The sequence below is a fragment of the Nipponia nippon genome, unplaced genomic scaffold (assembly GCF_047370975.1).
Source record: "Nipponia nippon isolate SJK-2023a ecotype South Korea unplaced genomic scaffold, ASM4737097v1 scaffold_11, whole genome shotgun sequence".
NCBI lineage: Eukaryota > Metazoa > Chordata > Aves > Pelecaniformes > Threskiornithidae > Nipponia > Nipponia nippon.
The window spans coordinates 21571551-21643639 of NW_028262302.1; positions in this window are offsets into that span (position 1 = coordinate 21571551).

Sequence of the window (72089 nt, forward strand, 5' to 3'; positions counted from 1 at the left end):
CAGTGAAGGTAATGATAAGGTTGAGTGCTTATGGGTAAAGATCAGAGGGAACGCTAATAAGGCAGATATAAGTCTGTTACAGACCACCCAACCAGGATGAGGAAACAGATGAAGTATTCTACAAGCGGTTGGCTGAAGTCTCACAATCTCTAGCCCTTGTTCTCGTGGGAGACTTCAACATACCAGATATCTGCTGGAAATACAACACAGCAGAGAAGAAACAGTCTTGGAGGTGCCTGGAGTGTGTGGAAGATAGCTTCCTGACGCGGCTGGTAAGCGAGCCAACCAGGGGAGGTGCCCCGCTGGACCTGCTGTTTACGAACAGAGAGGGCCTGGTGGGCGATGTGGTGGTCAGAGGCTGTCTTGGGCTCAGCAACCATGAAATGATAGAGTTTTCAATTCTTGCAGAAGTAAGGAGGGGGGTCAGCAAAACCACTACCCTGAATTTTAGAAGGGCAGACTTTGGATTGTTTAGGAGTCTAGTTAACAGAGTCCCTTGGGAGGCAGTCCTGAAGGGCAAAGGAGTCCAGGAAGGCTGGATGTTATTCAAGAAGGAAGACTTAAAGTCACAGGAGCAGGCCATCCCCGTGTGCCATAAGTCGAGCAGGTGGGGGAGAAGACCGGCCTGGCTGAACAGAGAGCTTTGGCTGGAACTCAGGAAAAAAAGGAGAACCTACCACCTTTGGAAAAAGGGGCGGGTGACTCAGGAGGACTACAAGGATGTTGTGAGGTTATGCAGGGAGAAGATTAGAAAGGTGAAGGCCCAGCTAGAACTTAAACTGGCCACCGCCGTTAAAGATAACAAAAAATGTTTTTACAAATACATGAGCTACAAAAGGAGGGCTGAATCTCCATCCTTTGTTGGATGCAGAGGGAAACATTGCCACGAAGGATGAGGAGAAGGCTGAGGTACTTAATGCCTTCTTTGCCTCAGTCTTTAATAGTCAGACTGGTTGTCCTTGGGGTTTTCAGGCCCCTGAGATGGGACATGGAGATAGGATGCAGAATGAAGCCCCGGTTGTCGAAGAGGTGGCAGTCACCGACCTGCTCCTCCACCTGGATGCGCACAAGTCCATGGGGCCAGATGGGATCCACGCGAGGCTACTGACGGAGCTGGCAAAGGAGCTTGCCAAGCCACTCTCCATTGTTTATCAGCAGTCTTGGTCAACCGGGGAGGTCCCAGATGACTGGAAGCTGGCAAATGTGATGCCCCTCTACAAGAAGGCTCAGAAGGAGGATCCAGGGAACTACAGGCTTGTCAGCCTGACCTTGGTGCCAGGAAAGGTCAAGGAGCAGATTGTCTTGAGTGCCGTTACACAGCACGTATGGGACAACTGGGGGATCAGGCTCAGCCAGCATGGGTTTATGAAAGGGAAGTCTTGCTTCACTAACCTGGTCTCCTTCTATGACAAGGTGACCCACTTAGTGGATAAGGGGAAGGCTGTGGATGTTGTCTACCTGGACTTTAGTAAGGCCTTTGACACTGTCTCCCACAGCATTCTCCTGGAGAAGCTGGCTGCTCACGGCTCGGATGGGTGCACTCTGCACTGGGTTAAAAACTGGCTGAATGGCTGAGCCCAGAGAGTGGTGGTGAATGGAGTCAAATCCAGTTGGCAACCGCTCATGAGTGGTGCTCCCCAGGGCTCAGTGTTGGGGCCAGTCCTGTTCAATATCTTCATTGATGATCTGGATGAGGGGATCAAGTGCACCCTCAGTAAGTTTGCAGACGACACCAAGTTGGGTGGAAGTGTCGATCTGCTGGAGGGTAGGAAGGCCCTACACAGGGACCTGGACAGGCTGGATCGTTGGGCTGGGGCCAACTGTGTGAGATTCAAGAAGGCTAAGTGCCGAGTCCTGCACTTCAGTAACAGCAACCCCATGCAACGCTACAGGCTGGGGGAGGAGTGGCTGGAGAGCTGCCTGGCAGAAAAGGACCTGGGGGTGTTGGTTGACAGCCGCCTGAACATGAGCCAGCAGTGTGCTCAGGTGGCCAAGAGGGCCAATGGCATCCTGGCTTGTATCAAGAATAGTGTGGCCAGCAGGACCAGGGAGGTGATAGTGCCCCTGTACTCGGCACTGGTGAGGCCGCACCTCGAGTACTGTGTCCAGTTTTGGGCCCCTCACTCCAAGAAGGACATTGAGGTGCTGGAGCGTGTCCAGAGAAGGGCAACGAAGCTGGTGAAGGGTCTAGAGCACAAGTCTTAAGAGGAGCAGCTGAGGGAGCTGGGGTTGTTTAGTCTGGAGAAGAGGAGGCTGAGGGGAGACCTTATTGCTCTGTACAACTACCTGAAAGGAGGTTGTAGCGAGGTGGGGGTTGGTCTCTTCTCCCTAGTAACAAGCAACAGGATGAGAGGAAATGGCCCCAAGCCACACCAGGGGAAGTTTAGGTTGGATATTAGGAAAAACGTCTTCACCGAAAGGGTAGTCAGGCCCTGGAACAGGCTGCCCAGGGAAGTGGTTGAGTCCCCATCCCTGGAGGTATTTACAAGACGGGTAGACATGGTGCTTGAGGACATGGTTTACTGGTGGACTTGTCAGTGCTAGGTTAACAGTTGGACTTGATGATCTTAAGGGTCTTTTCCAACTTTAATGAGTCTATGATTCTGTGCGACTGATTTATCCTGCCAGGCTGGGGGATGATGGCTGTATAAACCCTGGCATAAGCCTGCTGGCACTCTTCTGGAGTAGGAGTCTCTATGAAGTGAGGCTATGGCATCATCCTTGACTTAAGCATTTTGATAAACCTGGCATTGAGTCTGAACTGTGAATCATGGCATGGAGTAGGCTACAGCTGTACCCTGAAAACTGCATCTGGATGTTGGTGATGAGTAACATATTAGTGTTACAGTGGCATCACAGCTCTAAATATCCAACTTACTATCCAATGATGCTGGGATGGTATCTGGGATGTTAGTCTTTTACCTAGCTCTAGAGAGCCAAGGTCAGCCTTGCTGAGATCTGATTCTGTTGCCCTCACTTTGAATGGGTTTAAATGGCGATAGGATGTGGGAAGGTCTCACGTCCTCTCTCAGTTGTGCATGCTATATGGCTGTGCCAAACCTGTGCATCTTTTTTTGGATGTGAACAATAGCATCATAGTACTGAATACTTGCGGCAGGAAGGAAACATTCTCTGATATTTCTATGCTGACATATAAATGCAAAGAAAAGCAGACAGCTTTGCAATTGCAACAGGGTTGTCCTTGTTGACAAGGTGAGTGACATTATCGCCTGTGTAATTCTTGGCAAACGTAGCAGGAAGAAGAAAGGGTTGAGCCAGAATCCACATGCGACACTGTTCTACACCTTCTCAAGTTCAGCTGGCCAGCAGCCTTCTCAGGAAATACAAGCAATAGTCTAGGAAGCAGCAGAATGCACAGTAACAATAACATCATGCAGGCAACGTGAGACATCTAAAGCAGGATATATAAATATATTTATAAAGGGCAATTATTAATCTTTTGTGTATGTTTAGCAATTGCTTTGCTGAACACTGTTTAATGTTACAAGGAATATAAGTATTTGGGGATTCTTTCTTAAGTTTCAAAATTCAAGCCAGATTCACTGGAACCTCTGACTCTATATTCGATTCTCAAAGACCATTTTTGAGTCTTAAATGAAAAACTATAAATCCTCCTGTCTGGACTGGATTCTGAGAACTACAGAAATTCAGCCAAGATGTGGTTATGGTGATGATCAAATTTCAATGGATGTTTTCCAGTTCACTGAAATCTGAACAAGTCAAAAAATAAAATAAAACAAACTGTCTACATTGACCATCACCTAAGAGTAAGCCTGAAGAGCATTTACCATTGAAGTTCCAGAACCGGTCTAGCAGTTCCTGCTTGACCCCATTTTCTTGAGCATTACCAAGTCTCAAACCAAGAGACTTTCCTACAGTCAGATCTGACAAAGAATAGGAAGAATCACGTAAATAATCCTGGAGTGGAGAGAGGGAAGCGCAGGAGCTGCCCCATGCTGTTGTGCTTCCAGAGAAGCTTCCTTGGGCCCATACATAACTGACCTAAATCTGGGAGTTTTGGACTTAGACATTGCCTTTCATTTGAGACACAAGCACTTTCCAAACTCTCATGAACTGGAGCCTAGGAGATCAGCTGTTGCTGTAGTTACATGCAGGTATGTGGGCAGGTCCTTTGGTGTCTCACAAATGGCATGGGGTATATTTTCATTGATATCCGCAGCAGGAACATAAACACATTCTGGACAGCAGCACCATAATTCAGCTACATGCCCTCCTTCCTCAGAAGGGAAAAAAAGTGTTGCTCACCATTTCTCAGACTTTTCAAATCCAAGGATTACTTAATTTTTTGATACAATCTCTAACTATCTTTATTAATGTTACCACAATGGATTTCCTTTGTGACTAAACACAGATCAAACTAAATTTTGGAGATGAGCTTATAAATTCTGTTTTCCCTTCCACTTTGCTTGTTCGCTGACAGGTGGAGCTTTTGGTTTTTGGCAACTGTTTTGCTGCTTTCTGATGCCTTATAGTTTGCTAAGTCAACAGTTCCTACATTAAGAAACATGCAACACACTAAGATGCTGAAGTTAGTGCCCTTATACTCTAACAAAGGGTGTCAATGGATGCAGGTAAAGATGAAGTGGAATAACCAATTTTTCACACAGAGACCAGAATAGTGATGGGACCTGGCAGAACTATAGTTTTACCTGTTTTTTTTTTTCTCAATGGTTGACACTCAGCAGTGAAAAGCTCATACATTCATTGCTATTCTTAGAGAAGTTGCTCTTGGCACAAAACTGGATGTCAGGAAAAAAAAAATCTGATTCTGAATGAAATGTTTAAACAAAATAATGGGCAGTAGTTGTGTTACTGTAGCCAGACCAATCATGTAACCATGTAAGGCAAAAAATATGTAAAGAAGTTACATTCTTTTAGCCAATTATGAACAAATAGGCTCCATTTTGCGTTAAGAAAACCTTCTTTGGGTGAAAATGATAACAAAATTGGGAGAATTTCACTTGGCTTTTGCTCTGCTTCTCAGCTCAAATAAGGTTGTCTTTTAATGCTTAATGCTTTTGAAAGGCAGAATTGGTCAAAATGTCTTCCTCAAATTCACAGGTGAACCTATTGATTATTTGAGAATTTTACAGAATTTTCAAGTGATTCTATTTACAATATCTGTCAGCCATAGTTTAGACCAAAGCATAAAATAATGCTGCTGTTAACTTGTCTATAAAATAACTTCAAGTTGCCTTATCTGGTCTTGCTGTGTAGTATATGCAAAATTCCTGAGCAGCTTCCTAGAGCAGTTTCTTTAGCATTCAGGTTTTCTTAGGTCTTTACAGAATGGCATGCTGAAGAGTAACTGGAAAGGAAATAAATGGACACTTCTCCCTAAAGTAAAGGCAGGTGTAAACAGTGCCAAGGTCTTACTGAGAAGATCAGTACTTCATTATAGTAAGCACTATAAATGCTTTTTCCTAAAACACTTGCTTATTAAAATTGCAATAGACAAAACAGAAAACGGTTGAAAGGGAAATGAGGCAAAATTCCCTTCTAGCAGAGCAGATTAAGTGTAGAATCTAGAATACAACCCAAGTGGTTGGATTTTCAGCACCTTACAGCTAGACTGAATTGCCTTATGCTTTTGAGATTCCTGGTATGTCTCTGCTTAGGATGGCTGCAGTGAAAAGCTGGAGTATAAAACAGACTTATGTGACTGTAGCAATGAACACAACCATGCCCATTGTTTAAGCTCATAATGGCCTTGCTAACTCTTGTTAGGTACCTAGACTTTGTTCACTCTTGGATCGTTGTCAAAGTGGGTTACAGAATCCAGCCATTTCCCTTATTTCATCTTGTTTCCATAATTTTTTCCCAGTATTTAAACAATAATCATCTTCCTTATTTCTATAGTTCACTTCTGAAGGGAAGGCAGATCAGCTGTGAAATCTGTTTCTAAATGAGATCCTGGGTTTTTTTCCTATTTTTCACTAGGGTTAGTGGAGACGTGAGGAAATCAGATGACTTATACAAGGGCACGAAGTAAGTTCTTCAGGTTATACTAGAACGAAGGATTCTCTCGACTGAAAAGCAGCCAGTTTAACTACTCAACTCCTGCTAATAGCTTTTTTTCTGTCTATTCAGCCAAACAAAATACTCTTCAGAATTTTCTTACAAACCTTTTTTTTTTTTTGCTTTTAATTAGAAATAATTGCTTTTAAAAAGACATAAAAATGTAAATAGGAAAAATATCTCCATAAATTGCTGCACAGCTTTATTTGTCATTGTTATTTATTACAGTATTTGTGTTAGCAGAGGCACTATCAGAAAATGCTGGCAGAACCTCCCCCTACTTTCCCAGGGAAACAAAATGCTCTTTCCTCTACCCCAGCACCTCCTCAGGCTTCCTAGGATGATACGTACTTTCAGACATGGAAGCCATGCAAGTATCTAGCAATATGGTCAACTGAAGTCAACTGTGATTCATTCCACTTTCAGCTTAAGGTGCTTCAAGAGTGGGAAGTTGAGCATAGCACAGAAACCATGGAGGGCAACGGCAAGAAGAAGACAGGGATTAACTTTATTACTTTTGCTGTACTTTGGAAATGTTGTGATCTTCTTTCAGTGGCAGGCTGTCCTGGGACTGAGCTGACTGTGTAGGATAGGAAAATTTAAGCCATTCCTTGGTTTGATCCCTCTTCACTGCTTCCACAGCTGCTACATTTTCCTCTCTCTTTTGACAGCCATTCCTAGATCTTTTCATTACAGGCCCAAGATCACCAGATGCTTTGCTGCCTTCATCCCCAAACAGCATTTCCTACAACTTCTGCTCAAGCCAAACACAGACCTGGCTTGTCTCTTTACTTCTCACAGTTAATTCTTACTCAGTACTGTTGCATTTAACCCTGCCATCTGGCTTTTGCTGTTCTTCCTACTCTCTGCTCTTGTCTATGGTGACCTGTAGAAATTCAGCAGCAAAAGGCTTTTGTTATTTCCATTATCACTTCTTGTTGCATTCTGAATTCTGAGATATAATTCATAAGGACCTGCTGCCTGTCACCTTTTAATACTTCTAATTGCCTATCTGTTCTGGTGTAATCATAAAGCCTTTTAACATTTCACTTTTCCCCCAGGAAAATGTATCCTACTCACAGAAATGTGACCTTCAGCTCCTTTTGTGAATGCTGAAGGAAAGAAATCATTCAGACTGTCAGCAACATTATCAACCCTTGACAGGCTTGAGAGGTGGGCCTGTGTGAACCTCATGAAGTTCAACAAAGCCAAGTGCAAGGTCCTGCACGTGGGTCGGGGCAATCCCAAGCACAAATACAGGCTGGGCAGAGAATGGATTGAGAGCAGCCCTGAGGAGAAGGACTTCGGGGTGTTGGTTGATGAGAAGCTCAACATGACCCGCCAATGTGCACTTGCAGCCCAGAAAGCCAACCGTATCCTGGGCTGCATCAAAAGAAGTGTGACCAGTAGGTCGAGGGAGGTGATTCTCCCCCTCTGCTCTGCTCTTGTGAGACCCCACCTGGAGTACTGTGTTCAGCTCTGGGGCCCCCACCATGAGAAGGACATGGACCTGTTGGAGCAAGTCCAGAGGAGGGCCACGAAGATGATCAGTGCGATGGAGCACCTCTCCTATGAAGACAGGCTGAGAGAGTTGGGGTTGTTCAGCCTAGAGAAGAGAAGGCTCCCGGGAGACCTTAAAGCAGCCTTCCAGTACCTGAAGGAAGGGCTACAAGAAAGCTGGAGATGGACTTTTTACAAGGGCACATAGTGATAGGACAAGGGGTAATGGCTTTAAATTGAAAGAGGGTAGATTTAGATTAGATCTAAGGAAGAAATTCTTCGCTATGAGGGTGGTGAGGCGCTGGAACAGGTTGCCCAGAGAAGCTGTGGCTGCCCCATCCCTGGAAGTGTTCAAGGCCAAGTTGGATGGGTCTTTGAGCAATCTGGTCTAGTGGAAGGTGTCCCTGCCCATGGCAGGAGGGTTGCAACTACATGATCTTTAAGGTCCCTTCCAACCCAAACCATTCTATGATTCTATGAACCCAACTGTCACTAACTTCCTAGTCATGCTCTTTAATAGCTAGATAGCCTCATTACCTTGCTGTTTACTTCAGCTTTCTTGGGACAGAGAAATAAGGGTGTTTATCTTTAATTCCCTTGGCATTTTTGTTTCATGTGTTCATGTCAGCAATCCTGGTAAACCTTCTTCAGGTCTCCATCTTTTGAGCAGACCTTGGGCCTTAGGGTTGGACTAACCGTTTTTGCTTCCCTCGGCTTCTGCCTCTTCTCAAAGCCAAACCCCAATTAGGGACTGAATCTCAAACAAAATTCAGTTTGTAGCTGAATAATAAATTAAATAATAAAAACAATCCCTGAGGCATGGGTTTCAATGACTGTAATAATCCAGAGCCAGATCCATGCATCACCTCTGCTCTGAACTCAATCTCAAAATTCAGGTACCCCTTGGAGGTTGATCAAGAGCTTCTGAAGAAACAAGTGTGGAACCAAAGATCACTTTTAAGCTCCCCATCAAGCAGCAAGAGGGGAAACCAGCTAGGCCAGTCTTTTTCCAGACCATTAATGGTACAAATGTTCAACATGCAAAACATTTTTATATATTATGGCTGCACGCAGGTAACAGTCACCGTGAAGGCAAGGTTTGCCCAAAAGCAGTCAAGGAGGAGAGAATGGGAGACAGGCTACTTAGTATGGGACTGGCTCCCCAAGCATGTGATGAAGAAGGGCCATGCAGCAACGTGCAGGGCTGCACCATTCCAAATGCCTGGCCAGCATTGTTCACATAGAGGGTGGTGTTGCTTAAGGTGTAAATGTGTGGTCATATCAGGAAGCTGCAGGTGAGCAGAAGGCTACAATAATCGCCCTGATCTAAGGTTTTCTGTTCCAGCTAACCTTCCTCTTATGAATTCCCTCTATGCTTCCACAACTGGTAGCGAGATTATTCACAGCTAAGCCTACATGTGACTTTGGAGCAGCTGACAAGAACAGTAGAAACAGTAAGCAAATCACAGCTTGAGTATTATATCACTTCAAACAGGCACATAAAATAGCTTAAATATCAAGAAAATTTTAAATTGGAGGTGGTGATCTTTACAGATCTGCAGTCATATGAAGCATGGCATGAGAACCAGGGGTCCTTCTCATGAGGCTCATTTTCAGGGAATGGGACTTCTTGGGGTCATCTGGGAATATTACCTGTTCAGTGATTTTCACAACCTCTGGGATCTCTTCCTTTCTCTTTCTATGGCACACTACAGTTGATATAGCTTTTGGAATCTTTCTATGTATTTTTCACTTGTCAGAGGGTGCTGAAGAGAGCTTGGTGGCTTAGGGGATAGGACAGCATAAGATACAGATATTCTGTAAACCCTTCCAGTGTATAAGCATCTATCAGACACTTGCATCTGACTCCAGAAGTTTGGTCTTGGCATCCTACATGTTCCCTTCCAGGTCTGGATCCTGTATCCACAAATAGTTAATAAGTTTTATATTGTTACTGCTCTGTAGCACCTGTACTGCTGAAATGTGCAAAGAAAACAAACAAGAAAAAAGGGGCAGGCACAGGAAAATAAATACATTTGAAGCAAGCCCTGAGCACTGAGAGGGAATCTGAGAGCTCATCGAAGTGGGAGTCTAACTGCAAACACAAAAGGGGTGGAGGGATGTCAGTCTTTATGGATTGTCACAAAAGTTTGTGGACTTCTCTTCTGCCTTCAGTGGTCAGTAGATCTACAAGCTCCAGGCAGCACACAAGAGTTTCTTCTTACATTTGAAGAAGCGGTTATTTGCCCAGCCTCTGACAAATGAGAATACAAGCAGGTGTAAGGCAAGCCATTTATCAAGTCTAGATATCACTGAGCATTCAGTGTTCAATTTTAGCCCTCTTGGTTTCTATCATCTCTTTAATGCTTTACACAGTATCCCAGTTTGCTATTTTAGAGCTGATTGTTGGGGTCCTCCCTTTTGCTCCCCTCTGTAGCTTTGATTGTCATTTTAATTCCGTCTGTAGTGTATTTGTGACCCCAGATAATATACTGAATCCCCCAAATTCTTATCTAACATTATTTCGTCAACCTCCTCTCCAAGTCACATTCAAACACAGCCTTGTTTCTTTGCCTGTCAGCTGATGTCCAGATTGAATTAGAAAGCACTCTCATTCCAGATTTAGAAATATATTTCCTCTACTTAATGCAATCTTTTTTGTGTCTGGGTAATTAAAATCATCTATTACTACCACTCAGGTTCAGTTACATGTTTTATCTTTTAAAATTTATGCAATAATTACATAAAATACTGTGCTCCAATGGGCCAGCTGGATGGAGTACAAATAGTATGGCATATCTTATTATGGAAACATACCTTCAGTTACGAGCACTGACTCTGTCATTTTCAGGCTTTGCTATGATCACAACTGAATCATCCTTTGCAAATAAATCAACATACGTTTGTTTGTACATCTGCTTCTTTCCCCAAGAACTGACAACATTTCTGATGGAGCGTTCCTGAAGATAAGGACCTGAGAAAGTTCAAAAGGTCTAAATGTTTTATCTACCAAGCTGTCCAACTGCACAGTTAAATCAATAACTACACCTACTTTGCGATGTCAAGAACACAGAAATCAGATAGCTAGCACTGAAAACATTACATATGTTTTTTCAGTGTAAGGGAAAAGTCAGCTATTGCTCCTTCTTACTATAATTCTTTCTTGTTTCATAGACAGAAAAGTAATTCTGATATCATGTTTTTCACAATTTAAATTTTGTTTCACTCTTTGGCAACAATGTTCCTTTCCTGTTTGCTATTCTTTTTTCCCCTTCTCATTTTTCACCCCCTTTTGCAAAAGCTCACGTCACCTCACTTTCCTCTATGCATTGCTCAGCCCTTCCCACAATGTCTTGAGCAATTTTCAGAGCCAGAAGAGAGAAGGCAATGCACCATCTCCCCACTGGTCCTAAGAGAGAAGATTAAAATAGAAGCATTGAAAAAAGGTCCCTAAAGCCCCCACATCTGGAAGACATACAAATTTGGTAGCAAAAGTACCCAAAGATGGCAAAGGCAACCTCCAGAAAAAACATCATTTCCCCCAACTGTTTGCCCATGTTCCAGAGGTGATCCTCTTCACAATAGGAATGTATTTTCTTCCATTTGAAGTAATTAACTGCTATTATCAGCTTCAGTGACTGCTTCCTTTTGAGACCTTCCTATTAAAACAAGTTGGGATGAAATTCTTTATACATTTGTAACAGTAATTTAAGGTCTGGCTTTCTTTTGTGAGTAGATTTTTGTGAAGCTAGACTATTTCAGTAATCAACATGAAAAGATACTAGAATATTAATTTTCTTAAAGCTTCAATTTCTTGGGCATTACAGTTTCATTCTGAAATATAATAAATTATTTTAATTTTTAATGAGAGCTCCTTGCTTTCCAGCTGTAAAATTTAAAAAATATTTTTCCTTAAATGTAGAAAAATTGTAAGTAATTTGGTTTGACAAAGCACAAAAGGTAGTAAAACCATCTAAGCAACCTTAATTATCGAGTTACTTGTGAGACAATGCACCACATCTGAAGTGACTGAAAATTTTAGACTTTCCTTGGAAATAAATCAGCTTAGAATCCTATGACAGGTACGCTCAGCCTCCTTTCATAGTCCACCCTACTCCTATTCATTCAGCTTCACACACTAATGAAAGAACAGGAAAATATCTCATGTTGAACCATTCAGCTTCTTTGTCAAAATATTAAAAGATCCCAGTGCACCTCAGCTGTATAAATGACTTTCCAAAGCAGGAGAAATATCTGGCCTGTGTACTTAAACCTCTCCAAGCAGTAAAACAGACTGCATGGGAAAGGGAGCCTGTGAGATGCACTAAGTTTGTACATTGGAGCTGAGGTGAATTTTGCTTCTGAAGCCGAATCCAAGTCAATGCAGATCCGTCTGCTGGGCCGGGCAGAGCTGGAACATGGCAGTTGGAATGGCCATATCTGTTCCATTAAAGTGTGCTCGTGTTTTACCAAAGGGCTGCTAGTTAAAATATGCATCTTTTTTTATTTCAGCTCCCCTCCTTCAAAGGCGCAACTATTCATTCTCCATTCCTTTTACAAACATGTGATGAATACAGATCCAAATCTGGCTGCTTTTCTCGAGATCTGATATTCCTGACATCAAACCTCAAGGATCAAAGCAAAACATTCATTAAGTCTGTCCAGCATTGCCATAATGATCTCCTTAAATGGAACACGGTACTTTAAACATCAAAAAACACCTTTCTCATAAAGTAAGGGAACACTCACTTCTCTTATTTACCTGATGGCTTGAGATGTTTGTCAGAAGTTTTATCAGAGTGGGGAAATGCAAATACTGTTTAGGTATCTTAAAATATGAAAGGGTAGCATGCTTATTAAGTAGACAGTCTTTTATTTCCTTACCAAAGTATGTCATCATGTTCTGGGTCCTCAGGGAGACATCTCCAGGAACCATAAAAAATGCAATTCCTAGAACTAAGGATTTCAATCTTTCATCTCTCTAGCGTTCAAGAAAACAACCTTTACAAGAAATGTAAGCCTGGGTGTTAAGTACCAATTGACACCTGAATATAGCTTATTTTTTTATCATTTTGATTAAATCTATCCAGGTCATAAATATATACCTGTATAACATCATAGTGTGGAGCTAAGGTAAAGTTCAGAAACCTACAATTATTTTTCAAATATACAAATTATTTTATCATGCTAGTAAATTTTTTCGTGGTAGAAATGATGGGAGGGGGGAAGAAATGTTGAATACCATATTTTTCTCTTTCTTCAATAAACATTTATGAAGAGAGTGAGGCCAAGGCTTTGCATGTGCAGTCTGCTGGTATGTAGATAGAGGCCAGTTATAAATATGAGCAGTGACATCTTGCAGCAGGATGTGGGGGGAACATCCTGGGTAATCAATTTAGGCTGACAGTCAGTATCACAAGACACATGATATTAGCTACAGTGACAGTGTTATCTGGGCAAGAGGAGGGTCAGTTTCCATTAGGAAAACCTATTTTCCAGAGATTTGGAACCTGACAAAATAATTGTTAAAACTTGGCATTAAAAAAAGTTTTCCATTCACTAACATAATTTTCCCTTGAAGAACTGATGACCAAAACTCACATGGCTATTTTAGGATAGTTGAAGACGGAAAGGAGAAGGGAAAACCCCACCCGTTGCAGTAATATCAGGGGTTGGTTTGCTTTCCATTAGCAAAGGGAGCTGCAGACTTCTGAAAACAACAAATGCTTAGGAGCTGTATCAGCCAGAGCCAGCTCATGGTATAGGCAATATAGGTAGCTGCCCCGGGTAAGGGGACTAAAGGGGTAAAAACTAGAGCCACGGAGAAGAGTGGAAAGCAGGACTGTGTCCCCCACACTTACTCACATTCTCACTTTGCCCCCCAGATTTTTGCTCCCTCCCAGGACCTATTCTGCTGTGGCCAAGAAGTCGCTACATTGCCAGCACATCTCTGCATGCGTTGTCCAGATGCACAACTTTCTGAGGCAGAACTGCATAACCAGGTCTACTGACATCTGATGGGATGCACCTTTCTCAGAAGGAGAAAGGAGGTTTTGCTCAGGAGCTAGCAGGGCTGATTGATAGAGCTTTAAACTAGATTGGAAGGGAGAAAGGGACAATACCAGTCTAGTCAGTGACAAGCAATGGGATGGCATGCCAAAGTTCAAGGAGCTGCGTGCTAGTGAGATTCCTCAGAGTGCTCCACAAGGTAATGGGCACAATGAACCGCACTTGAAGTGTTTCTACACAAATGCACACAGCCTGAGGAACAAGCAAAAGGAGCTAGATGCCTTGGCCCAGTCCCAGAGACATGACATCATAGGCGTAAGTGAAACCTGGTGAGATGAGTCCTGTGACTGGTGTGCCATGACGGATGGTTACAGGCTCTTTAGAAGGGATAGGCAGGGCAGGCGAGGCTAGTGGAGGGACTGGAATGCATGGAGCTAGCAGTTGGTGATGGCACAGCTGAGAGCCTCTGAGTAAGGATTAAGGGACAGACAAATAAAGCAGATGTCATTGTGGGAGTCTGCTATAGGCCACCCAGCCAGGATGACGACACAGGTGAATTATTCTTTAAGGAACTAAGGGATGCTTCTAAGTCATCTGCCCTTGTCCTTATGGGGGACTTAAACTTGCCAGATGTCAATTGGGAATACCACACAGCTGGTACAAACAGGTTCAGAAGATTCCTAAACCTGGATGATAACTTCTTGGTACAGGTACTAAGGGAACCAACCAGGAAAGGTGCCTTCCTTGATTTGTTGCTTATTAACAGAGAGGGTCTCGTGGGTGAAGTGGCAATTGGTGGCTGCCTTGGCCACAGCGACCACAAAGCAGTCAAGTTTAAAATCTATGGTAACAGGAGGAAAACTGCCAGCAAGACCTCAACTCTGGATACAAGGAGAGCTGACTTCAGGCTGCTCAAGGAACTACTTAGTAAGGTCCCCTGGGAAAAAGCTTTTGAAGGTGCTGGGGTCCATCAGTGCTGGTCACTTTTTAAAGACCACCTCCTAAGAGCACAGGAGCAGGCAATTCCAAAATGTCGGAAGTCAAGCAGGAGAGGTAGAAGGCTGGCTTGGCTGAGTAAGGGTCGTCTTCTAGAACTAAGGCGAAAAAAGAACATGTATGGCCAGTGGAAGCAAGGTCAGGCGACATGGGAAGACTACAGAGATGCTGTTCACCACTGTAGGGAGGAAATTTGCACGGCCAAAGCTCAACTAGAGCTGAAGCTGGCCAGTACTGTAAGGGACAATAAAAAGGGCTTTTTAAAATATGTTAATAGCAAAAGGCAGGCCAGAAAGAACATTGGCCTGTTACTTGATGAGCATGGTTACCTCACAAACAGGGACATAGACAAAGCAGAGAAGTTTAATGCTTTCTTTGCCTTGGTCTTCCAAACTGACAATGGGCTCTGGGACCCCCAGAACCCTGGGCTACAGAACCATGACTGGGAGAATAATAAACTCCCAACCAACCCTGAACTTTTGCAGGATTTGCTGCTCCAGCTGGATCCCTATAAGTCAATGGGGCCCGATGGGATTCATCCGAGGGTACTTAAGAGCTGGCTGATGTCATAGCGAGACCTCTCTCAATGATTTTTCAATGCTCTTGGGAATCTGGAGAGGTCCCAGTTGACTGGAAGCTGGCAAACATTGTCCCAGTCTTCAAGAAGGGCAACAGGGATGACTCTGGTAACTACAGGCCTGTCAGTCTCACCTCTGTGCCTGGAAAAATCATGGAGAAGATTATTCTGGGAGTTATTGAAAAACACCTGAAAGACAACGCAGTCATTGGTCCCAGCCAGCATGGATTCATGAGGGGAAAGTCCTGCCTAACAAACTTAATTTCCTTTTATGACAAGGTTACCCTCCTAGTTGACCAAGGGAAACCAGTCAATGTAATATTTTTAGATTTCAGTAAAGCTTTCAATACTGTCTCTCACAGTATCCTCCTGGACAAAATGTCCAGCATACAGCGGGATAACCACATATTGCAATGGATGAGCAATTGACTGATGGGTCAGGCTCAAAGAGTTATAGCAAATGGGGTTACATCCAGCTGGTGACCAGTCACTAGTGGGTTTCCGCAGGGATCCATCTTAGGGACTGTGCTTTTTAATGTCTTCATAAATGACTTGGATGCAGGACTTGAAGGATTACTATCTAAGTTTGCCAATGACACAAAATAGGGAGGAGCTGTTGACACTCTCGAGGGCAGAGAGGCCCTGCAGGGAGATCTGGACAAATTAGAGAGCTGGGCAATCACCAACCATATAAAGTTTAACAGGGGCAAGTGCTGGATTTTGCATGTGGGACATGACAACCCTGGATGTAGATATAGACTGGGGAACGAGAAGCTGGAGAGCAGCCCCGCAGAGAGGGATCTGGGGGCTCTGGTCAATGGCAAGTTCAACATGAGCTAACAGTGTGCCCTGGTAGCCAAGAGGGCCAACTGTGTCCTGGAGTGCCTCAAGCACTGTATTGCCAGCCAGTCGAGGGAGGTGATTGTCCCGCTCTACTCTGCACTAGTGTGGCCTCATCTTGAGTAATGTGTGCAGTTTTGGGTGCCACAGTACAAAAAGGATACGAAGCTACTAGAGAGTGTCCAGAAGAGCCACAAAGATGGCGAAGGGTTTAGAGGGGAAGCTGTATGAGGAGCGGCTGAAGTCACTTGGTCTGTTCAGCCTGGAGAAGAGGAGACTGAGGGGAGACCTCATCGTGGTCTACAGTTTCCTCACAAGGGGAAGAGGAGGGGCAGGCGCTGATCTCTTCTCCCTGGTGACCGATGAGAGGACTGGAGGGAATGGCAGGAAGATATGCCAGGGAATGTTTAGGTTGGATATTAGGAAAATGTTCTTCACTCAGAGGTTGATGGAGCACTGGAACAGGCTCCCCCGGGAGGCAGTCACAGCACCAAGCCTGACAATATTCAAGAAGCAATTGGACAACGCCCTCAGACACATGGTGTGAATTTTGGGGTTGTCCTATGCAGGGACAGGAGTTGGACTCGGTGATCCTTGTGGGTCCCTTCCAACTCAGGACATTCTCTGATTCTATGATTCATCTTCAGTGCTCAGACCCAACAGTCTTATCTATTTTTTAAAGAAGCCTGAATCAGGGCTTGGAGGGTTGTAAAAGGAGATTATAAAAGGGCACTACCAGGGAGAAAGTTTATCACCCAAAGAGTAAAACGAACATGACAGATGTGATGAGAGCGAAAGAGATAGGAGCACTGCTAATCCCCAGTGATGGGCCTATTAATTGTGTATGGGGAGATTAAGTGAGCAGCCAAAAGGTCACACAGGAAGAGCCTGGTCTCCTGACACTCCATCCAGTGCCATATCCTCCAGACCTTCCTTTCTCCTGAGACACAGCAGAAGTTTTTTTTTTCTGAGAAAGGACTGTGGAAATCATCCTGGCTTTGCCATGCAGCCCTGCTGCTCATGAAGCCTTCCAAGCTGTCACCAGATCAAATGTACATAATGCTATTAGTTTTGTTCCAAGATGCATCTTTTCTCATTCCTTACACTTATAAGGATGTTTAACACAGAAATGTTCACTTCAAGAAGCACATACAATATTTGCTACCACTGAAACCACTAAGCTGTTAAATTTTACTCAGACTGCTATTGAATATTATCAGTTGAAGGATTTAAGGTGGCCTTGATTAATGGGCAAATATTAAAAGACAGGAACTTGGTTGGGAAAAGCATCTGCAAGATCAGACAGTGATGCGTATCCAAGGCTCTGAAGCCACTGCAATTGGGCTGTAAAATTGACAAAAGAGGGGTCTGTTAATGAGATTTCTGGCAAATCTTCTGCTAATCGCAACCAAAATTTAGAGCATCTTCTCATAAACACATCAGCATTCCTGGTCCTAGTCCTAAGTAGATCTTGTAAATGTAAAAGGCAGTAAATACACAAGTAGGTTTTCCCAGATTTTCTAACAGCTCCTTAAAGTGCTGAAGTTGCTTTGGCATCTAAAAATGAACAGGAGGATCCAGGACAACTTATTCCAAGTGGTTTGATCAGCCCTGTCCTTACATCACTGGGCTGCTATCCTTGAATGCTGAGCTGAATGCTGCTCCAGACTGGTGCAACTACACCCCTGTTAGATACTTCAGGTGAAACTCATCCAGCTGGAATTTGGAAATATAATAGGAAAAATGTGTTTTTTAATTTCTCTCAAACTTCTGCACAAAATAGAGTTCTTTCCCTTTGAAGTGATAAAATGGAGGTATATCCTGACCTTGGAGGGAGTGTGAAAAAAAGCCCCAGATACATTCACATCCTCTGTAATATATAAACAGGGCTGAGTGTGATTAGCTGGCTGTTAAAAAAAGCAAGAAATCATAAAGACACTGACACATGTTGAAAGGTTAATGTTTAGCGTGTCACTTGCCCCTGAAATTCTGGCCAAAGTATTGAAATTCGTCACCACCTTGGCAATTAGAGGCTTGTTCCGCCTCTTAAGTAGACAGGGAAAGAAGCAGGAAAAAACTGCAGCAAGACCTTGCATTTTTAAGATGCCACTGAATTGTTGAGCTGCCTCACCCAAGTTTCCTTTGAATTTGCAAAGAGCAGGAAAGTTCAGCTGACAGACCATTTCTTTTCCCTGTGTTCAGCCTCCAACATGCTCGTCTCTGTCTTGACTTAGGGAAGAGCTGTGCAAGAGTGCTACTGTGGTCTATAATACTTTTTTAATGTCTGAATTTTAAACAAGCAATAGCAAGCAAGATTGCCAGGTAATGTGATGATCTGAAACCAAACAAACATGTATCAATGGGATGGGGAGAAGAGGTTGGAGGCAAGAAAGTTCATGAATATATTCAGTCGTTTTTCACGCCGCATATTCAGTATGGAGCTAAGCTTCAGCTAAGAGATGCATATACTGTGGGTAACACTACTTGGGAATGGTTAGAGGAATTCTATGAGAGGGAAAAAAACCAAAAGATAAGCCTACAGAAATTAATTATGCTGTTCAATTAATGATGGTTCTGGACCAGTTCTCATTTGGTTTAAAATCAGCATCACCCCCTAGAATTACATCAGCTGCAGACCCAGCCCTAAACCCCTTTTCCTTCTCTTTGATGCATCATCTCAGCTCTTAGTCTTCACAATTACAGCAGTTATTTATTTTTCTACATCTATTTTAGTTTATCCCTGAAACTAGGGGTCTCTCAATCTCCATATGGTTATGGTTACCATAACCGTGTCACATTAACACAGTTTTTAAAATGTACATTGATTTGTTTTGATTGATTTTGTCTGACCTTTAATAATGAATAAAAGTCTTTAAATGGTGTAATAAACCACTTTCAGGAAGTCTAAACGCTCTAAAATATAACAAATGTGCATGGATTAGCTTAATAAGAGTGGGGAGATTAGAAAGTGATCCTGCTAGCAAGCCCTCTGTGCTGACAAACAGAAGCTTTGCAAGCTCTTAGAGTTCAGAAAGCTGCAGTAACTTCAACAGGGAAAAAAACCCAACAGCTAAAAGCAGGAAAGAATTGAAATAACGGAACATTGATTCTTCACTTCCAGGGTATGTTAGAAAACCTACTAAAGGGGTAAGCCATTCCTGAAGCTGAAATCCTGGTTTTAAGGCCAAAAATTTATATTTTTCCATGGATTTCATTATTGCCAGAATTTCGTTAGAAGGGCTAACACACAATAAAAGTTGCACTAACCCACAGAGTAGCAGACACAGCTTGAGGACCAGCAGGCGAGTTTATGAATCCTGTCCCATTAAGAGCTGGGCAGAGATCATTGCTGCATCCACACTTACAGCCTGCCCTTAGTTTGGCGTTGCAAAGTTACATGCAGTTGTTTTTCAGTGTCTTTTACGAGCAAGGAAACAGTACTGGCACGTGTACAGAGTGCACAAAGTCCACAGTGCATGCTCTGCTCCATAGATAAGCAGGTCATTCCCATGCACAGTAGATGCTTGCACAAGCAGAGGAAGACCACTGTGTTGGAGAACCTGGTCCCTGTTGTACAGTTCCTGTTGCCCTTTGTTTTCACTATAAAGCCAGTGATAATAAAACCTCACAGAACAGAAGGCAAATACAGAAGTCATTAAAAATATCAAAATATTTTCCATGGCAGAGAGGAAATACAATAAAGAGCTTTGAACCAAATAAATACTCTGCCTTATCTTTTCAATCAAGTGATAAAACAAATGAGAAAATAGGCAATAAAAAATGCACTGAATTCACAAAACAGTAGCAGCCATGGATAAGTATGTAAAAAAAAAGTGGAGCCAGGGGATTTCAGGTTACTAAGGAAGAAAAAAATTGAAATCCTGTGAAGGACTTAAGACACCCATCTTCATTTTGATTTCTAGAAAAAAACTGGAACACACTGTCCCCCGGAAGATAAAAGTGGATAAGAGGCAGATGCTATAGATTTGTCATGAGCAAACTGTGTCAAATCCATCTAACTTTCTTCTTTGACCAGATTAAGGGTTATGTGAATGAGGGAGAAGCAATAAGCTTATTTGACCTTAATAAGGCTTTTGACACTATCTGACATGACATTCTCATTAGCAAGCTAGGCAAATGCTATCTTGATAAAACTGGCATGAGAGGGGTGAAAAAGTGATTGGAAATCTGTACTTACCAAGTACTTATCAATGGTTTATTATCCAAATGGAAGGGTGTATTGAGTGACATTCTGCAGGAGTCTGTCCTAAGTCTGCATTTATTCAATATTTTCATTAACGAGGATGATGGAATAGGAAGTATGTTTATTAAATTTGCAGAGGATATGGAGCAAGGAGGGACTACAAGCTCATTGAAAATTCAAAATGAGCTTGTCTATTGAAGGAACATTCTGAAAATTAACAGGAAGCTGAATGGAATGAAGTTTGTTAGGGAGAAAAAGCAAAGCAAATAATATTTCAGCAGGAATAAACAACTGCACTTATTGCTGGGCAGCAATAGGCTAGGCAGCAATTTTATGGACAAAGACCCTGGGGTTATAGCAGATCAAAAGGTGGACATGAGTCAGTGATGTCATTTCTAGTTCAGGCAGGAGTGCTGCAGGAAAGAATATCAAGCAATTCATATATTTGACACAGCACTGGGAAAGATTCTGGGAGATTTTTGCTCTGTTGGAGCACAGTGCTCTGAAAAAGATGCTGTCCAAAAGTCAGCAGTAAGCATGGTCAGGATCTAAACTAATACAACCAGTTGTGTGTAAGTCAGAGAACTGGGACTATTTATGCTACCGAAAAGGTCCCAGAGGGGTGCATAATAGCCCTTAAGCAGACAAAAGGCTGTTACAGATAAGATATGGTCTGCTTTCCATGTCCATGAGGGCTGGAACAGGAACTAATGAGTTTAAATTATAGACAAGGAAAATTTGTGTTAGACACAAGGGAAACTTTAACAGTAAGGATAGAAAAACTCTGGATTAAATTTCCTGACAATGTTATTGAATTTTCAGAACAACGTTTATAGGAAAGGTTGAACGATTAAGAGTTAAGTGTTAGGTAGGTATAGATGATTATGCTAGGGACATTAGGTGATGAACCTTCCCTTCCAGCTCTATCATTTTATTAAGTGAACTTATACTTTCTAAAGAGATGTGGCTGAGCTAATGGAAATTACAATGTCTGGAGATGGAATTTGGGTGAGCTGAGTGCTCTCCCATGCTGGAACTCAGAGAACCGGAATATGACATTTCAAGAACAAAGGTCAAAACTTATAATTAACATATGGTTATGATTGTGAGTCCCTATAAGTAAAAAGAGAGAGAGAAAAAGGAAAGGGGCAATCTAGCACCTAGAGGTCAAATATTCTGATCAAGTATGTCCGATGTTTTAGAACAAATTCTGAAGGAAAGAAAAATGAAACACACAAAAAATCTTATTGAAAGTAGGTTATATCAAACTCAGACTTTTCTCTCAGTAAGACAGTCTCTTTAGGAAGAAATGTCCCCTCAACTTAGTGCCTGGGAAATTACTAGTTAAACTGAGCAAGCTGGAGATGAAAGCAAAACTTTTAATTATTGAGGAACTGACTGAAGGGGAGATGGCAAGGGATTAGAGGAAGTTATTAGTAAAGCTCCACAAGGATAGGTCTTGGGACCACTTCTCACTAGGTGGTCTGGCTCTGAAAGTGGGAGTCTTTGCTGATGACACAGGGTTGAGAGGCATCACTAACATACCAGAACACAAACAAAGAATTGTAGTAGTATGAAAAATGCTAAAAATGGAATGTTGTTTCATAGCCAAAATGCATGTCATGCATATGGAGACTGATGAGAGATCTGATTAGAGAGCTCATGAGCTGGACACAACAAAGAGGAAAAAGTTCAGGGGGTTCAGAAGAAAAAAATCATTCTTTAATGAGTCATTAATGTGTTCTGAACAGAGGAAGAAGAGCAGCTGAAATAATAGACAGTATCCATTAGGACATTCCGAAAATTAAGAAGGAAGCATGAGCACCATTATGCAAGGCACTGACAAGAACTCAGTCTGAAGACTGGATTTAAGGAGTGGATGCACTGAATGGATCGAGTAAAGGAGAACACATTTTGTGAAAGGAGATTGAAGGAGGTAGACTTTATTTTGCAAAGCTATATAATCCAGAACAGAATAGAGAAGGGGGTAAATTCACTCTCCCCAGAGATACCCAGGGTAGTAGCGTGATGGTGCAAATTCTAGAAAAAATGTTATTTTAGCTAAAGGACAATGCTAACACAAGACCAATGAACCATGAATAATTTTAGTCTAGCTACTATAAAGAAGCTTTAAACCTCTGGAACAATATGCTGATATTAGCAGTTGTGTGGATGTACTGTTGAATTTATTTAGAGTTTGATCTGTTTCTGAACAAGGTTTCTAAATGGTATTATATGAAGGGATGGCAAACTGAACTCTCCCTTTTCACTTCCCAGCTGTGGGTTCCCGCAAATCTTTCCTTACCTGGCTAGAGTAAGCAAGCAGGTTGAACTTTTGGGATCTGCAGCTTTCAAAGAATACTGCAGGTTGAGGGCAACATGATTTGTTTCATTGCTATTTCAATTAGTGTGCAAGTCCTTCCTGCTCTGTCGGTCTTTCAAATCTGAATTCCCTAAGCACTGAAAGGAGATGACCTATTCCATATAGCAGTGTGCTTTGGACCTGGAGATCTCAAGGCATTTGTACTTACCAAGAAAGGAAACATCAGACATTGCACCCTCGCCTCCCTTCCTATTCCAGTGTAAGAGATTTGTCGTGAGCCACCTAGTGCAAAAGTAGCTATTCTCAATGACAACCAAAATGCCTATCAGAGCAAGACCAGATTTCTGTTAATGTACTGTTACACATTGCCATACGCACAAGTACCAGTTTATGTTTCCTCTACAAACCTATCACAAGCTATTTCCTGTTAATTATTTAGAGTATGTATCTGACTACTTAAGAACAGCCCTCACTGCTGCACAATTAGACAACTCAGACTTTTAGATACAAGAAGAGTAAACAACACAAGGTAAGGACCTAACATAATAACCAGGTTATGCTCTACTTCACTTATTAATATGTTTCCGCATGTGAAGGTAAACATTATTATTGCTTAGAGACTAAGTATTCCAGAGCAATAATGCCAAGCAAACAGACTTGTGGCACACATGCTCAGCAATAGCAAATAAGAAGGGATTTGATCATGGTCAAACTGAGTAGCTGGCCAGAAATCCAGTGGACATTTATTTTGGAAGCTTTCTAACAGCTCTCCTGCTGGGTCTACTTTTTAAGTGTCTCTAATATGTGGCAGTGCTGGTCAAACACCAGAAATAATCTGTGTGTTCTTTCCAAAAATTCCAGCCAGCTGGTCAGAGAATAAAGAATTTCATAATGAAAAGACTCATACTTTCCCCCTGCCTTCTTTATGGAAATATTTTGACTGGGTTTAATTCTTTCTTATTTAGTAAATATCAACGATATTTAGATTTTGAATGTAAATTACTAACTTTTTATATAACAATTACACAGACAATATTTTGCCTATTGTGCTTACTATCTTGTGTGTTTAACATAGGAATGTTAAAGAAAAAGTCTTCAAGGTAACAGAGAGAAAGTTTTCAAAGTGTGTTTGTGGTAAAGAAACACGGGACTCCTTGATGTTTTGGGGTCTTTGGAATCTCAATACTATATATGCCAACAATATGACAGCACAGGAACACCCATAGCTAGTCAGAATGAAAATCCACCCAGCCCAATAATGTTTCCAGGAATGGCCAGAACTGGATGCTAAGGCAAGAAACAGGACAAGTATAAGCTGGTATAATCTCTCCATATCAACATCAATAAAAATAAACAGACTGGGAATGGAAAAGAAAAAAAAAATGGAAAAAGTAGTATAAGATCAAAATGAAAAGAAGTCCAAAAAAAGAGGCAGCTAAGACTGACTTACAGTCTTTAAATTACATCACGCTGAAAAATCCAATAAAATGTATGCTGTGTCCAGCATGCCCTTTTTTTTAAAAAAAAAAAAAAAAAGTTCCTTATGATGTTATGACGTTCTAGCAAGCATCCCAGAGGCCTGTTAACAACCTAGCCAAATTCACTTCATGGCAATACTCCTGTAACTGAAATCAGCTGTCTCATTGCTTCTGTGCAAGCCAGAAAGCTCGGAAAATAGGTTTATTAATTCTGAATCCTGTAGTACGGCTGTCACACCTCTCAGATTCACAGAGCTTAAAGCCATGAGGACAAAACTGGTCTCACCCATATACAGATCCCAGATACTCCTCATGTGCCTCTGCTAAATCCTATGTTCAGCAAAGGCATCCGGTTTTGTCCTGATGCAGTGAAGACACTATATTTGCTGTAGTAGTGCATCATTGCTGTATCCACCCTTAAGTAATTGCCCTGGTTCTACCTGTGCCCACTCTGATTTTCCAGAGTTATCTTTAAACCATGGATGCCAGAACTATGCCTCATCTTTTGCTATTAGCCTGACCAGTGCCAGAGGCAGAGGTGAAACCACCTCCTTGCTCCTACCTCTCTCCTCCTGTACATACAGCCATGGCTCTTGTTAGACCTTTTTGCCGCTGCAGCAGAAACATCCACAGTTTTCCCCTGTTGAGGGACTTTTAAACCCTGTTGATCATGAGATTTGGATTTATGACACAGTTCAATGCCAGTTGGCTTCAATGGTCATTGGATTGCACTCTGGAGGATTTCTGAGACACAAACAGCAGAATGAATTGGAGCACTGGTTCCCTAGAGACTGACTCTAAAACAGTCTTATGTCTTCCCTTGGCTGTAAAGCTGCACAGTGGACGACTAATACACACCACTGTGGGACTACTGTATTCTAGTAATCAGTATTTCAGCTTAAAAAGAAAACACCACCTAGGCTTCAGAAGAGAAAAAAAAATTAAATGGTGATATGTTTCCATTCAAATTGACATAACTTAATTACAACAGGCAGAACTCTGATTTACACAAAAGCAAAAATCATATTTCACTCTCAGGAAACAGAATAAAGAGTCTGATCTGGAACGTGGTGAGTTTTTCCAAACAACAGTGCAGAAATAGGAGATGTAGGCCCAGAGTCTTTGCAACTCCACAATTGTCTTGTGAGTAGTTAATGAAGGAATGGATTTTGTGAGAAAACTGGAATCTGCTCATTACAGGCTAAGTAAAGGCTTCTTCAGCTGTAGCCAACTGCAGTTTAATTTAAACTGCATTCATGTTGACAAAAAGCATAGTAGCTAAATTGCTTGCACTAATAATACCCTGCCCATGTACTTTCCTTACAGATGGTCATTAATATCATAATGACGACCTGTGACAGACAGACTGCAGTGTGTGCAACTATACTATTTAGTTTAGCCAGGACTAATTGTCCAGCTGTAATTCAGCACTCAATAAGTGGGACATTTAAAAACAACGGTAATGTGAGCTGCACTGTATATGAGAAAATAACAGGCAGCTTTAGATGACTCTGCTCTACATATCGTTTTCTACATGTATGTCTTCAGTGGGGCACATCTTGCAGGATGGTATCATATATCCAAACACAAGAGAGAGAAAAACAGAAGAAGGAGAGCAGAACTAGTCCATTTTGCCCTCAAGATTGCTTTTTCCCAAGTTTTTGACACATTGGATTAGCTTTCTGGGACAGCTGTTGTGACAGAATTGCTGTGCCTGGCAGGTGACAAATCCTGTCACACTTTCTTCTAGATGGGAATTAAAGCAGAGCTCCTTGCAAAACTGGAGTCTTCAGAAGCTCTTCTGCCCCTTTTACAAGGGGGGAGAGATGTTCCCATTCTCCTACCCTTACCCTTCACTGGAAAATTGCTCTTACAGGCTGCTTTGGTTGTGATTGAGATAAGAGTGCAATCCTGTCACATAGTTGCCTCATATTGTTGAATACTTGTTGAATTTTTCTGGTGGAGTGAACCATCCATTCTAAGTTCAAGACTTCAAAACACAATAAACTACCTATAAAGCTATCATGAATGTGTCTTCATGAATCCTGTTTCTACATCCCGAATTTTGTGGCTTGCATTAGGTGCACAGTAGAAAACCGAGTGAATGATTTGGAGTAACAGGATAATGATCCCAAAGCAAGCAGGAACATCTGGTATCTGAATTAAAGATAGCTCAGAAATATCATGGCTCTCTTTAACCTCTTCGTGTGCTCTACCTCCCAGAGGACCAGAAGGTTTAAAGTGATTATTAATGTGGCTAATGGGCATTACATGAGAAATTGAGTAAAAGTGGCTCTTCTAAGCCAGACTGAAGGTCCACAAGTCCCAGCAGGCCTAGAGGAGAACAGAAGAACATAGGAGAACTGGTTAATGTTTCCCCTAGTAATTCCTCCTAACCTGCAGCCCCTTCAGCTCAGAATCTTTCTGAGTTGGAGGTAGATTCTGTGCATCTAGCAACTCGCAAGGGATATGTCTTCTGGAGACTTCTGTCCAGTCTCCCTTGAACTTTCAGCATCCATAATGTCCTGTGGCAAGAGCTTCTTCTATTAACTCTGTGTTTCATGAACAACTACCTCCTTTTGTTTGTACTCTGAACTTCCCACCTACTGGCTTTGCATCAGATCTACTAGTTCCCAGATGGGAACTTGTATTGTCCCTGTTTTACGGACATTGCCATGTTGTGCAGGTAGGCAGGACACACAATTTTTTTATTTGCATAACATGGAGAGCAATCTGTTCTTTACTGTGGATTTGTTGGCATGCAATTGTATTACTGGCATTATATAAAAGTTCACCTTTCCACAGTTATTAACTATCTTATTTATGATCAACTGTTTTGTCATATATATAGACATATATCTAATCATAGCAAAACTCTCCCTTTTTGTCCAGTCAGAGAAATCAGAGACAGATATGTAATTGAATCCTGCCCTCCAAATGGAGAAGAAGAATGCTTTGCTTATTTTTTTGTGATTTCAATATTTCAATGACCAGCAAAATTTGTTGCTAAAATTCACACAAAAATATATAATCCAGAAATTTAAAATTTTGCATCCAATTCCTCATTTCTCCTGATATTTTACAAAACCAAAAATCCAGAAAATTTTAAAACACAAACCCCCTTTCTGCCCATGCTTCTGACTGTGGGATGTTGTGAGCTATACCTGGCATGCACTTGTGGAATAGGTGTCTGAGAAAAGGAAACTCTGGTGGTTTATCTCATCAGAATATGACAGCCCAGCCAATTTCTCTGTTCTCTCCCTTTAATACTATGTCAGTTCTACTTACACTTCCCTTATCAGCTGACATCTGCAATGCCCTTTGTATTGTGGCACATCATTGAAAAGATGGAAAGTCTTGAGTGGATGTCATTGCCTCTCTCATTAACCATTACACCCTCATGTGAAGCGGTAAGCATGTTTTCTGTCTGTTCACAGGTGTTACTACCCCTTTATTTAACAGCGATTCTTGGTGCCTTAAAAGTAATCCCCATGAAGGATGATAAGGAATCTTGAGTCTCATAACACGTTGCTGCTTGCTGCCTGTGAACACACTGATCCGATCAGCTGGGCTTACTGAAATTTCAAGACACACACAGAGTCAACCTGTTAAAGCACTCACATGCCGTGACAGTGAGCATGGTTTCAAGCTGCAGATTAGACATCAATTGTGTCTTTCAAAGAGCAAGTTAAATCCCATGTGCAATTCCTGGAGGTGATGTATTTCGTATATTAAAGTGGGTTGAGTTCTAATCTTCTTGGTTCCCAGCTATCAGTTCACCTGCCTATTACAGGGACACAGCAGCAGCACGCAGTGGCAAAAGCACTGCCTTCAGTTTGAAGCTACGATACTGAGTAGTTCTGGGCATTGGATGAGGATCACAACTGGTAAAATAAAATGCTGGTTTGTGAAAATTTTCCACTGAGTTGGTTTGCTTTAAATCACTGCTTGCTGGTCATATTATTTACATATACTCAGATACCTCTAGGATATCTCTGGAACTATTTGTTAATCCCAGAAGCTTTATGCATTTCAGCATGAATTACTGTTTATTCAAAAATATCTACTGAAGTATATTGTTCATTATTTACCACAGGAAACAAAACTGATACCAGATTGCACAGCAGACTGTGTATGTGCAGGGGTGAATAACCAAAGCCTGTCTCCTCTGAGGTGGCAGCACAGGTTCAGAAAATTCTCCGACCTAACTATGGTGCTCCTATATCCATGTGAGAAAGATGTTTCCCGCCAGTCTGGATTATTTTGTGGAACTGTTTAGTAATCCAAAAGAAAGGGCTTTGTTAGTAAAGAAGGTTATTTGTAAGCAGTAAAACAATTCATCAGAAATTGAGACACAGTATTTCCGCCCTTGTGTTTCAATTTGGATTTAATCTGAGCATGCAAGCGGGACCCTTTCCATCTAACTGAGGTTATATAAGAATGAAAAGTCAGGTTTAAACTGTTTGCAGATTTAGTGGAGACAGAAAGGCAGACAAAGCTTATTGGGTTGTTTAGTGCCGCTGCAAAATGAGACGGTCAAATCTTCTCAGTGTTTCACTAGAAAACTTGCAATTCACCAAGTCAAGCTAGACCAAATCCCCTGCAGCTACAAGCCACGGGGGCTCTGCTAGAATCCATGCAAATCCATCAATTCCAACCCAGATTTGAACTATAAGCCTTAAATCTAGTTTAAGAATCCAAATGCTTCGCAGCATGGGATGTTTTTAGGTTTTTAACTTGCTGATCTCACCCATAGTCTCTTCCCTGTCACAGTACTTGTATTGGTTGCCCATTGCACAGAAAAGCTACTGAAAAAATGGAAAGTAATTGAATAACTTATTCAGCCCTAGATATGGTAGCTGCAGGGCAATGCACAGAAACTGCTCGTCTGCAACCCACAGTAAGCTGTTGTCGAGAAAATGGAAATTCTTCTTGCTGCTGCAATCTTGTAACATCACTTGTAACAGGGGGAAGAGAACAATTTTCAAAGACAAGCCTGATCTTTGAATTGATAGGGTCTTTTTCAGCTTCCAGTTGGAACACAGGGGACATTAGATGCCCAGATAATATCATTTCCACTGGAAGCATCTGATAAAGATTGGTGCATTTGCAACAGGGCAGAGTGTTCTTTTCAGACACGACTTCTGGTTTCAAGTCATTCTCCATGCTGCATTTTCTTTTCTGTGCACTCAGAAATCTGTTTATAGCTCTTACGTGATGTCCAGTGGAAAGTAACAACTCTGGGTCAGTTCCTCAGGTAGCATAAATCAATGTGGCCGTATTGACTTCAGTATTGTCATCAAATGTAGCTGAAGGTCTGGCTCTGCTGACATTTAATTCCTGCGTTTGAAACACGAATATGTGCACAAACACTGAGAGCCCTTAAATTAAATGTTTTTATTCAGGGGGAAAAGTACTCACTTTATCAGAAACTAACAGCCCTCCAGCTTTCAGCTCTTTTTAAATAACTCAGACAAGCAAATCAATCAACACTTTTTTTCCAAGCTTACAACAGAGTGCTGTAGATTTACTGTAAGTAGTAGATTTTTTTCTGCTGGTATATGTGTGTATCTGAGGCAAAACATAAATAACATAAAAGTTCCAGTTAATATAGCTCTGAGCAGGAATATGGTTTTTCTTTCATGTATGATTTTCATGGCTATGTTCAGGCGGTGATGTTATTCATCTCTTTATTCTCAGTTCAGCAGAGCTGTCTACAGATGACACAGAGAGCAAGTATATAATCTGGAGTACATGATGAGAAAGCCAGGTGAATAAAACAACATCCATTTGCAAAGCAGTAGAAGATTTTAATCCTGAATTTCTCACATGCTAGTCCTCTAGTTCCCTGTCTGCAGTCTCTTCGCGGTGTCTGGTAATCATCCTAAGCTCATTCAGTTTTGATAAAGCCAGGGCAAAGGCATGGCATGGCATGCAGTTGGGAGGCAATAGGACAACGATAGCTGGGGCCCTGCCACTGATCCCAGTAATGGGCACACGAGGGGAAGAGCCAGGGGAGCCACTTGCCATCTAAAATGAGACAGGCTACAGCAAAGACAGTAATCCAGAGCACCAGCACTGAAGTAACTCCACTGTTCGCTGTCCCCCAAACCCATTTTGTGCCTATGCTTTGGAGGACAACATAATGAGGCACCTGAATCTAAGCTTTCCGCAAAAGAGTCTGGGCTTGGGAAACAAGGCACCTTTTTGCCCAGATCCCCAGTGCCATCCATCCATGGAAAGTCTGACAGGAACTTCAGCTTGCTATAGTGTCAAATCCTCCGGGCTGGGCGGGTTTCCTCTTTTCTCAGCCCTTCCATGAAAAACAAGCAGCAGAGCCTAGGGTTCGTTTCTCCTAGCTGAGTGCCATCTGCCTTAGACTAGAGCCCTGACCCAAAATGCTTACTGCCTTTTTAGCCCTGAGATCTTAACTATCCTTGCTACACAAAAGAAGAAAAAGACACCAAGCAACAGGACACTGCTGTGATGGTGAAGCCTTGTCGTGGTTTAACACCAGCCAGCAACTAAGCACCACACAGCCGCTTGCTCACTCCCCCCCGGTGGGACGGGGGAGAGAATCGGAAGAGTAAAAGTGAGAAAACTCGTGGGTTGAGATAAAGACAGCTTAATGGGTAAAGCAAAAGCTGCGCGCAAGCGAAGCAAAGCAAGGAATTCATTCACTACTTCCCATGGGCAGGCAGGTGTTCAGCCATCCTCAGGAAAGCAGGGCTCCATCACGCGTAATGGTTACTTGAGAAGACAAACGCCATCACTCCAAACGTCCCCCCCTTCCTCCTTCTTCCCCCAGCTTATATACTGAGCATGATGTCTTATGGTATGGAGTAGCCCTTTGGCCAGTCTGGGTCAGCTGTCCTAGCTATTGTCCCTCCCAGCTTCTTATGCACCTGGCAGAGCACAAGAAGCTAAAAAGTCCTTGACTAGTGTAAACTCTGCTCAGCAAGAACCAAAACATCAGTGTGTTATCAACATTATTCTCATCCTAAATCCAAAACACAGCGCTCTACCAGCTACTAAGAAGAAAACTAACTCTATCCCAGCTGAAACCAGGACAAGCCTTTACTGCCTGAGAAGCAAATTTATTAGGAAGATAAAGAGGGGCCATGATAGATTAAATGTTGCTGAGAGATGAAGTAGATGATATCCTTAAGGGTCTGAGCGATTTCTTCATCCCAGGAAATGGAGGATCTGTAATATCCCAGAGTCCATGTTTTCCTTGAGGGGAATAGAAATGTTAAAGAAAAAAACCTCACTGTAGTAGAGAAGATAATAAGGCAATTAAGGCTCTCAGTACTATTAAAAAGTTGACAAAGCACCAGGATTACATGAAATACATCACTGAAATCAGTGTGGAAAGAGCAAATAAAATAGAAAAGCCTTTGGAGAAGAATTTTGATTGCTTACTAATGGCAATGTTAGTACCAGAGGATAAGGTAATTTCAGTATGTAAGGAAGGACGAAGGTTAAAAATGGGCACATTTCACCTGAATTTCAGGAAATTAGTCAATAATGTATCTCAAGATGAATTGATTCGAAAGGTCAGGCAGGATGGTGACACTGCTGCAAGTGGGAAAATTAGTGAAACTAGTCAGAAATTGCCCTTTGGCGCATAGCCAAAGGTTCTAATAAGGTGGTGTGAAGCCTTAAGAGAAAGTGATCTATATTATCAAAATTCATAAATAGGCCATCCTCTCTGGCCACATTCTTTATGCTCCAAATACTCTGTAAAACCCCAAAACCTTATCTACATTCACCAGTGTACCCTCACCAAGTTTGCAAATGACACAAAGCTGGGAGGAGTGGCTGATACGCCAGAGGGTCATGCTGCCATGCAAGGGGACCTAGGCAGGCTGGAGAAATGGGCTGACAGGAACATCATGAAGTTCAACAAGGAGAAGTGTGAAGTTCTGCACCTGGGGAGGAACAATCCCATGCACCAATATATGCTGGGGGCAATCCAGGCAGAAAACAGCTTGGCAGAAAGTGTCCTGGGGGTCCTGATGGACACCAAGTTAGCATGGACCAGCAGTGTGCCTTTGCCATAAAGAAGGCTAATGGTATCCAGGGCTGCATTAGGCAAAACATTGTCAGCAGGTCAAGGGAGGTGGTTCTTCCCCTTTATTCAGCAGTGGTGAGGCCACACCAGGCATCTTGTGTCCAGTTCTGGGTTCCTCAGTACAAGACACATGGACATACTGGAGAGAGTCCAAAGAAGGGCTCCAAAGATGATTAAAGGTCTGGAGCATCTCTGCTATGAGGGAAGGCTGAGAGAGCTGGGTCTGTTCTCCCTGGAGAAGAGAAGGTTCAAGGGGATCTTGTCAATGTATTCGAATACCCGAAGGGAGGGTGCAAAGAAGATGGAGCCAGGCTCTTGTCAGTGCTGCCCAGTGACAGAGATAAAGGGCACAAACTGACACACAGGAGGTGTCATCTGAGCATCAAGAAACACTTGTTTTCTGTGATGGTGAGCAGTGGAACAGGTTGCCCAGAGAGGTTGTGGAGTCTTCCACCTTAGACTTCTTCAAAAGCCATCTGAACAGAGTCCTGGGCAGCCTGCTCTAGGTGACCTTACTTGAGCAGGGTGGTTGGACCAGATGACCTCCAGAGGTCCCTTCCAACTGTAACCTGTCTGTGATTCTGTGATTTTGTGGTTCCGTGATTCTGTGATTCCATGATTCTGTGATCTGTGTTTTCTGTTGTTGTTGTCCCACTGGCTGTTTTACATTATCTGAGTACCCAATGATATCACAAAATAGCCTATTGAGAGCAGATGGAAGGAGATAAGGTTTATGAGATATGGCTCTGCCTCCTGTCTCTATCCCCAGGTGTTCCTCAGTGACAGAAAAACTATGGAATGCTCGGTCCCACCCAGTGATTCAGCACTGTTCCATTTTTGTGTAGCACAATTAAAATGTAAATAAATCCTAGAATGTCACCCACCACAGTAGACTCTGGCAGTAAGTTTCTCTTTGGGCTTTGTACTTATTAGGAGAAGCGAAGCCACAAAGGATCTCCCAGACAGACTTCCGTTTCTTTGTCCCTCAAAAGCAGCAATATCTCATGGAGTGTTTCCCCCTGTTGAAGTTATTTGATTTTCTGATCTGATGCAAAACCATCCTGTCAGCTGGAATACAGCTAAAAGAATTGATTTGTAATGTTTGAAAGAGTCCAAAACACATATTTGGCTAAATAAGTGAAAACTGTTCTTGTTCCAAATCTTAGCTAAAAAAAAAAAGGAAAGATTTTATACGAAAACATAGGCTTAGATTTTTTTCATGATAATAAGTACTGAGAAGTAATTAACAATTCCATTAAGCAAAAGTTGGTTTTCAAATTAAAAGTTATTATTTCAGTTTCTGAAACTCTGAAGAAAAAAAATCACTACCAGAAAACAAAATAGAGGGTATTTGGAGATCTTGGCAAATGGATATTACAGGATTGTTTCCATATTTAGCCCCATCTTTTCATATTTTGAACAGTGCTGGAAAGAAGGTGTATGATTATTACCTGCAAACACTACTTTTCTAGAGATAGGAAGATCAATGTAGAGATATAATTAAAAGTTATGGAACAAAGTTTCAAAAAGGAAATTCAGATTATCATAAAAATCACTGATAGTAAGGACTAAATGGGTTCTGTGGAATACCCACTAAAAAGAAACATTTGAGGGATGAACATATGTTATGTTAAAAATTAGATTCTATTCTACATGGGAACCTTTTTGCACTGACAAAGGAATGAATTTGACGACTTAATGAGATTTTCCATCTCTAATGTTTATGATTCAGTATATTAAATATGACCTAATTTCTGTGATATATGATGCATGCAGGAGGCATACGAGATCCTGGAAAAAAAAAAAAATCAATTGATTGGTGGCACTATACTACTTAAGGGACAGTGAAATTTAATCGGAGGATCATCAAGGTGTCAAAGAAAGAAATGTGACTTCCTGAATTTTGACAGCCACCTTTGCCATATTACAACACATGGTCTTTTCCTGTTCATCAGTGCAATGATGAATAAGTTTTCTGTGTGTGTTAGCAAACTGAAGTCTTCCACTTTCAGAAAGTCTTGCTAAATTATATGCACAACTGCATAGGTGCAGACAGGTCCATAGTCTGGAGAGCAGCTACCCATGGCCCTCCTTTTCTCATTTATTCCTCTAGTCAGACAGCAGTTCTGAACTTTTTTCTGAAAAGCACTGGAGGCAGCAACCAGAGACACCTGAGAAAGGTGCTCAGTCCAAAATGGTCCATCACAGGAACCATGAAGAGAGGAAGCACAGAAGCAAGAAGAAAAGTGGATTGAAGAGGTATCCCTTTCCCTCACTTTCCCAAATGTAATAGAGTTGACATTCACTTCTGGAGCACGGAGTGGTCTGAGGGGATGTGTGATACTGAAGACCTTGTAAGATAATCACTTTTCCCCTACAGCCTGCTCCGTCCTCCTGTTAATGCACCTGTGGAGCGCACAGGAATGGATTGGAGGAGATGCTGTCCCATTGCTGAAGGCTACTTAGGATAATTGCGCTCTCACTGTCTGGCTGATGAAGCTTGCACTGGATGGTGTGAGAACAGTGAACTGGCCCTCTTGCTCTAGGACACAATCAATACTAAATTAGCATTTAATTACAAGTCTTTTAATTATTCAGTGTTGACTTATGGTATGAAGCAGCAGCTGTAAATCTTTCTAAAGCAAAAGCTTTAATTCCTGATACTCTCTCATTATCTCCTATAGTATCCTTGTGCAGGAAAATATAAGACCTCTATTGACATAATTTCATAATTTTTACAAGACTAATCGAGGACCCATGCTGCTGCTCAGCAAGGGTAATAATAAATTTTAAAGCCTCTGGCTTTTCTTAGGTGGCATTACCAAGCAGAAAGTGATTTGCCTGAAGTTTGATAGATCTTAATCGATTTCACTGTAGCAGGGAATAATTTTTATCTCCAGTTCATGAAAAATTCTACACCAAATTGCTCTGAAAGTGGGTATTGAGAACTACAGCATCGGTTCCAACATAATTCAGTCCCAAACCTAAATCTGTCTCTACCGAGACTAGATCTGAAAATCTTTGCTCTCTAAAAAAATGTGGTTTGGCTTTCATTGATAATGTACTCAGAGAGGTATGTTTATATGATAGAAGTATCTATAATATAACTAATATCTATATCTACTTATTTATCTATATATAGAGAGATGTCCAGTTTACTCTGGCTGTTTACTCTTTATAAAAGTAGTAGAGACTTTTCCTCTTATTTCATCCATTGCAATAAAAGGTAAAACAATTGAAAAAGTGAACCTTGTGACACTTGTGACAAAATTTAAAAATTAACTTTCAAAGAGTTTTCTGCAAGTTATAAATGACATGAAATTCAAAGAGTGGTAGTCTTCTGTGTGCAAATAATTTCTTGAATCAATATTTCTGCATTGAAACTGCTACAGCTGATTTAGGATGCTGGCTCCCACCCCACAGACAGAGAAGGGGATGCATCCTCTCCCTGTTGCAGACTCACAGCCCAGGCTGGTACATACATCCCACTTCAAAATGCGAAATATTCAACAAGTTTGGAGACCTACGTGAGATCAGGCACTAGATGCAATATTAAATACTATCTCAAGTACTCTCTTGTGTTTGGGGTGTAGAGATAGAAGTCTGTGCCTTCCTGTGACATGGGATGAAAGGAGGTCTTAGATTTTCTGCTTTTGTTTATATCAGAAGACCTGCCCCATTCTCTTCTGGTGCTTCTGCATTTGCTCGGAACTGGAAAGTGGATACATGAACCAAAAAACTTGGGAAAAACTGCCTATTTTCTGAGACTTAAGACAGGAGTTTGAGCATTGGGCTTGTCTATGGAGGGCTGTGGCTTCTCCATAGCTTACCTAGCTACCTGCCAAACCTGACCATCTACCCTTGGAATAATGAACCTGGCAAAGGATGAAGTAGCTGAGCTGTGAGATTCAGTAGTTGTATCCTCTATGTAACAGGTCTAGTTTTACAATTCCACTGGCATTTATCACAATGATTGCTTTTTTCTGCTCATAATATTGATCTATTATTTCTCACATTCTATAAATACCATAAAGAAAGAAGTTTCTTGAAAAAGAACGAGTAAATAAATCCCTCTGCCAAAAGTTTATAAATTGTGTGTTACTGTACATATCCCAGCAGCAGCAGTTCAAGCATTAATGACTTAGCCTTTCTTAATCACTTTTTTAATTACAAAAACCAGACAGAACTTATTATCAACAAATTACTTGCTATAATTTCATTGTTCCTCCTCAAATCAAGATCATGTTGAATGTGTTAAAAATGTGTAAATAAAGCCAATGCCAAACATTTGCATAACTTAAATTTATTAAACACGTGGCTTTTACAGATGTCCTCAAAGCAGTGATTTTTAGGTTATTTTTTCCATCTTGTCCTGTATTATCTTTTGTGCTCCAGCATGAAGCTTCCTCCCAGTGAAGGCAGGGTCATAAAGTGGTAATCCATTGGCACGTTCCTTGCTGTCTTTCATTAAGACTGACATGAAATAATTACTTCATACTTGTTCTCATTAATAGCTAAAATTGTCTTCCACTTTCTTATGCTAGCAATAATTTACATTTAGTACTAAATCCATTAACTGGAGTCAGGTCCTCAGGTCACAACTCTCATTTTCCAACTTCTTGACTCTTTTCTCTCATCTCAGGAGGGCAGCCCCTACACCCATACAGCAAAGGGTGTCCTGCAGCCACATCACTCCGCTGTGTGATCAAGGCATACATGTTACATGGCATCAGCAGTAATGGGAAAGTGTGTAATCATCTCTGCCTCCCAAATTAATCCATATTTGCTGTCCTAGGAGGAGTTAGGCTTTTCTTTGTTGCTACCGTAAGGGTGATATATGGGCACTGATTAGAAGCCCAAGTAAATGAGATCAACTCTTTCCACTTGCTATGGAAACACATCCTAATGCCCAATCCACATCTTTAAAAATTCAGAGTTATAGAGAAAGAGTTAGGAAAAGTAACGCTTGGTATTACATGGCCCTGGAATGAAGTCTTGGAGGAACTGAATACTTGTCTAAACAATTACATGATATAAGAAGACTAAAAATTTAACCTAGACTGTACTCTCACATTTGGTGTTTCTCACGCAGATTTTGGTGAATTGCAGTGGTACTGCTAAAGTTAAAATAGACAGACATCAGACTCTGCAGGTGAAGGAAGGACACAGAGCAACAGATCTCTCTGCAAAACTCTGAACTAACACTAAACTAATGGCATGGACTTAAACAATAACAAGGATTTTTGAAAGGCATACTTCAGTGGATGAGGCTGAAAGTTTTATGAAAGTGCAAGAAATATCTTTGAAGAGGGAAAGATAGTAATAGTCTTGTACTTAAGGCCTTGACAAGGAATTCCTAGCAAACTTTCCACTTTATGTTGTCATTTTTCTTAGTGGGACTTGGCTGAGTTCCAGCCACAATCAAAGAGGACCCAGAAATCTTTGAGATATTAGAAGTGAAGTGCAAGTTTAACAGATATCTAAGCTCACTGGAATTCCTTGTCAGCAGACTCACATCTATTTATCAGGATTGAGAAAGGAAGAAGAACCATGAGGTTTGTTGTTTTTTTTTGTTTTGGTTTGTTTTTTTTTTTTTTTTCTGAAAGCTTAAAATTATTCAGAAAGCTACCATTTAAGAAGAAAAAGAAAGGGCTCAGAAAGGAAAGTTTCAGCTATTATCCTGACTCAAGCTGCACCAAGACAACTTTGGGTTTAGATGCCCATGAAGAGCTACAGATTTCATTATCCTTTTTTTTTTTTTCCTTTGCCCTGACAAAACAGACTGAACTGAGAGCTGCACAATAGCAATACTTAGAGCTCCTATAACTTCTGCGTCCCCCTGTTTGGCTGTGAAGGCTCAGAGTACTGCACCGCTTTGTGCAACTATCAAACAGTATGAAATGCTTTCACTTTCTCCCTGTCCCTCCCATGCCCCTCTCAAGCAAGCAGGAGGGATTGCTGTCTGCTGCTTTACAGAGGCACTTGTCCCCACCCTTGTTTTTGGGACAGGGAAGCCTGGCAGCAACCCAGCCCAGTAGCACCCAGTGGGTCCTGGAGGCTGGAAGAGGGGCTAATAAGTTTCTACACCTCCTTCTTCTTCAAGAAGGGGAATTTTGGTTGGTTTCAGTCAGCTGCTTGACTCCTGTGTTAGTGATGTTGATGGGCTCCTTTCAGCAGCTCTGCTCCCTCCCCTGGCATGCTGGAAGGAACAGCCTGTAGCCCAGCGAGCCAGCAAAAATCACCAGTGGCTTTCCTGCCCTGGTTAGATGTGGGTCCCTGTGAGACAAGCTGCAGGTTTCTGCTCCTGCCTTTTCCTCATGCCTCCAGGTGCCTGAGAAGGACTGTGAGGGGATGAGAAATCAACCTTAAATGTCTCTCTGGGGCTAATGGGTGAATTTTTAAGCTAACTCTCCTGTGAGTTTGGCACAAAAATATAGAAGTGAAAAAAAGAGAAGAATTGCCATGTGCTGGGTATTTATATGAGCAGATTGTAAGCAAGGAATCTGTTTTAAAGGGGCTGTTTACTGAGCTGCCGCTGACAGCATTACAGTCTGCTCCCCACACTCTCTGTTCTGTGGCCTGTGCTTCCTCAGGTGCACCAGTGGGTCCTGTGTCCATGTGCTGGCCCTGCATGGAAGACAGGGCGCCCAGAGGCACTCGGTGCTCAGACACAGCACCGAGCAGCAGCTCAGTGTTTTCCAGGAACTTTCTAAACCTCTGAGCATTTTAATGTCTGTATTATGCAATACACCCCATCTTTTAAACCACCGCATATCTTCCTAGCCATCAGTCATTGCATCTCTGCCTCTTTGCCTTGTGCTCTAAGGCTATGAAATCTGTCATAGCTCTAACCAGCAGAGCTTGGCTCTTCTGTGCTTTGTTTTTGCTCTGGAGACTTCTGAGTTAACACTGATGCATGCATACAGGGTCCAGTTCTCTGCTGCAAAGCCATCTTTTTCACTGCTCCAGCTGCAGTGTTCCTTGGGAAGTTGATACAGCCAGCCCTTCTTGGAAATCCCTCACTTCCTCCCAAGTAGCTTTCAGATGGCCAGAGGAAAATGAGCATTCACAGAACATCTTTGCACCCAAATTCTTGCTGATGGCTGAAACGACCAGTGGGGGCTGTGTGCAGCCAGGTATCACAGACATAGCCAGGCAAAATTGCAAACAGACTTTCCCCAAAACACTCCATGACATATGCAAATACAAGAAAATAAAAAATAATTAATTCTTTTTTAGTTAAAGAAAAATTTTTACTTGCACTGTGTATTTATTATCTCCCTTTTTCATTTTGAAACACAGGCTTTGTTAATTTGCAGATAAGATTTAATTTTAAAGTTTGAAGGTTTTAATGTGAAATGTGAAAAAAAAGAAAGGAAACCTTTTGATTGTAATCTCTAAGGTCAAAAAACAAAAAAGATCAAAATGCTGGCATTGTGAAAACTTGTCAGAGATTTAAGTGTGACATTCAGGCATATCATTAAAATCTGCTCTACAGCTGCTGCTGTTGTACTTCCACGCAGTAACATGAAGGAAGCTGAAAGAATTATCTTTGTTTTTTCCTGAGAAAATTAGCTTCCATTCCCCCTATATAAACATAATTTGAATTTTATTTTTCTCCTCATTATGTGTGATGGTTTGTCAGACAGTTGATGTAAACACACTTAAGCCTCAGGGGCTGCCCCCAAATTAATTGGAGCGATACAGGCCAGATTAGAAGGGCTCCCATGCAAGCACGACACGAGCGGTAGCAAAGCTGATTTGAGGTGCCTTATTCAAGGCTCAGGACAGGTCATTTCAGTCCAATGGCAGTGCTGTTAATCTCAAACCTTGCAGACAAAAATTTGCATGTGGATGCAGCTGGCCTCATCGGAAGCTTCTTAATTCTTCTTCAGACTTTCCTCCTGGCCTTTCTGGGAGAGGGTGAAGCAGCAGCTAGTTAACCACGGCCTTTGTGTCAGTGGGTGCTCCTGCTGGGTTTTTGGGTTACGCTCATGTGGCGTGGTTGTTTGTGCACATGGGCTTTCCTTTGCCATGGGAGGTCTGCTGAGGTGGGATTTGGCACTTGCAGAGGTTTCTCTGCTGCCCTCCTGGAGATGTGAGGGGTTTCCCCACAGCTGAGCAGATGGGACACCTCCTGCCTTGGTCTTCTCCAGCATGGGGAGGTCTCCACGTGGTCCTCATGAGATGCCAGCAAAGCCCCCTGGCACCTCCCTGGCACCACTGGCAGTCTCGGGAAAGCAGCCCTGCTTCTATGCCTGCACTTGTTTTGTTTCAGCTTCCTCTCCCCGAGAATTATGTGCTTGTTTTCACCCCCAGTTTGCCCTTGTCCATCTCACATTTTGGTGGAAAAGAGATGAATGAGGGAAGATGTGAACAAATACGAGAGGGAAAAAATATGTTGCTCTTTTAAGATGGCACAAATGATTTTAAACGAACAGGATTTCATTTTGGTGCTCAGAGAACAAATGTGATTTCTTAATTCTTGGGCTTTGTGTTGTGCAAACCCTTTCTTTTTTTGCTTTTCAACCATAGCAAATTTCAGATAACACCAGAATATTCTGTGATATTTCTGTGCTAAATCTCACACAGATGAATTCCTTGGTCTATCCATAACTTAAATATCCCTCTACATTAATGATAGAGTCAGCCTCTGTTTATTGCACTATAACTGGTGCAGCATAAATAAATAAAATAATACAGAACAGTCAATTCTGATGGCCCAGCATCATGTATCAATTTGCACTAATAAGTTAATTTCCATAATTGTTATTCAGGACTAATATAATTTGAGAGAAAAGAGGTCGTAATGGTCATGATGCCCTGAGAGGATTTTGCCTTGCTGAAGTCAACACATTGAAGCCTCTGAAGGATTCTGGAGAGAATAATGCCCATAACCCAATCATTCAGTTAATGTTATTACTCATTTATTTGTTTTCCATCAGCAAGATACCCGGTGACCTCCAAAACAAGACTGTGCCTTTGACACACAGCTACATCAGGTTCATTCTCTCACTGCTCATCCTGAGTCTTTAGAAGTCAATGGCAATTCTTCCAGAGGACCTTCAAAAGCACTACATGCATTTTTCTTCTGTGACTATTTAAATAAGTTGTAGCACAGCAAGACTGTGCCTTCTAAAACAAATGAACCTCCTTTAACTCACTTTTGTCCCTCTTGCTGAGATCCCTTCAGTTTAGCTAACCTTTGGTCAAGACAAGGGACTGAGGTGCAGCGCTGCTCGAATATAAGGCCCTGTTGAGCTAACTCAGGCAACGCTGACATTTTTACAGAAAAAGATGTAGGGAATTGCTGGTGAAACTGCTATACATCAGATTAGGATGTCACATGCTACATTTTATTTTGTCACTTAAAATTAAATGCGTTTGTAATATGTACAGTAGTAAAATCAAATCAGGATTTAATCCTTTTTAGAAACTTGTTCTATTACAGGGACAAATGTGCATGGCAAACTCAGAATGTTATAGTGCATTTGCAGTAAATATTAAAGACATTCTTTGGTGGCTTTATTTTTGCCTGTTCGTTATATATGAGACACTGACCTTTCTAAATACTCTACACAGATAACCTGATCCTTTGTACAACAGTGACATATTATTGTAATTATTGTTTGTACAACTATGGTAGATGTTGCAGAGGATGTTTTGGCTAAAAAGGAATAGATTTGTAGATTGGACTACCATGTTAGAGTCTGCAGTGGAGTTTTCAGTGATGACAGGGGAATAAAGAACTGTTTTACTTGCTGTTCAAAAAATAAAAAGAAGTGAGCCGAACTGTAAATTTTTTTAAAAATAATTTCATTTAAAGCTCATTTCAAGTGGAAAGAAAGCTTAGAAGATTGTGAAACAAGCATTATTCAGAGAACTTTCTAGGATTATTTCCCTACATGGAAAATTTTACTAAATTTACACAGAAAGTCACAGAATGTTTTAATTAAACTGAATTTTCAATTTCAGTGTGAGCTAAAAATTCACTCTACATTTTCCATCCACTTTCTTTTAATGACTGATATGATTATAATAACTCCAAAGTTACTATAACAGGAAGATTGAAAGTAAAATCAATGAGAGCAACAATAATCTTATTTGTTTTGCAGGTGAGTTTGGAGAGGCTAACAGAAAATACCGACCCTTGAAATTAAGAGCATGTGGAGAAGCAAAGTGATTATCTCTTTGGACTAAAGGAAAGCCTTAGAGCTGTTCTTCCACAGGAGACACCCCTGTTCCTCTTGCTGCTTCTCACTCACCAGGCAAGAAATGTCTGTGTCCCCACTCAGATGAGTATCTGTGGCAAGGACATTTCCTGGAGTACCTTCGTCCATGACATAGCAGTCAGTCTAAAGAAGACGGCCATGTCATCTCTGCATGCCCCAGGAAGCACACCGATTAAGGAAGTTCAAATCTTCATCCACTTTCAAGGGTTTTGCTTTGAAGCTGTCTCTAGTTACAAGGAAAGCATTGCTTGAGTAGAAAAGTCATGTTAGGAGAGCTGTGTCTGTACTTGGCTAAGCACTTTGAGCTAATCTTTTTGTCCACTTTCCATGGCCACTTGGTGGTGGAACTACCCAGATTATAACCACCCATAAAATATATCCCCTATAGCACAACTGTTGTCCCCATGCATGTAGATCTTGGTCGGTGCAAGGAAACCCCAGCACCAGTGCAAAAGAAAATTCTCAGGAAAAATACATATGCCATCAAATAAAATCAAAGCCAGACAAATTTGTGGAACCTTACAGAAAAACACTGGCACCTGAAATCTCATTTGTTCTTGCTAATATTCACTTATTTCTTCCTTTCTGCCTAATTTTGCTTCATACTCTGCTGTGTCACTTTCCATTTTGCCACTCTGGTGGCAGCTCTTTGGACGTTACAAAGTCATACAAAGTAAGTAAGAGCCATGGAGCATTTTGATATTCAGAGTGATGTCCAGATGCACAGTGGCCAGTGAAGCATGATTTCTCTGGAGATAGACTCCATCTCATATCCCCCAAAAGATGACTTACCCAAAGTGGCCCCATTCAGACAATACTAGTCCTGAAGCACACCTTCATCTTTATAAAGGTTCATAAAAAAATTTTCCTATCTTTTTTTTAGATACACTAATCCAATTTTATCCGTGACCTCAACTGGACTTCAGTAGAGTAACTGAGAACAGAGTTGGCATGAAAATTTGATTTCTCAGCAATTAATTCCTCTATTTTTCCGGTCAGTAAGTATGTTTCATACAAAGAGCTGGAAAAAGAGGACAAGGCAAGAGGTTAACTTTTACCCAGGCCTTGACCTCACTGTTTTTGTAGATACAATTTATAGCTTTCTAACCGTGGCTTAATTTACTAAAAGCATGGGGCAGCTTGGGCTCAAGGACACAGTTGTTTGTGTTTCTTGCTTTCTTGAGGTAGTACGTTGTCTTACTCTCAACTCTCCTCAGCCTGGAGGAGAGGGAAGGCAGACCATAGAAAAAAGGGAACTACTGATGTTAAAAGCATCCAACTTGCCATTCAGAGCCTTTCTGTTGTTTGTATACATGCCTGGTTCCTGTTAGTGGTTCTGGGAATTGCGCATCTCTGAATTGATGGCAAAATGGACTAATTTGAAAAAAACACGTGAATATAGAATTTTTTATGTAAGCAGTCTCTTGTCATTAAATATTTCTTTGCTTTCATCTACAACAAGCGTAACGAGATAATTCTATTTACCATTCCTCACCAAGAAAAGTAATTAGAATGCAAGGTAATTTCCATAAAATGCATTATGACTTTAATATCAGTAAAAGCCACTTAAATATTAAACTCACAGAAAAAATATTAGCTAAATTATCATAAAATAATATGATCAGGTTACTTTAGGAGAAAAAAAGTGATAGATGTGTTTTAATAAACTGTGCAAAATTATATGTATCATATTCTTGCTTCCTGTCAATTTTATTTAGAGTTAAATGCCATTATGATAATTAGTTGGGGTTTACTGTGTTCATTAAAAGCTTTCCTAATGATCACATAGAGGAATAAGTAAAATTAATTTCTTTCTTTAAACTCAAAGAAATTCATCAAATGAATAAACAAAAAGCTTTTGCTGAGGCACAGACACAATATCATGTGAGTTCTTCCAAGAAGATAAGCATGGAGTATGAACACAACACTGAGTCTACGAAGGCTTGCATTTTGTATCAGGGCTAGTGTTCTTGATTTGCAAACAGGAGCTCTGTGTGTGAAGGAGATAGTGAGTCAAATCCGGTAGTCCTCATTCAAGCAAAAGTTCAAAGCCTTTTCTGGGAATCCAGGGAAGGTTCCCCAGTGAAAAGGAGATCTGACTAACATTTCTAACTTTTGTATTTGTTTTTCAGGATGTGCAGACCACATATTTGAAAATTTTTCTAAGCCTGGTTTTCAATTATAGCAAAAACCCTCGAGACGCACTGTGCTAGTGAAGTCTTGTTTCGTGACTCTCTAGGACTAAAAACATGTTCCCAAGGAACTTTCACATCTTACTAGCATTAGAAAATATAAACGCTGAAGATGTAACTTCAGGCTGTGAGAAATTACACTAGAAAAAGGAATATGTGAAGAATGATGAACACTTCAAGAGGAAAAACATACAGAAATAAATTATTCTGAAATCAGAGCAATTCATTTTGATTTCTATATGCACAAATATGGTGTTATAAGAAAATAATATTTTTTAAATAACTTCTTGCATTAACTCATTGAATTAGTTCAATGACTGCAAATGCTAATGTCAATGAGATCTCATTTACTGGGGCAAGTGAGCCTGATTCAGAGTCCATGTCATGTTAGAAGTACCTTCTGCATTTCAAACTGTGCCAGATCTTTGGTGAATATTAAGGAAGACAAAGTGTAAAAACAAAGTGGTAATTTCAAAAATATAGCCATAGGATTAACCTGGGTAAGAAATGAATAACTTCTTGAACCTTAGTACTCTTACTCTTCCATTCAAAATGCTGTCAAAGCTGATGGAAAGCACCACTTGTCTGATATGTCTGCTAAACTACAGTGCTGTTTTGTTCTTCACAACAGACTTTTGTGCTGTCTCTTGTTAGAACTCCAGAGGATAGACTTGATTACAATAGCTCTGTGAACAATTTCTCCCCAAGAAGATACCAAAATTGAGATGTAGGTAGGATCAGAACTGAGAGTCTAATAAGAATGGAGTTAATCATGTCTCCTTAATTGAAAAGTAGTAATAAAAATAATTGAGTTGAATACATAATTTAGATCATTGCATGTTAAGTTAAGGCATTCTGCTTAGGCTTTGAAAAAATTATTTATTTCATGTAGAGTTAAGATTTCGTTTGTTTTTATAATGGAATGCTCTCCAATTGACTTTAATAACAGCAGTTTGTTAAATCAGATTTTGAATCACTGCACAGATTTGAAGTTCATATGTTAATTTTTGACACGGTATACTTAGCATTTATAGCCTGCTCTTAAGGTGGTTGAATTTATTTTCATGAGATTTAATAATCATTGTTGTCTTATATTACAGAAATTAAATTAGTTTTCTCAGCTGTCCTGATGAGAGGCAATTTGCCTTATGCCTATTTTATTTTACTTTTAAAACAATGTATGACTTCTTGCTTTTGTAGAGTGGAGTTATTCTTCAGCTATTGGTCACACTTCTATGGCAAAATTTATGTTTATATTTAAGGTTCTTCCCAGGAAAGCAGACAAGCTCTGTCGTTCAGTTGCATTTTCCCTTAGTGCCTTTTCTGACCCCCGTTCTTGCAGACAACTGTTTCTGTGCACCGACAAAGGGTTCAGCTGAATTTTCAGCAAAACAAAACAGTCAGATTCCTATCAGTTCTTCCTTTCAAAACCCAGCCAGCTCCCAGGTCTTTCTAATTTCATGCTGAGGGACTCCACTTCAAAGGATTTTTTTATTCCTTTAAAATAATTATTGAGCTAACTTGGTGGAATCTTATGCCATTTTGTAGTTAGATACTCCGTTCAAGAAACCCTTCAGAGCTCATGCTTAATTTTAAGCAGGTGGTTACATCCTGCTGGCTAAAGAGTTTAAGTGTGTGCATAATCATAGAGCTCATTTGTAAACAGGGGTGTAAGACCAGACAAGGGCTTTGAGCAACGGCTGGCAACTCAGGAGCGGCATTTGTGATTCCAGATCTGACACTGGTGCTCTGTGTGGCCTAACTCAAATGATGCAGCCCCTTTTGTCTTGGGCATTCCCAGCACCTGGAAAAGGTGAGACTATATCGGACCAGGGTGCTGTGAGGCTTAGCCAACAAATGTTTCAGAATATATGTTTGAGACGTTGTCGTGATTTAACCGCAGCCAGCAACCAAGCACCACACAGTTGCTTGCTCACCCTCCCGCCCCAGTGGGAAGGGGGAGAGAATCAGAAGGGCAAAAGTAAGAAAACTTGTTGGTTGAGATAAGAACAGTTAATGATTGAAACAAAACAAAACAAAACAAAACAAAACAAAACAAAACAAAATAAAATAAAATAAAATAATAATATTTTTTTTAAAAATTGTAATGAAAAGGAAAACAACAAAAAGAGAGAGAGAAACAAAACCCAGGAAAAAAAAGTGATGCAACTGCTCACCACCTACCAACCGACGCCCATCCCATCCCTGAGCAGCGGTCGCTGCCCCCCTGGTCAACTCCCACCAGTTTATATGCTGAGCATGACGCCATATGGTACGGAATATCCCTTTGACCAGTCTGGGTCAGCTGTCCTGGCTGTGCTCCCTCCCAGCTTCTTGTGCACCTGGCAGAGCATGGGAAGCTGAAAAGTCCTTGACTCTGTGCAAGCACTGCTTAGCAACAACTAAAACATCAGCATGTTATCACATTATTCTTGTGCTCAATCCAAAACACAGCACTATACCTGCTACTAGGAGGAAAATTAACTCTATTCCAGTTGAAACTGGGACAGACCCTTAATGGATAATTAAGATATAGATGCAAAATAGACATTATCAGTATTACCAAGTACACACGCACCTTCCTGTAACGTTTCAAAGGAAGCTGTTATAAACTCTTCTAATTCTTACCACAGTGGAGCTCCATCCTTTCACTTCCAGGATACAGTTCCATGCTTTTTCCTATACTGATCCAATTTTCCAGATCCCTTTTTCCCCTTCACTTTTTCACTTGGCTTTTCCAAGCAGCTAGATTCCCCAATAGCACCAGTTACTTCTGTGTTTCAGCTATTCCTGCCAGGAGAGGGGAGATGTGGAACAAATGGCTTGGGAAGGTGCAAGTGGCACCTCCTACCCTGCCTGGACCTAGACTAAAAATGGAGAGTTCAGATTTCCATCCTGTTGAAGGGAATGAGACCTACAAGTGGACTAATCTCCAGGGAAAACTCTGAGCATATTCTGCAACAACTGCTTGCTTTATTAATTACTAGGGCTGCGTTTCCTTATGACAGAAACACAGAGCGACTGAAAGCAGTCCCTTGCAGAAGAAATCTTGCAAGGGCACAAATACCTTTATGTAGCTCTGGTAGTGCTTGTCCGTGGGTGCTAGCTACCTTTGGCAAGCCCATTCACCTGACCTGTTCTCACTCCTCATGCAATTTAGTTATTCTGTGTATCTCCCTCCCCCATGTGCTAGCAGCCATCATCAGTCCTTTTGATCTGTTTGGACGCGCCTTTGTGCTTCTTTCTGCTGCTGTAGCACTGCCACTCGTGTATAAACAGGAGCTATCCTCCACCGCGGTTGTCTTTTGTTTTATTTTCTTTAATGCTGTAGATTCCCAGAGAAGGGGGGGACAGAAAGGAGCTACTAGGTCAGTAATTCCATCCCTGAACATCACAGTAATGTGCCTTAAACCACACTTTCTTCTGGTTTGTCCCAAGTCATTTGCCAGGACTCAAATGATGGGGCTCCTGCAACTTCCCTTGGGAGATGATGCCACAGGAAAACAGAAAGGATTTTATTGATATTCAACAGACCTTTTCCTTTTGTTAATTTAATACCATTACTCCATGTTCCACCATAATCATTTTCTCCCCCTCCACAGTGCTTCCTTCTTCAAAACACTTCCAGACATTTATGTTCCCTTTTAATCATCTCTTAGTAAAGATTTTGCTTGTTTTTAGGGCTCTTCCCCCCTTGTATTCTGTCTGAATCCAGACCCTCAGGGTCATACTCATCTTTTCATCCATAATTGAAAAGACAACCACTCTATACAGTAATGGGAGATTTTTTTTTCCTTTTCCTCCTCAGCTCACGCAAGCTATACAGATCCTCACTCATCTCTTCAGGCTCTAAGCCATATTGTACCACTGAATTTTAAGCAAAGCTACCAGACAAGATCAATGAGCTATTCTGCTTTAAAACCTAGGGCATAAATTGGCCATCCCTTTGTACATATTTTTGCCTTACCAGCTCTTCAGCAAAATGTAGACCTATCCAACATCAAAAAGTGAAACTGAGCAGATAGATTCTTCTTTTATTTATAGCAGGGCTTTCCCCACTAGAACAAAGGATGCCATTTGCACAGCAGCATCTCAGAGCAGAATTTTAGCCCAGTGACTTTTACAAAGGTGCCTTTTTCTTTTTCACAAGGCAGAGAACCAGCACAAGGCATATGCACCACTTACACTCCACTTGGACGCACTGAAATGAAACACTGCGGACTGTAGCACTGCAGTAGCACTGTGCAACATGCAGGAAAATTTTACCCACATGGCACTGTCCCATCAATATGGCCCCAAGGGATGGGTTCAGCATGGAGTTCTCTGGGTGAACCACCAGTGGATCCGCCATTTGGTAGTGTGAGGAAGAAAAGTCTGTCCCAAAAAGCTTTTTCTGAAATAAGTGTTTTTCCAAGTGGGAAAACATTGTTTCCTTCAGATGCACTGTGATGTTAGCAAGGTTCAGCAGTGGCTGTCCACCAGCTAAAGCAGTCAAACTGCGCTGGATATTTCACATTTACTGCGGGCTAAGAACATGCACACTGGTACCATGGGTACACTGGTACACATCTATCAGGTGTAGCTGATAACTGCAGACAGAAGACCCCCTTGTTGTCCAGCCTGAGCCCTTTGTCTTAGAAGCAGTCAGATTTTGACACGGTCTTTGGTAACATAAATAGTTGGGTACACTTCTCATTATGACTATTTGTGTGGGCACTCTTTTAAATAAGCATAGAAAGAATTACAGCAATGTGGTCATTGGTCACTGTAAATATCCACACAAAAAGTCTAGCTCAAAGACAGGAAAACTGTATGGCGCAAAGGTATCATGACACCAGTATTAACCAAATTAAAAACAAAAAAAAAACAAAACAAGAAAAGCTTATCCAACTGTTCTTTTTATACTCCATCAAAACTCCACAAACATTCAGTCATCTTTCTGGGAAATACTCTGCTTTAAGATAAAAAATGAGCACTTAATTATATGTTTACAGAATACCCACAGGTTTTGAAAGGAGAAGAAAGGAAGGAAGGAAGGAAGGAAGGAAGGAAGGAAGGAAGGAAGGAAGGAAGGAAGGAAGGAAGGAAGGAAGGAAGGAAGGAAGGAAGGAAGGAAGGAGAGAAGGAAAGCTTTTTTTATTCTGAAAATAGCTTTCCTGCAGAGGTAGGGGGGATGCTCCATTTTCAATTTCCCAGCAACACATAACGTCGCAGTGGGAGCCACATCCTAAGCTATTCTGCCTTCTGTGTGATGCAAAGTGACAGACAAAACTAGCAATGAATCAGCACATGTGTGCTAGCTGGGTGCTGCAGTGGGTGCCGGTGCTTTCATGAGCAAGCTTCTGGCTGCTGGCTACCTCTTATGTAGAAAAAGTAAAAACAGGTATTTTATTTGTGTCTGTGGGCAGAGAGAAGGAACTCATTAGAATGTGACAAGTTTCTAGGCTGGGTGATATGGCACATGTAATCTCATTATCTCTGCTGGGGAATGGCAGGAGTGTGCATGTAAAACAAGATTTTATGTGTATAGTTCAGTCAGCGAGGACTAATGGATTGATAATGGGCTGTTTGTTGCTGTTCAGATTTTGGCTTGCATCCACAGTGGGGGTACATTGGAGCAGATCCACTGAAGCACGCTGATTGATACTTATGCTAGATGTAAGCTGGCGAGTGTTTAGACTTATTTTCCATTCAGTGGGTAACTTATTACACTGTTTTCTCTAAGTTTATCCATGCACATATTACAAATATAGCCAGATGTCCTCATGATTGTTTGCATTTCTCTGAAAAATGGATGGAAAGGTTCACAGGTTCAGAGGAAAAAAAATGGATTTGCCAGAGGGAACAGTGTTACAGCTAAGGAAAAAGGAAACTGGTTTTCTGTTAAAGAAAGGCTCTATGTTTCACAGAAGAAGCCAAGAATTCCTGTGGGGCATCCCAGACTCAGAAGGCCCTGCTTTAAGGAGAAGGAAGATTTAAGAGCACCACAAGGAAAAGACGTCAGGAATATGAGCTATATTGTCTTTTACCCACATCACTGTATTTCTTGCCATGCCAAAAGAGTGATTTGCTTCTGTAATTATATGTCCCTGCAAGGACTCCATAAACACAAAATATCCACCATGTGGGAAGTCTGAAGAAAAGACAGAATAAACTATTGGGTCCTCCTGGGACCACTCAATCCTGAACCTGATTCCTTTTCCAGCTGGGTAGCAGACTAAGAACCTTTGCCCAGGACATATTGCTAAGTGTGTAGACAGAAAGACAGTGCTACAGGCTGCTATGATCACAAAGAGTGCAAGAGCACACAGGTCCACAGCTAAGGATTGCATCCTCTGCATGAGAGTGAGCATCCAGCTGGGAAGCCTTCCCATTTGGTGACTATCAGATACCAAGATGCCATGGGAATCACTGTTTCTCTGCTGTTTTCAAGGAAAGAGAAGCTCGAGCTCTGGCACAAAGTTACAACTTTGAGATGAAAACAGATACGTGAAAATCAGAGCTCCTAAGTACCTTGGGTAGTTCTGCTAAATTTGACATGAGGAGGCACAGTTGTGTGTGTCAGAGAAATACAACAAAAATTGTGAGATTGGCTCATGACTGGCCAGGAACAGCCTTACAAGTGAGCAGAAACTTGGCTTTTCATAGCCTCCATCTCAGCACAAGGCATCTGTCAGTGCAGATTAGGCTGATTAGAGAGGCATTGCCTACCCTCTGGAGAAGAGATGTGCCAGCCAGCAGGGAGAGCAGGAGCCCAGCCTCCAAAAGCCCATTCCCACACGATCACACACCTTTCATCTGCATCATGTGTGTGTGAGGTCTCTCCCCCCCATAGTCATGGGCCCACTGTGCACCCAGGGGAGGAGATTTCATCTCGAGAGGCAAAGAGAGATGGGGAGAGCAAGGGGCTCTCAGAGCCCACTCAGCACCTTACAGCTCATTGACTTGTGTGTAGCAACTCAAGCTGGATAAGGACTTGGGAAGACAGTGGAACCCATCCTCCAGACTCTTCCTTGAACACCCTGTCCAGCTCCAGGTATGCTTATTTCTCAATTAAAATGTTGCAAATAGTGATAGCAGCCAGGCTGACGGAGCTGTGTGAGTCATCGCAGACAATCCCATCAAGGCACAGCAGAGAGGAGCTGAATCATCTCCAGACTCAGACACCCATAGATATGTCATGGTTTTTGTCCATCTGCCAAAATGTGCCATAACAGGCTGGAAAATCTGCAGCGCTGCTGTTGCTGTTGTTCTATTCTGCTGTTTTTCCTCCTGTACATTTTATTTTGCTTTATAGCATTACATGACATAGCATAATGCGTTCACATTCTTGACAACAACAACAACAATGACAAAATCTTCCTTTGGATCAATAGCAAGTGTAGTATCCAATTGATATTCTTGGCAGCAGAGCAAATAAGCAAGCGCCTGCAGTCAGAATGTGTCAGCAGCCTCGGTAGCGGTGCGGTTCCTCCCGTAGGTGGAAGCTCCTTACAAAATATGTGGGCACTAATTTCAACAGGCATTCCTCAATGGCTGTGATATAGTCAAAAAATGAAGATGTACTGGGGAATGAGGGAGGTAATGGTTATGTTTTGATCCTTTTAAAATATTTGTTTGCAACAAAGGGCATTAAGTCCCTTGCACTTCTGGTGGGGGAATTGTCTGCCTCCCCTTGACTCAGTTTCCCTCATTGTGCAGGGACCTCCTCATCAAGTCTTACCCCTGTGTGTGAGACTCCCACAGTGGACTGCAGCTTCAGAGCCTTGTCCTACCTCCCATGGTGTCCTCCATACTTTTCACAGCTGGTTGGTCCTTTGGGATTTTTCATGCATCAAAATGCTCTCCACGTTTTTGGGGAACAGAGGTGCAGCTGTGCTCAGATGATGATTTTCTGTGAGATTTCTTTCAGTGTGGCCCATCCACACACTCCTGCTGATGAAATCGTCTGATACACTGAGGCATTATTTCTCTATAAGCTACCTCTTTTCTCATCCTGTATCTTCCCTGGTGCTTGAAATATCCACCAACAAACCAAACTGTATTAGATTCCTGTGCAAAAATAATGGGATTAATCATAAATAAAAGATTTTTAAAAACTTCAGAGCAAGACAGTGGATGAGCTGTATTAAAAATAGGCCAATTCATAGTCTTATTGTTCACTATCTTCCACCCAGTGTCATCTTGTCCACTGCTTTGATTCTTCTCATATCCTGTGCTTCCTCTACAGCTGGCTCTTGACTGTGCTAGTGAAGGTGAGGTAACACTAACTTCTGCTGTTAACAAGCTTTGCAGTACAAAACCCCATTTCTATCTGCCGAAGCGTGTCAGTTTTATCATTGTGTATGTGTTGTGCTACCTGACACGGCTGACGTGGTATCTTGGCTTGTGACATGAGTTCAAAGCTTATTTGCTTTGGTAATTTCAGTGGTGTTTTCAGTGAAAAAGTCTTCCATTATCAACTCTTGAAAAGTAGTAAATCCCATGTTTGCATTTTAGCAATCAAAAGTCACTCGGAATTGCAAAATGAGCAAGCCATTCAGAGATGTTTGTTTTCCAATGAAACTTAAAATGATTTTTAATTGTTTTTATTATGTCATTAATGTGAAAATATAATTCCTTATTAATCCATTAAAACAGATTACACAGCTCAAAATACTTTCTTTCATTGCATGAATGTCTCGTTGGCTTCTAGTGACTGTTCATCAGAAACAAAAACTAATGACCTAGGACCACTTACAGTGCAAAGTGACTACCCAGAAAATATCTGAAATAATTCTGTTTCCTTAACCTTTCCTTCTTTGGCACATGTGTCAAGAGGCTCCCCTTGAACTGGAATTGGCTATTTTGGGGGATGAATCAGGTTGAGCAGCGACGGACCTGATGTCCAGGCTCTATCCAATGCCCTCCCTTGTACATTACAGAGGAAACTGGATTCTGCCCCTGCACCAAACTTCACCTGTGGATTGTAATGGTGTCCATCAGATTTGGTCTTTGAACATGGGAAATGGTATAAGAGAATAAGTACGCTGGAGTGTCAAGAATTCAAAACCAAGCATTTAGCCCTAATCCCTCCCTGTCTGAATTCCTCACCTGTGAAATAGGGTTAATATTCCTGCACCTCCAAAGGATGTTATGGAAACACATTAATAACTGTGAGACAGATGCTGTGGTGTGGAGCCTCCAGAAAAACCCAGAAAGAAACTGGCAATTCTGTGGGCAGACACAACCCAAACAGTGATTATGTGAGTATGTGAAATAGTGAGTATGGCTGGGGCCAAACCCTGGTGAGCAGTAGGGCAAAGGAAATAATGAATTTCTTTTCTTTCTGTGACCACGTTCACTATTGTATACTGAGTGGGGCAGGAAAAAATAGTATGAGGTCATTCAGTTAAGGACACCATCATAACAGAAGCAAATTAATATTGTGTAAGCAATGTTGCTGGAAAGCAAATAAAGGAAGACATGAAATGAGAGTGCCATGTGCTGATTGAGTGCTTTCAGCCATCCCTCTGAGGAAGGGGTGGTCAGTATAGGAGTTATATCTGTGTTTTTCTGCAGGATGAAGCATGCTTCTACTAGCTGCTGTATTTGGTCTCTCAAGCAAAATTAATGGGGAAAAATCCGTGAAGAACTCCAATATTGGGAAACCTGACAGGATCTAGGCATGACTCATGTGTCAAACTACTCAGCAAGATCAGGACTTTTGCACTAGCCAAAATACAAAATGCAAAAAATCCTGGAGGCATCTAGAAGTTTTTATACCTCCCTACAAATGCAGAAGTAATTGTGAGAGCTTGAAAATATTTTTTTTGTGATTATTTCAGCTGAGTTTCCTCAAAATGCAATACAATATTAATAAGCTAACTTGCTCAGCTTTCTTTTTTAGGCTCATTTTTTCTTTTCAATCACCTTAAGGTAGATTCTCTGACATCTGCAGGAACTTTGTTTAGAAAGATGCACAACACAGCTCATGACAAGACAGTTCTCATGACTCTTGCAAAAATGGGATATCTTTTTAGGCATTAAGTTTGGTTTAAATTGGTCACAGGCTCCAAAGTAACTGGGCATGAGATGCAAACTGCCTGCCACAAATGCCTGTATAACACCCATTTTCTTAAGACACCAGGTTCAGTGATTATGATGAGACAATGAATAAAACATAGAAGAGAGCAGGAAGTGGACATGATATTAATATCTAATTAGGCTGAGGAAGGAGATACTCATCCTAAAGGAATCATCTGAAAACCTGATATTAAATGAAATTGGGTGCACACTTAATTCAGTCCTCTTCAACCCACTCTGCTCAGTTCCTCAGAAACATCTTCATGACCCAGACCTCTGTCATTCTTAATAAGGAAGGCTTAACACCCTCAAGAGGGGGAAGAAAAGGGAAACCTTTCTCTGCCTCATTACCTTCCTATATATAAACCTGTCATCCCAGGGAGCCAAGGACTGAGCTTGTGACTCAAACCCAGACCCCACGCTGTGAGAGCATCATGTTTATCATGTACGTGATGCTGACTGAGATTTTTATTAAACTAAAAAGCAAACCAATGCAAAACAATTGACAGAAAAGAACCATGCTGTATCAATATGAAGGTCTTCCTTAACACAAATTGAACTTGCTATTAATAGCCATTAACCGCTGTCCATTTAGGTAGTTGCAAGAAATATTGGGCTTTCCCAACCATCATGGGATTATCATTTTTAGGCTTTAAAAATAAGCCTAAAAATAAGTTGAAAATATTTTCATAAAATGTTTCATTCTAGTTCTTGTATCAACAAAATTATGTGTTTCACTTTCCATTCCTACCTTTTAAAGTTTCTTCTTTGCTGCCCACAGGATAGCTGCAAATGCAGTAAAAAAGAATGTTTCAATGTCTCCTTAAGAAGGAGCCATACTTCGGTCTTGCTTTCTGAAAATCAAAACATTTGACTCCAATGAATTAGCTCAGCTCTTTATAGGGCATAGGACAACCTTTCAGTTTTGTATAAGCTTCAATTGGTAGCACACCAAGTACTGGCAGAGCAATTGTTGGGCCAACAGATGTGTAGGATAAAAGCTGTGGGGGAGATGTGAGTGAGCATCAGGACTGAAGCTGTAAACATTCACTAGGGAAATGCTGAACTTGAATGGCTGGGATGATACCTGCTCTACTTTTCTGGCATTTTAAGAGGTTCTTGACCTGCTTCCTCTGTTGCTGACCACCATAGTTTTACTGAATTTTGAGTCAACTATTCAGGTGCCCATGCTGTGAAGAACAGAACCCCTGGTAGGAATTGGGAACAATAATCTTTATGAAGAAAGAACAGGTTTTCCCTATGTGATTTTAGCTGTGCTGACAAGGCAGAGTCAACAACCCTGTGCTGGACCTTGAAGAGGACAGTACTTACCCAGCATTTCAGACTGTATTGATTTCAAGCTCCTTATACTCCTTGGTGAAAGTTCAAGGCAGAATGGCAGAAATGCTCTTCAACCTTCACTCCTCTCCTTCTCTCACCATTCCTACTTTAACCAGTCAGGGCAACATGACTGTGTTTGATGTATCCTTCCAGCTGCCCAATCTCAGCACATTAAGTACCAGCAGCCATGGTGGAAATTCAACTGTTATCTCCTAGGCTATCTCCTAGCCATGAGTATGTAACCACGTGGGAGCTTAAAGCTTCAGATATGCTGCTGCAGTACCCAAGGAGGCATAAATTTTTTCAGCAGTTTAGTAAACTTGGGCTATTTCAGGTAGAGATAATACAAGGGGCTAGATGCAATGGTTCCTGTCCTCAGCTGCCCATCCTGCCTGGCTCCATCCTTTGCTTGGAAGAACCCACCTAACGCTGCAAGGATGGATGAGGTGCTCATGCAGCAGCTGCTGACTGGCTGTAGTTAACAGCTTGCAGTGTACTAACGAATAATTTAAAGTTGGTGCCAGTTTTCCTTCCTAGGCTGGGCTGAAACCTACCAAGGGTCAGGACTGCTCTGCCTGCAAGGTCCCTATAGTGGTGGGTGGACTCTCTGCTGTCTCTGCTGTGGAAGTCCAAAGCCATCCCTGAACAAAGCCCTCAGCTTTTGGTTACCACACAAGCCATATGATTTTCAGAAGGCAGCTGCTCTGGTGCCTCTGAAAAAACATTTATAAACTAGATTTCCCCAGACTAAGGTATGGCAAACCCAGCAAACCCCTTGGGAAATGTGGTCTCAAGCAGCTAAATTTACATAACATTTCTGAATATCATTGAACTGTAGATGTTATTGCTGAGCATATGAGTCAAATATGCTCAGTGTGTCAAAAATGAGTTAGGAAATTGCTATAGTTGCTGTTTATGCCAAAGGCTCCTTCAGTTGACAGCTTTAGATATCTTAAAAGCATAAACATTTTAGCAGACAACAAGTTGCATTTCCTAAACTAGCAGCTTTTTGAAATTATGGAAAAGAAACCCTAGAATGCCTATGTATAATTCTCCTCTCTCACATTCACTTTAAAGCACTTTAGCAAAGTAACTCTCCCCCATTGTGATAATAAGAAAAGAACTTGTTTACAAATTGTACACTGAAATTTAGGTTACTGGGAGTAGCAACAGGTTTGTAGTGACAGGTCACTTTAGATGGGAGTTTAATTTATGAAGATTGCTTTACCTGAGGCTATGGTAATCTATGCCTTTGGAGTAATTCACCCTCTGCCTCATTTCGAATGCAGTCAAAGACTGTCGTATTTCACTATGACAATGTAATCACAGATCCACATTAAAAAGTCATTATTGTTTAGAATCCAGCTTGGTTTGAAAAACACTTACTATAAAATTCAACAGCCTTTGTAAATTACCCAAAGGTTTACTCAAGAATACAAGGTGCAGTGATTTAAATCTGGAACTTACTACTTTATTGATTATATGGGATTTTTAGGTCACTGCATTTACGGGAAATGATTAGTGAGTAATCAAAGTAATAAACTCCTTGATGTTGGTTCATAAATAATTATGAATTGAATTTTCTTTATCAAGTATTAGATAAAAACTGAGTTAGCCATAAGATATCTCTTATTTAACTTTTTTTCCTACAACATTCTAAAAATCAACAGCGGCAAAACCAACCATAAGCATAATTTTCTGATTTCTATATCTCTCTTGTTTTTTTAGAACAGAAGCAATGTACTCTCACAGATATATCTACTGCACTCTTCAGCTTAAAGTTTTGCACCGACCCTAAAACTTAGCTCCACTTTCTTTTTAATTCTACGCTGACTTTTCTGACACTGTTAAAACATGTCACAGATTCAATCTACTTCGTGATGTATTAAAACCCAGATTTATATTCTAACTAACATTCAGCTATTTACCCATCACTGTACATATGGTGATTATTGAACTCCTACTTATCTTTATGTTGTTCAAGACCCTTCTTCTTCATAGTTTTTTTTTCCCTGCAAATTGAGAGAGTTTTAGCCCTGACTATTGTGCAAGAGTATAAAACCATAATAAAAACAAATGATGCAATGAACCAGTTAAAATTGTTGTATATATATTTTTTTAATTAGACATTTATGAGCTGTGAATTGGATCAGATATTCCCAATGCACATGACATGCTGACATATAATAGCTGCTTTTGGGATGTCAGGTTAGCTTTTTATGAATTTAAATAGAGGTAGGTTTTCTTTTTTTAATTAACTTTAGCAATAATTTTGTTCTCTCTATTTACAATACAGGTAGACACTTCAATATAGCTTACTCAGAAGGTTTGAAAGCATTACATTTAGTAGCAGTTATGTTGAGATTTCAATAGAGCCACCTTATGTAAAAAGCATTTCATAAATGTTTTGGACTCAAGGAAAAAGTGAATATTAAAAAGCTTGTTTACACAGAGATAGGTTCATTACCATGCTAGTGTCTGAACATGCACAAGAACAAATTCTTGCTGGTAAATGAAATCATGTGGACAGTGTTGTGCCTCCTGCCTGAAGCAAATACTTCTGGGTTGAAAAACTCTTCTTTCCTCCACCTTTTTTTAATGCTGTGACTAAACTGGGCTTTGGACAGTTCTTTCTCTCAGGCCTTGTTCTCAGAGCTGCTCTGTCCATGTCCCAGTGACACTAAGAATTTTCACTTCTGCACTGTGACTTGGTTCAACTTTTAGTGGCTTCCAGCTTTGTGCGCCTCACACAAACGGGTGATCTCCAGTGCTTCAGGCAGTGGTAGCAGACATATCAACATGGAGACTACCAGGAGCATGTTCTGAAAGGTCAGCTTCTATGCACCATGTTCATGGCATGTAGTACAAATGCAATACTCACACCTTACAGATCATACTGCCTTAGGTGGCTTAGGAGAGGTTGTGTGTCCTGGTGGCCATGATGCTGGTACTGCTCCTAACCTGTCTGGGTGCTTTGGGCAATCCACTTTCTTTGTCTGCTGTCTATTTGGAATAAAGCCCACATTGTTTAAAGTTTTATATACCTCACAGCTTGCTAAATAGTTGGGAAGTTATCTAAATCGGAATTAAGCTGTCAAGTATTAATGGTGACCTGTGGCCATGGCTCTGAAGGAAGTGGTTGTCTCTTTTTATATGGTATAGTCAAAGCATCACAAATGAAATAAAATTAATAGCTGTTTGTGAACTGTAAAAAATAAAATGCATATATGTGCTTAAAAGTTATCATAAATTGTAGACACTTAAACTAACAAAACTAACAGTTGCTGCAAGACTCCTGTGAAGACAGAGTGAACAGAGATACCCATTGATGATACCTAAATAATGAATTTCAATGTGCAATTCTGAAAAGAGTTAATTAAAGAGGAACAATTACTTTAATCAGTGCCAACAAGCTGTTATTGAGTCCAGCAAAACAACAACAACAACAGTAAACAACTGTTGCAACTTTCTCATGTGGACCCATAAATGTGTGCCAGAGCAGAGAAGCTTAACACTGCCCTGCTGAGCTTTGGCGCTTGTGTAAATCTTCTCTTGAAAACTAAGTGGCAGTGAGGGGCTTCAGAGGAGCTGCGCTGCTTTCCCCCAGTCGGGGCAGGGCTGCTGTGTGGCTGGCCAAGCCGTGCGGCCACACAGTGCATGGGGTGTGGTGCCCTGCAGAAGCTCTGACCCCTCAGCAGGCTTGCTTGTAGGGACATCACCCTAAAAGACAAGTTCTCACCCTCTGCAGCCAGATTTTGAAGTAGAAACGTTCAATCATCAAATGAACAAGCATCTGAAATGATCTTAGTGCAACTTGGAGGTAGTGATTTTAATAAGGGAAGGCATTATTATTTTTTCTGATATTCAGTTCATTTTCAGTGCACCAGCATCCTACTTGATTTGAGCAGAAACCCACTCTAATCATACTTCATATTAAATCTCCACATATAATTCTAAAAGGGTTAATAATGAGGAATATTTTTTTAATCAATGGTAACAAATCGCTATGGAGTCAAACAAGACAATAGATTCAAAGCACTTTTTGAAGACCACTTTCCCAACAAATAAGAAATTAAATCCATGAGTTACAGCCCTAAATTACACTTGTATGAATTAAATGAAAATGAGCTTTTTAACATAAAGGGCAGCATCAGTTCTTCCCTCTGAACATGAAATCATTCTTTCAAATAAATGGTATTTTCACTGGGTTGGAGGCAGTGGAGCTTCCAGTGGCTCTTGTAAGCCAATCTCGGAAAAGCAATTTTCCTTCAATTTCCTTTTAAAACAGCTCCTACCAAATAAACTCTTTAAGTTGTGATAAACCTAGTCCTGAGCCTGAGCCTTCCAAAACCTAGCAGGACTGGGCTCTGAAAGCAGATTTTGTAAGCAGATAAATGTTGCATTCCTGTAAGAGCAGTGGCAAAAAAGTAAATAATCCTACTCGGTACAGTTCGCAATAAAATAAGGTACCACTGAGAGACGTGACAAGCCTGCAGTCTGAAGAGGTGGTGGCTAATATCTTATTAGCATAATTAGCCAATGGTGCTTTCTTCATGGATATCAGTTTCTAATTGATGTACAGCTGTTCAGTGGAAGTCCTAGCTCAATTAGAATATGCCATCTGATTGAGGGGGACTAGGGCTTTTATTCCTACAGTAATGCCACCCTGGGTAAACACCTAATTGGCAGGAGTAATTAACTAGGAGAGGGCAAATTTCTGTGTATATCTAGCCATGTCTGTGCTATTGCTATAATAACAACTTCTCTCAACAACAAACCCAATCACAGGGAGTAGGCAAGAGGACCAGGGAGAAGGCAAATGTAGTTTCAGACCAATACAACAGCTGACAACAATAGTTACACAGAGCTGTAAAGAATAAAAGCACTGGATGAACATTCACTGACTGCTAACACTGCTCTTGTTCTTGATTTTTATTTGACAGTAAGCCACTGGGGTTATTACAGCCTTTCCTGTTGTCCTCACACACTCCCACCTGCTGCTGCAGGCTATTCATAGGCACTGATATGATTCACAATCCCTTTGGCTGCCACTTTCTTGGACAAAAACCCAATCAATTCAATCCAGCAATAATCTATTGCGATTTAAGGGCATGGATGTTCAGGCTCAATGTTACTCGGTGAGGGATTGCACCTTGTGCATTAGGACTTCTTTGCATACCCAGTCAGGTGTAGATTAAAATGTGATGAAGCAGAGCTGGGTGAGGGTTATGCTGACCTTATGCTGATGTAACAACCTCCTGGCTTGGAAGCAACTGCAGGACTGGGCCCTGAACTTCTCATGGGAGTCATGTTGGTCTCAAAGGGCCCCAATGGATTCCATAACCGAAGGATCAGGCGCATTTATCTCATATTTGCCATGTAAATGGCTACTTACAGAGTTCATATTAGAGGGGGACTAAGAGTTCCCAAGGCATAGCAAAGCTTACTACAGAAGGAAATTATGTGCCAATCTTTCCCCTGTCATTGATTACTGCTTTATTTTCTAGGGTATTTTTGTATATTTTGTTCTCCCCAGGCTTTTCTGCTCCTTGAATAATATAATGCTTACATCAGTTTTAATGAATGTTAAAGACCTGTCATGCAATACTTTCACATGGCTTATGATTGGATTGATTGATATTCATTTCTGGTTTCTCCCTTTAAAAAAAATAATAAAAAATGCATTTAAAAGCCCTTTGACACATGATGTTGATAACTTTTCATGAATGCCTGCCTGGGCATAAGGTTACATGCAACGGACAGGATTAGTTCCAGCATTCGTTCATCCAAATCTCAGGAATGATAGCTTAAACGGTTAGGTCAACAATCTGAGTGTGTGCTTTGGCACGAGCTGATGTTCATTTGGGCCTTATCTAAAAGGAGCCAGGTGTTAGTATAAATTGGCAAAATACTGCTTAATCCCATTGATTTAGATAGCTTCTTTTCCTTTCTTTCCCACAAAAGGAAAAGATGAATGAATTCAAACTATGAAGATGACGGACTCCTATTCAGAGACATTTGGACAGATTTAGCTAGAACACTTCTTGTACATCTCAATAAGAGCATGAGCTGGCTTAGCTTCTATGTTTGCTCTGCATTGGACTCCTATGTCATCCCACACCTTTTCATCTATATTTAACATTTATGGGAATGAAAAAATAAAGAAAATATCCTAGGATGAATGATTAGAAAAATCTTCCCCTTCCTTTACACACAAGCAACACAGTGGGAATTACAGTGACACACGCAAAAGAGGAGAAAGACCAGCGAGAGCCCCTCTCCCAGCACTCCTCTCTGATGGATTGTTTTCTATGAAGTGACCGTGGTTTTTCTTCCAACTTGGTACTCAGTGACTCAAGATTTCCTAAGAATTTGATTCAACCATTGCCAAATGCAGTTGTTTCTGGGAAGGAAAGCAGTAACTATTTCCGTAGTATCTGCAGCATATATACACAAGAAACAAAAAAAATATATAGACAGGAAAGAAGAAAACTCTCAATGCTATTAAAACAGTGAAGAAATTTAAAATAATCAGAAGATAAATGGAATGGGGAAATATCCCTTCCCTCACATGTAGCATCATTAATGACCCTGGTGTCCCTTCTCGCCTTCCCCCCGTTCTGGCTGTGCAGTATAGTGGAGTGGCATGCCAGGGCTGGATGTCCTACAGCTGCATTGGAGATTGGGGCAACAGAGGAAAGCTGTCTGTGGATTAAAGCTTCTGGTCCTGAAGCTCTGCACCTACACCATAATCACTTCAGGAGCTTATCTTCAAACAACACCAACACACAGTGGGCACGGTCTCTGCTGTTGCTGGGGCCAAGTCATCTCCTGATGCTGCATCCCACTGATGCACTAGTTCTTCTGATGCTACCTCTCCATAACAGGCTATAAAGTTCATGAGACCTCCACTTACAAATAATTAAGCTAGAACAGCATAGTCTCCTCTAAAGTCTCAACCCCAGAATTACTTACAGATTTGTTTAATTTCCTAACCATTGAAACTTCTCAGGACAGTAAGGTTGAACATGTGCAATGAAAGAAGCAGCAGATTAAGGGTTAAAGTACTGGTCAGACCTGGTCACTGTTGGCTTGTGAGAGAAGAAGCTCAAGAACCTACAGGTGAAACGAGGTGCATCAGAAAGTAAACTATACTGCATTTCTGACTATCTTCAAATGTCTTCTGATAATGGCTATCTGAAAAATACAAGGTGAAAGATCATATTTTTCCCCATTTGAGTATTTCTAGGCCAAAAATTATCATTTTTAATTAGTGAAACAGAAATGCAAAAATTGAAAAAAAAAATCAACTGGCAACATTCTTCATTGAAAAATAGCCAGGGAAAGTCCCTAAGAGCTATTAATTAAGTTTCTAAATATGTGAACACCCACACATACCTAAGGGGAGTGGAGAAAGCAGTTTCCTGCCAGCTTTAGCTTCAATTCATTTTCCCATTTTGCACCTACAGGTTTGCCAGCATAAATATTTCCTGGGGTCATTCAGTCAGCAAAAAGTAAAAATGGTAGCAGTTGGTTGTCAGTCAAATCACACCCATGTTTTCTTACTTGCCTTCACAAACATTTCTGGCATTTCCAGCAATTCAGAGGCACATGTTTTGGATTGTTTTTGCTGCTATATGTTGAAAATTTACACAACATCTAGAGACTTCTTGGGTCAAATCTTCAATATACACCTCTTCTGAAAGCCAGTATGAAAAAAAAAAAAAAAAAAAAGAAACTAGATTGACCACTGGCTTGAACCAATGCTGCACTTGCTATGGTTTTTCTCTTAATGAGATTAGTGCTGCTAGCTCCCATGGTATGTTAATAATTTACCCAGGCTGAGGCTCTCAGCTTTTGCCATCCTGAGAAGGACTGGGATGAAAAGCTTGTATCCTGGCTGGCTGTTGCTAGTCATGCAAAATCATGTTTTGGACAGAAGTTAGTGATAGCACCAAAACTGGTGTTGCACTCTGTCCACCCCCAGAAGGCAGAGGGCTGGGGGCACTTCTCAGCCTGAATTCTCTCTTCTTCTGCCTCAGAATATGTGGCTGAGGGGGCTAATTGCACAAGGACTAATCACAGAAACACACTCAAATGCGCGTTAGTCAATACAGATTGCTGTGATGTCTTATTAAGCCAAAGCTTTCTGATAGGGGCAAACACACTCTCCCATGTATAAAAGGTGGAAATTCTTTACAACTCTCCCTACATTTGCTTTTCATTTTCATTCTAACTACTGGTTAAGTAGTAATGATCTGGGCACAGGGCATTTTCTGAGGATTGATGATAGACTGACAGGCATTTATGGCCAGAGGTGTAGCCAAGGGTGCCATTAGTCCCAGCTGGTCATTAATCCCAGAGAATGCCCTGTGCTGAGGTCGCTATTGCTATTATTAGATGAAAATGAGAGCAAACACAAGAGTATGGATTTTTTTTTTTAATGGGTGATGTTGTTATGATTAGAATGTGTAAGGTACTTCTAGGAATTAATGACTTACACATTAGGTAGTCTGATTGCCTGAATTATCTGCAGAATGCATGAAGCAGGTTGCTATAATTAAAATGTTTTAAACTTTTTTTACTTCCTCATTAAGAAAATCCTGTGCCAAGCTAACACAGCTTTTCAAAACTTGAATTCCCAACTAAGCCTGCGTGTAATCTGTTCTCTAATTTCACAAGTTGAAAAATACTTAGAAGAAAAATAGTTTCAGAAGCAGCGTGTAGATATGAATTTCCTCACTGGACCTGCCACCCATGATGAGGGGTACTCTGGTAAAAGCCTGAGAGCTCCCCAAAGTTAAAACTTGAATCAGGGAGTCCTGATTATGAGGGCCTTGGTTTTCTATATGCCTGTTTGAGTTAGCTCCCTGTTAGTTAGACAGTCCTAGAGTAATAGGATCAAAAAAAAGTAGCAGAATGCCTAGGAAGCAGCCTGGAGTTAGCCAACAGGGAACATGATGCATGAGGAGCTGCTGCCTCTCTCTGGATATAGGACACTACACGCAGCAGCCCATGAAGATACCTTGGCACTCTCTGCTAGGAAGGCTCTCCTGAAAACGGCTGTCTACACCCTTTCTTATAACAGCTGGGTGGGGCTTATCTTCTTAAACCAGAGGTTGTGGTGATGCTGAAACCACATCTATTTTATTCTCTAAATAGTCACTGGTTAAAATAAATAAAAATGATCCTGAGAACCGGGACAGAAGCCATGGTTAATTTCTCCCTTGGTAAATTATGGCTGGATAGTAAACGGGGATTTCTCGTAATCAGAGTTTGAAGGTCTTGAACAGGGGTAGGGGCAGAGGGGCAAAGAGCAGAGCTAGTTTTAAGATATGTCTTCATGGCTTCTTCAAAGGAAGTATATAGCATCGTCCTCTGCAAAAGCAGGGAACTGGATGCCAGACCACAGGATCCTAAGAAGAGTTGTATTGTTCAGATGAAGAGTTCACATAGCCCTCTGTCCTTTACCACTGGGTCCAGAGTCTGACCTCTAAGGAACAGTAAGAACATGGGCTGCTTTCTCCTGTTACCTTTCAGCCTCAAGCTATTGTCAGCTCCTGGGGCTTCCTGACCTTGAAAAGCTCTGTCTATTTTGTAACTCCACACAAAGCTCTCTTCTAAGTACTTCATTGCATCCACAGTGGCTTCTAGCAAGGACTCCCGTGTATCTATCACTGACTTTATGAAGAACCACGTGCTTTTGTTTGCTTTGACTCTGGCTCTCAGCTAGCTTCATTTGATGGCCACTAGTCCAGTACAGAAAGGGGCAGTGACCACTCAGTCTCTGTCCAGATTTTCCAGCCTACTCAGGCTTTCCTAGACCTCTCATATTCCTCAAATTGTCTCTTTTCCATGCTGAAAAACTCTAGCCTGAGTATTTCTTGTAAAAATATCCATGAGTAATCTTGAATGCAAATTTTATTTTACTGCTTTGAAACTTGTCCAGGGTCAGCCTGTGCAAAGGAAAACACCCAAACTTCAGAGTCAGATTCTGCCACTCATGTACGAAACTTGAAAGTGAAATCAATGGAACTGCTTCTAAATTAAGAGTTGCAGAAAATTCTACTTACAAAACAAGCTATGTGTTACTACTCATTTGTTCTGGTCTGGTAATATGGCACTGACTACTTCTAAGGTGTATATGAACTGTAATGGTTAGGGTCCAATATAAAATCTGTTATCTCCCATAGACCTACTTCAGGTGGACAGCATCATGAATTTTGATCTTTTCAGTTTTAACAGTCAGTTCTACAAATACCGGTCATGTAAAATGAGATTCCAAGGGAAGTTTTCCAACATTGTTCTGTCCTTTTCTAAAGTTCATTTTAGTACCTTAATCTTTTGAAATTTGCCAGTGTATCTGAAATTAATTTGACTTTGAAATCTGAAGTGCCTTTTTTCCCCATATTATTTCTAACGTGGTGAAGCAGAGTACAACAGTATTTTAGGTAGAAATAATCTATGCTTGAAAGGTTATTTGGCTTCTTTTAGTGCAAATGTTGGTAGTGAGTCTGAACTGAAGTACCGCATGACTCACCTAACTTATTTTGCATACATATTAGTGCTGTATAATAATAATAATATATCAAGAATCTATCCACACCCTTTTTTGAATTAATCTTGTCTACAAGCTATTTCACCCTGCAAACAGATCAATTTGCATGTCTATAGGATGGTTTGGTATAGGAATCTTTTTTCCTCCCTAATGTGTGTTTTATTCTCTGGAGAACAGAGCCCTCAAGAAGCAGGTGTAAACAAATATAATTTTCTCAGTCTCCCACCTGAAGACTTAATAGAGGGAAGGAGATTGTGTCTACTACTTAGTACCACAATACAGAGAATAAAGAAGATATGCACGTTGAAGGCTCTTCCATTGGCATGGGGAACACTGCTTTCTGTTGTCAGTGAAAACAGGCCAGGAAATCCCTTTGGTTGGGTTTGCAGTGGCTTTGATTTTTGGCATGAAGCACTCAAATAGTGAAGAGTATAGGTGGGTCCATACTAGGAAAGCGAAAAATCTGCCTTCCTGGGTACCACTGCGCTTTATTGGAAGGGGAGTTGCCAGTGTGCAAATATTGGTGATTCAGAACTGCCTGTGTGTGTGTGTGAGTGTATGAGAGGGAAGATTTTGCTGTGGATTTTGCTTGATTGCTTTTCCCATATGGTACATAACCTTGTTCCGTAATTTGGTTTTCCGTAAGTGAGTCACACTCTCAGATCTGGTTTGTTATGCAAGTCATGCCTGATGGCAACTTGGGGAATCCCATTAGAGGAGAGCAGGCTCGTGGACATTTTTCACATATCCATCGATTGATGGGATTGCTGGATCATTTAAAATGCTGATCTAATGAGAGGTGTGACGATACTCTTTACAATACCTGACTTTCAGCCAACAAAACGAAAATTATGACCTTATCCTGGAAGGGTCTGCAATAAATATCAGATCAGTGAGAAGAAGCTATAGCTGACTACACCTTTTTATTCCAGGCCTATAAGTGGGTTTGTACACAACACAGCAACCTTAAGTCAAAGATTTGCCACTACACTCTCTCACTAATGAAGTAGAGCTTCACCCAAAGCAATTGGCTTGCATTGATTTAAACCCAGCTGGTCGCCTGGCCCATCACGTTCCCCCTCTGTGAAATCTGTTCCACTGTCTTCTTTCAATTTATTTCTCCTCCATTACATCAGCGTTTTGCAACCACGTGTATTCTTACCCTGAATATGATTATTAAACTCAAATCAGGGATCATGATGTGCCATTTAAATGCTTAAAATGCTTAAATCAAGTCCTAAATGCTTAAATCAAGTCCTAAAAAGCTCACAGTCAAAAAGAAGATGGAGAAAAAAGACAGAACTGGCAGATGAAGTGAGAGGTAATATTGCAGAGCAGGACTGTTCGCAGGACTCAGTGGCACTCCGGTCTCCTTGCCCCTCTTCAGAGGACACGGAGATTTGGTGCATGACCAAAGCTGTACAGTTTCTCTCCATTTTGCCACTGCTCTGTAAACTCATAACTCGTAATTCAGAGGGAACATGCATGGATAACCTGTTTTTAAAATAAGAACAATAAAAGTAAAAATTCCTTTACAAAGACTGCTTTCTTTGGTTGGGTATGAACAGTTGACATGTGGGGGGCTGTCATCCCAACACCACCTTTCCCATTTCTGTCCAAACAATATGCTTTTCATCTAGAGCATAAAAACGATGTCATTCCTTCATGGACCAAAGGGAAAAAGAAGTAAGGCAATGTAGATGGCAAGGAAAAATAGGCATCTTGGATAAGGATTTGATCCAAAAGTAATACTTTTGAGATAATGACAGGGAAAACAGTATAAATTCTGCAGGGACACTCCTGATTTCTGGACTAATTCACAAAGATTACTTGCCATAAGGTACCACTTGAGTAATATAAAAGAAAAGCACATAGACATGATAGGAAACGTAAGCAGCTGACTCCTTTATGTGGCAGTAAACTGGGGTAATCTATCCCTGTCCACTAATGTTTATAAACATATTGTAAACAAGCATAAATGAACAGCTCATCTCTCTGGGGGGACCAGATGCATCCTTAACACTGATTAAGTGTTTTGTTCTGCCTGAGTGTCTGGCAGAGGTTTATGCTCCAAAGCAGAGGGAGGGAGACGGAGTAATGACAGTCTCATATTCTCCTGGCTCTTTAGCTGCTTTGGGGGATTCAGCAGGCAATACAGCATGTATAATTCTACTGATGATCATTTTCCACAGCACACCATGATGCAGGATACATTTTGTATGTCAGGTTTTTAAATCTACTTCCCAAGCCTCCTTTCTCGTGGAGGAAATGGGATAGATGTGCAGAAGCAGGAGCAGCAGCTGCGCTCAGGGAGGTCTCCTCACCTGCTTCCATCCCCTCTTTGATACCACCAAAAACATCTGAATGCTGAATCATTGTCATGATAATAATCACAAATACAGCACATTCTTCTCCTTTTTTTTTTTTTTTTTTTTTTTTTTTTTGTCAGTAAGCTGCTTCTCACTCTCCAGAAGCGTGGGCTCTAAAAGCAGCAAAGCTTTCATTTTTGCAGCTTCTCACAGAAGTTAGGGTCGGGAGTGATTTAATAAGTCACCTCGTTCATGTCCTGTGGTGCTACAGTCAGCTCCTACCATTTTGTGGAGTGTAATTTTAAGAGCCGGATTTTATGGGCAGTTCTGCACTCCTTCTCTCCCTCCCCATTAATTACAGGCACAAATGCAATTCATATGGACTCAGATGAACTCTTTGTTGGGTAGCGGGGTGAGGATTTGCTGCCGCCTGTGTACTTAGCAGAACTGAGATAAAAAAATCTGAGTACAGCCATTTGTTGCTGTGAAATCCTCAAAGCCAGCTCCTAAAGCTTTCAATCCAGAGTTCTTTCTTTCCCGAGAAGACCGGTCTGCTGTTTCTGAGAGCTCGGCTGGGGAACCCTTCTCTGCTTTTCTGCCAAAATTCCGTGCAAGAATGGAAACTGGTAGGAAAGGGTGAAAGATGGGCTTGTTTTTTTCTAGAAACAGAGAGGTAGTGGGTATGTTTTATAATAGTGTAATGGTTATTGTTTTATTCCTTTATCTTTTAGCTAGGTTTGCTTTTTGTCTACTTACTGGTAAACTCTAGGCCATTTTGTTCTAGTAAATTAACTAAAAAAATGTTTGCAATTGACTTATTTACTCATATTACTTATATTGACTTTGGTTACAACAGGCAGTTGCCACAGCTGATAAAGTAGCTTTTGAGCCTCTTTAACTTGCCCATATACTTTTACAGTTTTAACTAAATACTGGAAGAATTTCACAGGCCATCAGAAGACGTGCACAAATTTTAAGTGGCAGCATGCAAATGTTGATTGTGTAAATGTGTTTATGTTTTCTATTATACCGACTACCCATATTTGCTCTGCTACTGTGTACCTAGTGTATCTTTATTTTAGGGTAGAGGTGTCATGACGTGGTCTATCTATTATTGGTTGTGTAAATAAGATATAGCTTTGCAAAAAAACAAGCTACAAAAAAAAGTCATTCCTGCAGAGTAGTAAAACCTCTGTCTCCAAAAATTACTCAAGCTATGTGAGCACTGATAGTACTACATGGATGTGTAAGTGGCCCCTGCTGCCCACATGTCGTCCATCGACGTGCTTCTTTGCTGATATCCTGCGGGGTGTTCAGGCAAGCCAGGAGGGGAGAAAACTGAGTGACCAGCTCTGGATGGGTCCATCAGCTCCCCTGGCCCCTGCTTCTCTTTTAGGCTGAGTGAACAGTGAGGTTGACCCCAGGACATCACTTCAGGTCCAGTTTAAGTAGAGCCCTGGATTGCTGCTTCATGGGCAAAACGTCAAATGCTGGGTTTTCCTATTGGGGGTATGTCTGGGCTGAGGCATTTGGAAGAAGAGATTTCTAAGGGGAAACATCTTTCTTTTTTTAAGTGAAGTATCCAGGGGAAAATTCACAGCAAAAAATAATCTGTTTAAAGATGCAAATGATGTAAAAAGGTCAGGAAGATTGATAGGAAATTTAGGAAAGGTTTCTTTCCCCTCAGTGACATGGAAGATGGATTGCAGGACAAATAACATTAGCTGCTTCTATTCTTCGTTTCCCTTTCAGGCTAACACATCAATGCTAATGAACCTGGTTGCTCCTTATTTATTTGCATAGAAGTTCTACTGCACATATTAAAACAAAACATTTTTTCCATCACTGTGGATATTTTAGGATCTATTAGTGGTAATGATTTATCTCTTCACAGAAACAAAAACTCAGTAAAAAAAACCCAACCCTTGGCTCCATAACACAGATATGTAGATCCTCAGGGCAGCTGAAATGTCAGAAAAGCATTAGCATGCCAAATGTGCAATCTCCTTCATTTGCGGTTTCATTGCCACGTCTTTTTCCCATCATCAGTCAAACAAGTTTGGAAATAAAAATGGCAGACTCCTAGACACAGATATGTGAAGCATCTTTGCAGGTTATTGCTGGTAAAACTCTTAACTACATCCTCTCCAGGGACACTGGCAGCTCATGTGCAAGCTGACCCATAGCATCTGGACGGTGGAGGTGACACTGAATAGTCCCAAATCCCCCAGCATCCATATGTAGACAAAAACTCACTGCACACTTCAGAATCTGTATTCGACAGCCTCAGTATTTTCAGAAAAAGACTGTACTCCTCACCTAAAATAACAGGCAAAAAGTGGGTATTAGAATGAGGAACAGCGCTTCACAACCTGACTGCACAGAAGGGAGCTGTGCAAATTCCCCTGGTCATTCAGAGTGCCTCTGTACACAGACAGAAGTGCCTCTGCAAATTAAGAGCTCTTGAGCAACTATTTTTTTTGTTCATAATTCAGGTATAACGGCAAGGAAATTCAGATTTCTGTGCTAGTTAGGTTCATTAATTACTTTGGTTACAGGGACAATGCAGATATGAATTGCCTGAAAGCAAAACCTGGCTCTGTGCATGTTTACAATCAGCAACTTTTAGCATCAAAGAAGAGTCCAGCCACTCCTGACAGGATGTCTTTCCAGAGGGTGTGAGAAGCAGCATGCAGCAGAAGGACAGCCTATATTAGTTGTTGGGGGTCAGTTCCCTGGATACTATGCTCAGTCTCCTGGCCACAACTAATTTTGATTTCCAGGCAGAGCCTCTGGTCTATACCTCATGTCTGGACTGTAGTTGTCAAAGAGGGCATTTTTCCTTCCTTTGGCACAGCCCAGAATGGACATGTAATTTCACGTGCTTCCTCAGCCTTGACATGTAGGTGAGGTTGTCACTTGTAATCTAGGGAGGAGGCATTTCACAGTGAAAGCAGATGAAATGGAGCCTTAAATTTCTTGCAGACTTTAATGCATCAGAGCTGAGAGCTGCTGCTAAGTGCTCAGTGGGTTGCCCTGCTCTTGCAGAGTGTGTTGCCTGTTGAATGGCACTGAAGGAATGTGGCGTGTTGTAGTGCTGGGAGGGTCATTTTTCCATTGTGCCTCTAATCAGCAGAGTGTGAGGAAGAGGAGGAGAGAGAGAGAATCAGAAACCATACAAAAATGGCTCAGATTTCTATGATATACACATCTAGAAGCAATTGCTACATTAATTAATATATTGATTTTCTCCTCTTTCAGCTATTCTCACACTTAACTATTTGTTCAGCTTGATTTGTGTTATCTATTGCCATGGAGTGCCTTGGCTTTA